The following is a 72,089-nucleotide window of genomic DNA, read 5'->3' as shown; positions in this document are numbered from 1 at the left end:
CGTCACCCGCCGATCGTCCGTTATGTCCATCCGTGTCCCGGTGCCTTCTCATCACTAGGAGCATCACTCACCACCATCTCTTCATCACCGGAGTTCAGACGACGACGACGACGCGCACCGGCGCTCGCTCGCTCAACACCACCGGTTCCATCTCCAACGACTACTCGGTGACCCAAAACCAATGCTAAGCCCATAGGTTGTTTCGATGATGCTAGGAACGAGTTAATTGTTTAGTTTGAATAGACGTTTAATTGTGTTATTTTTTTATTAAGTGTGTGTGATGTTTTATACAAGTAATCATGCAAAATTGTTTATGTCTTATTGTCATGTCCGTAGCATGCTTAGGGTTTGTCCTAAATATTGTTGAGTGATTCTAGTATATATTAGAATTGGTCATAGAATTTCTAGAACTAGTTGTACAATTATTATTTTTGATGCATGTTAGTGAAGTGCGATAATTTTTATTTGTTCATAAACATAGTATATGCATGCGTACTTTCTAAATGATATTGTCATGCGTAGCAATATTTATGTTCCGGTTTAGTTTCGGAACGATTGTAGAATTATTGTTTAAATTAGTTTGATTGAGTCTAGGTGGTGTTGTGAGTTATATCATGTGCATGATTTTTGTTACAAGAGTTGATCATGCTATGACTAGATTATTGTTGATCCATTTGCTTCAAATGTATCTAGATTATTTTAATTATATGCTACATGATTTGAGTCTATTATGTTTTAGCATTTCTTTAGGATCGTGCTATTGTTTGATGTTTTGTAACTTAACGAGTTTGTTTAGGAAGTAGCTTGGTTGACTTTTAAGACGCTTGTTGTTAAATTCTATAGTTGATGTTTTAACCATTATAAATATTTAGATTTTATCTAAATGTTGATTTGTGGGTAAATTTGTATTGCCATGCTATGTTGAGTCGTGTCGTTCAAATGCATAGGATAGTTATTGTTTTGTGTTTATGTCACGTCAGTCATTATTTTGTCTTTTCTTTATAGTTAGCCGAAGTATTTGTATTGGGCACTATTAAAGTTTAGTTAGCGTATTGCTATTTAGAACGTTAGACATGATGGCCGAGTTTTACTTAGTCCGGATAACCTATACCCAACCAATCCATTCAATCCCTCTACTCATCATCAATCGATCTACCTCCTTCGAAATCTCCATATCCATCCACATCTTTCTACCAATCCTTCCTATATTGTTATTTCATTGGATGTTATTGGATTTTATTGCTTGTTATTTATTGTGCTTCGCCGTTACTACGAGTAGGAGGCGACGGTACGGGAGAGGAGCTCTACGAGGAAGAAGGAAACGGGGAACTCGACAACGAAGGCATGCCTCCTTCTTTGATCATACTTATCCTATGGTTTGCAAAATTGCATTGAGTTTTATTGTTGCTATGTGCATGCTATTTTAATTCTCGTAGCTAGCATGTCAATTGACACATTACCCTGATCCGCTTGTCGCCTATTTACTTGACACCTGAGTAGAAGTATATAATTTCGGTAGAGTAGAAATGCTTAGCCATGCTTATCACCCTGTAGGTGCCTTGTTGAATGACCTCCGAGTCATTGACAGTTGAAACTTAATGCTGAGCTAGGCCAGTTGGCCCTTGTTGACCTTCTCTATCCTCTTCTACTTTGGGTGAAACTTACCATCTGAATACTGGTGCGGGCGACAGCTGAATCAAGGATTGAAGGAGCGATTGGCTGCCCTTCACAAGTTGAAGGGGGCAATCAGTCATCCGTGCCGCATAAGGCCTAATAAGTCTTGGATTTGAATATTGTGATAACAGTACAGCCACATGCTATATGGGCACTAGCTTGGTCAAGTAAGCTAGTCAGCCTTAGGTGCCGATGTCGCCGTACCGCAGATGGGATAGCTGCCTTGCGAGGAGTATCCTCGGCACAGATGGGGGGACCGGTTTGAGGACGTACTCTCAGTTCCGTGCGCCAGACCCGGTGGGCATGTCACATCTTTGGGGGATCTAGTCCAAAGACCTCGTCACAATCCCCCTGCCGGTACACCAAATGGAGTACTATACCAGCGGCCACTGGTGGCAACAAGTCGGGATTGTGTCATGTGGGTAAAGTGTACAACCTCTGCAGAGTGTAAAACTATTCGAATAGCCGTGTCCACGGTCATGGACGACACATGAATCTTTCTTGACGTACATGACCTGTCTTGCTTATTCCCTCTTTGCCCCTATTCTTGAAACCTATGAAGGACGTGGGTTGATCGAGGATCCTCACTTGATGAAAGTTGTTCTGAAGATAAACATGTTTTCATCAAAATTGCTTTTATCCAATTGCTTTATTTGTTAAACAAAATTAGCTTTACGCAAATGAGCCATACATCCTTCCTTTGAAGCCACATGTAGTTATTAGGTCCTTCCCCGTGGGAGGCATGTTGAGTACGTAATGTACTCATGGTAATACTTTTGTTGAACAACAGAGATCTATGAAGACGAGGGCGTCGACTACGACTATTATGATGATCCTGAGGAGTGAGGACACATTGATTACATCGACTGCCTGTGGCTGAGATGGAGTCGCTACGTATTTATATATTCTGCCGTGTTTCTGGTTGTAATAAATGTCATGAGACATTTTACTATGTATGCCTTGTGGCAAGAGTTATTAAACTTATACTTATTTTATTGTTCTGCAATGATACCATTTTCGCTGTGTTGTCAAGTTGATCCTAGATTGACAAATATACACAAGAGGGTCTGGAAATAATTTCCGGGTTTTCACAGTGACATTGGAGCAGGGGTAAGCGTTATGCCTTTGACACTTCAAAAAAAGATTGAATTTAGGTAAATGTGTCCCGGCGGCAGTAATGTTGGAGATGGCTGAAAAGTCTACTAAAAGACCAATAGGAGTAGCTGAACATGCTCTTAAAACAGGAAGAACACGTTATTCCAACTGATTTTATTATACTTGATATGCCTGTAGAAGAAAAATTATCTATTGTTCTTGGGAGATCGTTTTTAAATACCGTAGGTGCAGCTTTGAATTGTGCCAAGTGGAAGGTGATTTTTAGAGAATATAATGAAGAGACCGTGAGACACTTTTCGAGGAAATTGGGAGAGAAAGAAAAGTACATTGCACCTCCAAAAAGAATTTGTGCGGTAAGTGATAAGGAGCACATGCCGCCGAATATATGTGTTTAAGATGAAGGTAATAGCTTGAGCTTAGCAACCTAAGAACCAGCGCTTAATGGGAGGCAACCCATCATCTAAATAAAAAAATTTAAGTTTTTTCTTTCGTTGAAACTCTATTAAATTCTTGATCAAATAACCCTTTTGGTGTCTATGTTCGACTTTGTTTTGCAGGAGAAAAATGTCGGAGAAGAAAATAATTGAGAAAAGGTGGAATTTAGAGAGTAACAGAGGCCAAGACGGCCTATTGTAGGAGCGTAGCCCTCGTACCTATGATTGTACCTAGGAGTCGACGAGAACAACAAGTTTAACAAAGCAAAGACGACACGTGGTACGAGCGCATACTCGTACCACTTCATCGTTGGGGATACAGAACCCTCGATTTCACGACAACAAGCGTAACTGCTCTTACCAGTGCTCGTACCCGATGGAGACCATGACATACAAAAACATTGGAAAAAAAGACGACCACTGGTATGAGCGTGTGCGCTCGTACGGCCTGGGCGCCTCAGCAACAAAAGCACCCAAAATGAAGGACGATGTTTGGTATAAGCGTTCGCTCATACCGAGCACTCATACTAGGTATCAACCCTACATTGATAGGGTTTTAAACATGATTCCGCGTACCAGCACTCGCACCACTTCAAATCTAATAAAATCGGGCCCGCCGGCGTAAGGGGGGTTTCTTTCTCTTCTCCCTTGCACCTCCAATCTCTCTCCTTTTGTCTCTCAAACCTTAACTAAAATCTATCCAGATATGTGATTCTTTGCGTTTTTCGTCCGCTTGATCCATGCAACTCCTTCTCTGATATGTTCCTCCCCCGAATGATGGTCTATTTTCATCTTCTTGTGGTTAATTTGTCCTAGTTCTTGCCCTAGATGAGATGTGAATAACTTTGGTTTCCTGTTCAATTTGAACGTAAGGATTGAAAGTAATTGGTTAGGTTCAATCCTAGGTACTGTCTGAACTCAATCCCCACATTAAACTTATAATTTTTGGTGCATTTTTATTGTAGGTCATGTTGAAAGCCGCGATCGCGAGGGGGGGAGACCTTGACCAAGCACTCAAAACATGCACAAGGCGAGGGTGGCGATCTCTAGGCTGCTGTTGACAAGAACTATGTCGTGCATAGCAACAACAAGGTGCAAGCCACTAGGTGGAAGTGTAAAGCATTCTTTCGTGAGCAAGGACTCTTCGAATACTTCACTTGGTTGGCCACGAATGTTGGCATGGGGGTGTTCAGCATATTCCACTACCTTACGTATGAGGAGCTCACGCACGAGTTCCTTGCCCGCTTTGGGGACACCCTCAAAGGAACCCAATGTCGAGACCCTTTGAACTTTCTCCTTGGGAACCCCATCAATCCATCTTAATAGTGCGGGATCCCTATACTCAAGAACAAACCGAAAACAACTACCCTATATTTCTTTGTTTCTCCGTTCTTGAGCCATATTCATTTCAATGGGTCCATAATCCACATACAGTGATTTCACGGGGACTAAAACCTATGATACACTTAGAAAACGTGAGTAGTCCCCTATATGTATATTGTAATCAACATTAAAACATACTTAAGGGCAAGATTGCACTTTCATATCCTTATTGACGATTTTGGAGCTCCTACCTCCGAATCATCACTAGTTGTCATCGATTTCGATAATGATTTGATGGATCTTCTATATCCTTCAAATCTCACGTTACCTCTATACACATTGAGATTTATGGATTGTCTACATTAGTTTAATTTGTTAAAAATATTGCCACAAAAGCTACAAGGCAAGTTCTATAGGACGGCGGTTTGACCTGCAATGTTGTATGGCGCTGAATGTTGATCGACTAAAAGGCGACATGTTCAACAGTTCGGTGTGGCGGAGATGCGCCTGTTGAGATGGATGTGGGGCCACACTAGGAAGGACTGAGTCCGGAATGATGATATACGAGATAGAGTTGTCGTAGCGCCGATCGAAGAGAAGCTTGTCCAACATCGTCCGAGATGGTTTAGGTATATTCAGCGCAGGCCTCTAGAAGCGCCAGTGCATAGCGGACGGCTAAAGCGTGTTGATAATGTCAAGAGAGGTCGGGGTAGACCAAACTTGACATCGGAGAAGTCCAATGAGAGGGATCTGAAGGACTGGAGTATCACGAGAGAACTAGCCATGGACAGGAGTGCGTGGAAGCTTGCTATCCATGTGCCAGAACCATAAGTTGGTTGCGAGATCTTATGGGTTGCACCTCTAGCCTACCCCAACTTGTTAATTTGGGACTAAAATCTTTGTATGATATTTCCATGTTTGTAATTAAGTTTATGTTTCTATGTTTTAATTACAATGGTTCTTGAATGTGAGATTCAGAAAAAACTAAGTTGCATGTGTGGAAACATAAACACCAAACTGATTTCTAGTCTTGCCTCTAAGACTAGCTCATATACTACAGATGATCCTTGCTACTCCCGTAGGAGTTGTTGGATTCCACTTAGAGGAAAGGTGATGTAGCACAGCAGCAGAAAGTATTTCTCTCGGTTAAGAACCAAGGTTTATCGAACAGTAGGAGTCACCAAGCTAACAATATTAGCAGCACCTGCACACAGACAAATAAAATTGCTTGCACCCAACAATGGCAAGGAGGTTGTCAATCCCCTTGTTCTTGCTAGTTATGATATTAAAAGAAAATTTTGATAGGGCAAAGTGGTAAAAAAGTAAAAGGAAGTAAAAAAATAGAAATTGTAGGAGCTTTTGTATTAATAGAGAATAGACCCGGGGGGGCATAGGTTCACTAGTGGCATCTCTCTCAGAAGCAGGTAATGGCATGGTAACAAATTACTGTTGGGCAATTAACAGAATAGCGACAATTCATAACTATGATTCATGGCATAATCTCACATAGGTGTTACGTTCATGATAAGTAGACCACAATCCAACTTCATTTACTACTATTACTCGACCCCAAGACTGCTATCTAGCATGCATCTCAAAGTATTTAATTTGCAAGAAACAAAGTAACTCAATAAGCAATATGACATAATATAGACAGAAAGAAATCTAGCAATAATATTAATCCCTGTCGTTTTATCCTCAGTAGCAACAATACAATACTTGACTTTGTCCCTTTTGTAACTGAATAAGATCATCGCAAGATTGAGCCCACTACTATGCACCACTCCCTCTGAAGAACTACTCATCTATCTTGGCCAGATAAAGACTCATATATTAGAAAGCATACATAGATATAAAATTATACAACAAAGAAATTTCAAGTGATTCAAATAAATTCAATGAACAATCTGATCATAAATCCATAATTCATCGAATCTCAACAAACACACCACACAAATTACATCAGATTGATCTTAGAAGAGATCATTGTATTGAGGGTCAAAGAGAGAGAGAGAGAGAGAGAGAGAGAGAGATGAGAGAGAGAGAGACGAGAGAAAGACATCTAGCTACTACTATGGACCCATAGGTCCTAATGGAACTACTCACACATTATCATGGAGGCAGCAAAGTTGATGAAGATGGCCTCCCCAATGGCTCCCCCCTCTGGAAGAGCACTGAAAGAGGGCTCCAAATGGGATCACTTCGAAACAAAAATTTGTGGCGGCAATAAAATTCTTTTGGGTTCTCTCTTGATGGTTATGGAAATATCGGGCTTGGGATTAGGTAAAACAGAGGCTCAGGGGGCCACATGGCAGGGGGTGCGGCAAACCCCTGGCCGCGCCACCAGCCCATGTGGCTTCCTCGTGGGTCCCCTCGACCTCTCCCTAAGCTTTTAAGGTCTTTTATTGTCTAGAAAAAAATGTCAAAAAGTTCCATCGTGTTTAGACTTTCGTAGGTATGGATTTTCTACAAAACAAAAAATAGCAAAAAAAAACAGAAATTGACACTAGGCACTAAATTAATAGGTTAGTCAAAAAAGGTATAAAAAGTATATGAAAGTGATAAGATAATGGCATTTAATAATAAAAAACTATACATATGTTGGGGACATATCAATCCTGTTTTCCTTACTATGAGTATTGCTAAAGTAACAAGGATACTGACAATAATGGGAACACATTGTTGGATACACCAAAATTATGATATACTGTGAGATCCAATCGTAACTTAGTTATCAGTATTATTATGCTATACATTAACACTTCCTCATGTTCTTAGACCGTGAGAATATTGTTGAGAATATTGTAGGTCCTTCATATATACCAGATAATTACTTTGGTGTCACCAAACTTTTCCCGTAACTTGGATATCATAAAGATAACTTCTAGGTACACCATAGCAGTATGTCAAGGATCTTGATGATTCATGACTAGGATTTGCTCCTAAGGTGATGGATATACTCTGCACTCCCACCGGTATTAGGGTACTAGCCAGACCATAGTGTGATATTGATCACAGGGACAACGGAATATAGAAACGAGAACAAAATCAGTAACGAGGATAACTTGATATTGGATACCGTTAAGTCCCGCCTTGGGTTTTGTAATGGGTCACGAAGCAAATGGAAGTGTACACGGAAACAGAAGGTTCACTCAATAAGGATTTTCGTGTGTATTTCAGGATTAACATGGGTGTCCAGATACCGCTGTTAATTATTAATCGAAAGGTGTTTCAGATCATTTCTACATATTGCCGAACCTGCATGGTCACACGCTTAATGACTTGTGATTTTAAGGGAACTAGGAGTTCATATGAGTATGAGAGAGGCGCACTAAAAAATCCCATACGGCTCCGGAAGTGTTCCAGATGGATTAGGGAGCGTTTCGACAGTGCCTGCGAGTGTACCGAAATTACCAAGATTGTTCGAGAATTATATAGAAGGCACTAGAAGTTTTCAAAATATTCCAGAGTGTCCTAGTGGGATGTACCCCATAGACAATGACACATGGGCCTATTGGGCCACAATAGTTTGGACGCCCCAACTTGTTTGGGGGGCAAGGCACTAGGAGGCGGAGTCCTAGTAGGACTCCCCCTCACACAAAAATGTGCAGGGTACCAAAGAGAGGGCGCCTCCCCAAGGTCGTCTGACCCCCCCCCCCCCTCGGCCACCTATAAGAGCCCCCCTCCCCCATGCATGCTCTGCGCATACGACCCGTCTCCCTCGAGGTCATCTAGTGGAATAATTCTCTTGAATGAGAGGTATAACCTAGCTGCAGGAATCAGTGATTCTGTGATGCTAAAGTATTGGATACATTTTCCCTTGAGAAATTTCTTGAGTTGGGAAACTATACATATACCCAAATGATAAGTGACACACGTGTGGCACGAAGCGACATGGTCCAAACGCCTTCATTACCATCAATTTTGCCATGTCAAACAGATGACATCAGCGGAATCTTTTTGGTTTCTCGGACTTAAAAATGGTATATATCTTAAATAAAACGTCCAAGTAAAAATCAATTTTCATCATTAAATCCATCTCGACTAAATTTTCAAAACTAGATCCTACATTGCTATGTTTTGATGATTTTTTGGGCCAAAAGTTGCCATGATGTTACACTGAAGTTGCCATAGTGTTTACACTAAAATTGCCATGATATTTTCATCTATTTTTTCTTCTAAATTCAAAGCTACCATTGTATTTCAACTACTTTTCATGGCAAATTTTATTAATTTACGATGGCAATTTTTAGTAATTCATCGTGGCTAAATTAGTTTATAGATCATGACAATTTTAGTTTATAGATCATGGAAATTCTAGTATTTTGACCATGGCAATTCTAGTATTTTGACAATGAAAATTATTTTTTGTATGAACAAAGGCAAAATTGAGTGCATGTATCATGGAAAATTTAAGTAATTCAGCATGGAAATTTTAGTTTCTGGTTCATGGCAAATTTGTGTCATTGACCATGCATTTTTAAAGTATTTGGCGATAAATTTCATTTTAATTATGAACCATGTTAAAATTATTTCATGGATCATGACAATTTTTAGTAATTCACTGTGGCATGTTTAGTTTCTTAATTCCCTTCTTTATAACATGTCAAAATTTACTTTAACACAGAAGAAAAAAAAGGTTAAAACATATCATGGCAACTTCAGTGTAAATGCCGTGGAAATGTATGTGCAGTAGATATGGCAACTTTTAACCCAAAAAGAAAGCTGCCGAAATATATCAATATATGATCTATTTTCAAAGATCATGTCGCAGTGGATTTAATGGTGAAAACGGTTTTTTAATCAAAATTTTAGTTTAAGACATTTTAAAAACTAAAAACCCAAAAGATTCCCACTGACATCGTTAGTTTCGTCATTTGTTCATGCATGCGGTGACGTGGCGCATTCTGTGATGATAAGGGCATCTAGCCCAAGTTACTTTGTGCCACATGTGTGATATTTATCGGGGTTCTACATATATAGCGGTTTTAGAGCATCTAGAACCGCGATGGGAAAATCCGACCCTAAAGCTGCGATGGGCAAATCCGACCCCTGAAACGCCCACGGACGCGCCCGGGCGCATCTGCGTGCACTGATCGGGCACACCTTATGTGTTGCCTTCCACACTCGTGTCCCTCATATCCAAAACCTCAAAACCATGCAATTCATGCAACGCTACGTAAACACATGATCAAAGCGCAGTTCATCAGATAAGCCGGACAAAAGGAACATAATTTATCGGAGTTCAATGGCTGACAATGCAAATCCATACTATAAACTACTTATAATACATAGATAAAATATAAACAGAACGGGGAAGGGCGGAGGAAATCACCATTTCCTCGCTGGCCCCTTCCCCTTCCGCTTGTCGGCACAGCTGTGCCCTTCCTTCGTGTAGGCGTCGACGTGCGGAGGTGCATTGTCATCATCGTCGTCGGAGCTGGAGGTGGAGCCGTCCACCAGCGCGGAGTCGGAGCTGCATCTTTTGCCCGACAGCCTGCGAAGCAGGCTCTCCTACTCTTTCGCATGGCGGGCCGCCTTCGCCCTCGCCGCCACCTCCTTGTTTGCCTCACGCTCCGATAACTTGATGGCGAGTCTGAGCGCATTGGCATTCTTGGGGCGGAGGCGCCGCGCATGCGTCTCCGTCGCCGTGAGAGAGTGGCGGTGGACTGACGCGAGGAAAGCTGCCTCAGGATCGACTGGCACGCTCGCATGCGAATGGTGCATGAACATCGACTCGGACGCCGCTGCCCTCTCCCTCGCCCGCCGCCGCTCGCGTTGGGCTGCTCGTTCCTCGGACTCGGGTGTCTGAGTGCGCGCTGGCCCAGGCGCGGGCACGAGGACCCAGCTGTGTCCAGGTACCACCTCCGGAGCAGAGGGTGGTGGTGGTGAGCAGCGTACCTGGAGGAGCGGAGTGGCCGGAGTTGCGTGCCGGGCGGGAAGGGCCGGTGACGTCGCCAGTGCTGGGTGTCGGGCGCTGACGAAGTTGGTCCGCCGCTGCCGGATCCGCCTTGGTCGACGATCGAATGCCTCAACGCGATGTGGAGGGCGACCTCCTCCACATCGTCGGGCTCTGCTTTGCGCAGCAGGCTAGCCCGGTCGTCGTCGGAGCCGGAGTCCCCACCTGAGGCACCGCTGCTTCGGTCGCCGGCCATTAGATGCGTTCGAAGGGGATCAGAAGTGGAATGGATGGAGAAGGGAGTAAAGTGAAGTTCGGATTGGCTGCGGTCTAGGATTTTTCGGATGGGGATATTTGTGGGGCAGGTGTGGGCTAGGCTGGACCAAGCCGATGTGGTGGATGCGCCCGGGCCACTCCATATCCTCTTTATATTTGGGCTGGATATGAGGGGTGCCGGCCAGTCCGAATGTTCGAGGCCTGTTTGAGGTATTTGAATGAGTCGATTTTTTATGACTGGCCAACCCGCCAGATGTTTGAAAAGGATTTAGGGTGCTCGGACGTAGATGCTCTTAGAACCGCCGCGGAAAGTAGAGTACTAGCGACTCTTGGCCAAACGCGAAACACAAAACCGGCTGCATACGAGAAGAAAGAACTGCCCCGAATGCCACGTTCAGTAGCAGGAGTAGTGATTTATCTAAAAATTCCTCAGTGCCCATTGTCCTAAACTATGCTTATGCCATCGTATGCTACTACTACCTTGAACTAATGCGCCGCATCTTCAAACAACATTCTTTGCGCGTTGATTCAAGCCTGACTAGCCAACGTGCCCCTACACGTTGATGCATGATCATATCATTGCGGAAGAAGTGCGCTCTCGTCCGGTACAAACTTACAACCCGCAAGCCACTACTCCTCCAGAATTACACGACGATGGGGTAAAGCACACGTACAACGCGTAATCTAGCTTCGTTTTGCGGCGAGACCAAGCAAAGGTATGCGATAAGCCCGCTGCGGAGCTACATGCGATTTTTTGCTTTTATGCGATAAGCCCGCTGCGGAACCCTGGTCTTCTGGCCGTTCTCCAGCGTCTTCCCCTCAAGTAAGAGTAACTCCTCAGTGGCTTCATGCAAATGGGCCTTGCATGGGACATGCATGGGATTATTTTAATTTTTCTCGGCGGCAGCATGGTGAAGGTTTGACGTCTACTGACAAGTGTGTTTTGCTTTGGCATGAAAAATGGAGAGAGTTGCGCGTACTCGCAACCGTGATGGCCAAGACAACTCCTCATCTTTTTCGTAAAAGAAAACCAACCGTGTTCTCTGTTCTGTTCGCTTAATCTCTGTAATTCCATCATTTTTCACTTCTAGAAACAGCATCCATTTCTCTTATGTTTTCTCGTCGTCTCACCTCTCACACCGTACGTGCAAACAGCTGGAATGCCGTCTTGATTATGGAGGTTTTTTTCTTCTTCAGAATTTCAGAAATGCACCTAACTTGAGCGTGTCTAGCACCAGCACAATAAACGGTGCAACAAGTCTAGTCCAGCTAATTTGTGCTTGCTTCTCAGGCTCACTAAACTAACCTTTCTTGCCCCGAAATTGTGCAGCCCACTGTGACACCAATGATTTTCATCTCTCTCTATCTCTACTACGCTAGCTATAAAAGGTTAGCCCTTGAGCAAGGACGGTCCAGGTCAGAAATTCCTCATGCTACATGTAGACTGACAAAAACCCTACCAGGATCATCATCAACTTCCCGGCGCGACCGCATGGACGAAGATAGATTCCGGCGCTGCAGCACCAAGACGGCGAGGCGTCGTCTGCGCAGCCTCCTCGTCCTCGCCGCAGACTACCTCAAGTACCTCTTCATGAACCGGCGCCGACTCCTCCGCAGGGTGGCGAGGCGTACCCACGCCATCCTCTCCTCCTACCACGGCAAAAGCAACAAGCGTCTGCCGCCATACTACCCTCCTCGCGCGTTAATGGAGCACGAGTTCTCGTGTAGCAACAGCCCTAGCCCCGTGTTCCTCGCGGCCAAGAGGCTCCAGTCACGGCTGAAGCGGGGTGCCGCCGCCGGCGCTGCCGTCTCTTCCTGCTTTGGCGCCACAGTTGGGGCCTCGTACGGGTCGCCGCCGGCGACAGAGGAGGACGATGTGGTTGAGGAGGAAGATGAGGCTGATGGGTTGGCCTGCTACGAACTTGAGCCTGACGTGGACTACAGGGCGGAGGAGTTCATCAGTATGTTCTATGAGCAGCTCAGGGCGCAGAACTTTCCTCCGGTTTTGCAACGCTCGCCATGACGCGCGACGCTGAGACATGAGAGCTGAGAGATCGAGGGCGCGCGTACGTCAGGTACGTGTCAAGAGGAGAGGAGTACGTTCTTACTTTCGATGAGGAAGGACAGGCCAGCTTGTATCACTTTATTTTGATTTCTACATGAGTGTTTGTGACTTGTAACTAAGTGTACTACGTACACATGTGGGCTACGGATATACCTATTGAGTACAAATAAATGTTAGATGCGACGCCTTTCGAAATTTGGTTTCAATAATAATTATCACTTTCTTTTGGCTAGTGCTACCCGTCGGTCGACCGGCGCCGGTTGCACCCGCAGCATCGAGCGATTTACAGCCGCACACTGGCCGTAAAAGCACCGCCCGGCGCAGTGCTGCCCTCGCTGCCATCGTCTCCGCCATTTCTCACCGGTTTCGTGCATGCAGCAGCGTGTCCCTGTGGTTGCAGCTCCCCGTGACGACCGTCGCAGCTTGAGTGCACTAGTGGAAAACAGGAAACTAGTCCCGGTTTCAGAGGATCTTTAGTTCCGGTTCCGGAACCGGGACTAAAAGGTCGGGACTAAAGCCCAAAACCTTTAGTCCCGGTTCGTTTACGAATCGGGACAGAAGAGGCTTCACGTGACCGCTGCGGGGGCCCAGGCAGGAGGACCTTTAGTTCCGGTTGGTAACATCGACCGGGACCAAAAAGGCATTCACACATCAGCAGCTGGCAGAAGGTGGGGTTTTTGTTTTTTGTTTTCGAAAGGGAGGGGGGTTAGGGGATTTTGGAGGGTTAATTTAGAGATTTCATATTGTGTTGGCTAGCTAATAAAGAGAAGTGACCTTTCTTTCTTCGTGCTTGGTCGATGCTAGCTACTATACATATAGAAAGACCTCGACATGCTAGCTAGTAAGCAAATGGAGGAACCATTAATTACACAAGATCATCATGAACATATACAGAGGGAAGTGACCTCTCTTTCTCCGAGAGAATGGTCGAGCAACAAGTTTTCGTATATCTATCCGACGCTACTAGCTACATATATACAATATAAGATCTCTTACAATCCCTAACATCTAAAGTCTATATCAATTTTCACATGGTATTCTCCCTTCTCATTAATGACATGATCAAAAAAGAATCCCGCCAATTCCTCTTTAATTGCTCGTATGCGATCATGTGGTAGGAGTTCATCCCGCATCTGCCATATCTAATTTAAAGAAGGGGGTCAATACATATATATGAATGAAACTCAACACAAATGATGGTAATAAAATAAAATTGTGAATATTATTGTTTACGTGCTTCATATTGTTTTTCGGAGTAGCCCTGCTGAGAGGTCACGTTGTAGACGGACTCGCAAACGTGGTATCCACAAAAATCATTTCCGGCTTCCTGCCACAAGCACTTTATACGAGAAATAGAGTTCAATCAAACTGATAATCAAGCATGGTAAATGATATTGATGAAACTAGAATCAATGGGAGATGCGCTGAACTAGCTAGTACTACTTACTTCCGGGAGTGTAATCGCAGCTCCCTCGGCACTCGGCAGTCCTGGAGCAATTCCGGTGAACTCTTTCCAAACCCTGCCAGACAAAGAAAATAATTACTTGATATCAGGAAATGAACAAAGTTGCCGATATGGTGCGATAATGATCGATTGAACTTATTTCTGGAGCATTGCAGTCATGTTCGCATTGTTGGGGAATGCAGTAATTTCAAAAAAATTCCTACGCATAGACAGGATCATGGTGATGCATAGCAACGAGAGGGAAGAGTGTGTCCACGTACCCTCGTAGACCGAAAGCGGAAGCGTTAGCACAACACGGTTGATGTAGTCGTACGTTTTCACGATCCGACCGATCCAAGTACCGAACGCAAGGCATCTCCGAGTTCAGCACACGTTCAGCTCGATGACGTCCCACGAACTCCGGTCCAGCAGAGCTTCACGGGAGAGTTTCGTCAGCACGACGGCGTGATGACGGTGATGATGATGCTACCGATGCAGGGCTTCGCCTAAGCACCGCTACAATATGATCGAGGTGGGTTATGGTGGAGGGGGGCACCGCACACGGCCGGGAGAGATCAACAGATCAACTTGTGTGTCTAGAAGTGCCCCCTGCCCCCGTATATAAAGGAGCAAGGGGGAAGGTCGGCCGGCCCCTGTAGGCGCGCTAGGAGGAGGAGTCCTCCAAGTAGGAGTAGGACTCCCCTCTTTCCTACTCCTACTAGGAGGGGGAAAGGAAGGGGGAGAGGGAGAAGGAAAGGGGGCGTCGCCCCCCTCTCCTAGTCCAATTCGGACCAGAGGGGAAGGGGCGTGCGGCCTGCCTTAGGCCAGCCCTCTCTCTCTCCACTAAGGCCCATAAGGCCCACTATTTCTCCCGGGGGGGGGGGGTTCCGGTAACCCTCCTGAAAGATCGTGGATGTCGCCTGGAGGGGGGTGAATAGGCGTTTTAAAATAATTATGATTTAGGCTTGAACAAATGCGGAATAAACCTAGCGGTTAATTTGTCAAGCACAAAACCTAAAACAACTAGGCTCACCTATGTGCACCAACAACTTATGCTAAGCAAGATAAGCAACTATGTGATAGCAAGATATATGACAAGAAACAATATGGCTATCACAAAGTAAAGTGCATAAGTAAAGGGGCTCGGGTAAGAGATAACCGAGGCACGCGGAGACGACGATGTATCCCGAAGTTCACACCCTTGCGGATGCTAATCTCCGTTTGGAGCGGTGTGGAGGCACAATGCTCCCCAAGAAGCCACTAGGGTCACTGTAATCTCCTCACGCCCTCGCACAATGCAAGATATCGTGATTCCACTAAGGGACCCTTGAGGGCGGTCACCGAACCCGTACAAATGGCAACCCTTGGGGGCGGTCACCAAACCCGTACACTTTGGCAACCCTTGGGGGCGGTCACCGGTACCCGTCAAATTGCTCGGGGCGATCTCCACAACCTAATTGGAGACCCCGACGCTTGCTCGGAGCTTTACACCACAATGATTGAGCTACGAACAACACCAACCATCTAGGGCGCCAAGGCACCCAAGAGGAACAAGCTCTAGGGTGATCAAACACCCAAGAGTAATAAGCTTCTCAAACTTCACTTCCACGTATCACCGTGGAGAACTCAAACCGATGCACCAAATGCAATGGCAAGGGCACACGGAGTGCCCAAGTCCTTCTCTCCCAAATCCCACCAAAGCAACTAATGCTAGGGAGGAAAATGAGAGGAAGAACGAAATAAGAACACGAAGAACTCCAAGATCTAGAATCAAGGGGTTCCCCTCACTTAGAGGAGAAAGTGATTGGTGGAAACGTGGATCTAGATCTCCTCTCTCTTTTCCCTCAAGAACTAGCAAGAATCATTGGAGGAATTGAGAGTTAGCAAGCTCGAAGAAGGTCAACAATGGGGAAAGAACACGAGCTAAAGAGATAAGGTTCAATGGGGAAGAAGACCCCCTTTAATAGGTGGGGAAAAATCCAACCGTTATGCTCACAGCCCGCACAGAGCGGTACTACCGCTCCAAGGAGCGGTACTACCGCTAGGGCGGTAGTACCCCTTTGAAAAACAACAGCGAGGAGGCAAAATGCCAGTAGAACCGCTGGAGCGGTACTACCACTCGTCCTCACGGTACTACCGCTAGGGATCGCGGTACTACCGCAAAGGGTAGCGGTACTACTGCTAGCGAGCGGTACTAAAAAAATACATTCGGGCCTACCACCGCAGGACTTGGGACGAGTTTTTGATCCGGAGCGGTACTACCGCTGTAGGAGGCGCGGTAGTACCGCTCTGGAGCGGTAGTAAAAAATTACATCCGCTCCAATTCGCGGTAGTACCGCTGCAGCCTTTTCAGAACACCAAAATTGTCACAACTTTTACAAACGGACTCCGAATTCGATGAAACCAAGTTTGTTGAAAAGCTAGCGACAAGGGCTAACACAATCTTGATAGAAATACCAATAAGAAGCAAATGAGAAAAGGCCCAAAATAAAATGGTGAGAACCCTTCCTCGGATAAGACCGGTAAAACCTCCAACACCGAAAACATCATAGAAGACGCATGCAAACTCTGTTTTCGATGAACTCAAGCTTGTCATCAAGATGACCATAAGATCTAAGACTCACAAAGAGAACTAAACAAAAACCAAGAAACATGATGCAAGGATGCAATGGTTTGAGCTCTTGACGAACGATACGATCAAGCTACTCACTTGAGAGCCCCCTTGATAGTACGGCTATCGATCCTATAACCCGGTCTCCCAACTACCACCATGAGACCGGTAAAATAGAAAACCTATCAAGGGTAAACCTTTGCCTTGCACATGATCCACTTGAGCTAGATGATGACGACTTGTCCTCCTCAAGATGGACCACCTTTCTTGATTGCGTTGGGTCGATGGAGACTAGATGATTGCTCCCCCATACTCCGCTATGGGTGAGCCACTCTTCGGCACATCTTCACAAGTCCATTGACACCACAGTGGATGGCAAGCTTCAAGCACTTGATCTCTTCGTGATGCTTCACTTGAACTTGCACACGGCAATCTTGATGACGATCACCACTTGATGTCATCCTTTCCATGGGTTGTATGATATCTTCCTCTTGACGCAAGCCCATGGACATGTACCTAACCCCACATAGACTCTCACATAGACCATGGGTTAGTACACAAGTGCAATGGACAATGCTTACCATACCATGGGATCACTTGATCCCTCTCGGTACATCTTCTACGCTTTGTGAGTTGATCAACTTGATTCACTCTTGACTTAGTCTTGATCAACCTTGAATCTTTCCAACTCTCTTCGTTTGGATGATGTCTTGAAGGTAAACATGAATGATAACACAATCTTCTTCTTCAAGACATGCTTGCAATAAGCTCAACACTCACATGACCAATCTTTGGATAATTCCTTAATAGCACCTTGGTCAACCCATAAACTCCTTGAAACCAACACATGGACTTCAAGAAATGCCTATGGAAAAATCCTTCAAATATAACTCAATGCAACCATTAGTCCATAGAGAATGTCATCAATTACCAAAACCACACATGGGGCACCGCATGTCCTTTCACCTCCGGCACTCCGGTTTTCTCCGAAACCACCCGGAACACTTCCGGTGTCCGAATATAGTCGTTCAATATATCAATCTTTATGTCTCGGCCATTTAGGGACTCCTCGTCATGTCCGTGATCATATCCGGGACTCCGAACTACCTTCGATACATCAAAACACAAAACTCATAATACCGATCGTCACAGAACTTTAAGCATGCGGACCCTACGGGTTCGAGCACTATGTAGACATGACCGAGACACGTCTCCGGTCAATAACCAATAACGGAACCTGGATGCTCATATTGGTTCCCACATATTCTATGAAGATATTTATCGGTCAAACCGCATAACAACATACGTTGTTCCCTTTGTCATCGGTATGTTACCTTGCCCGAGATTCAATCGTCGGTATCTCAATACCTAGTTCAATCTCGTTACCGGCAAGTCTCTTTACTCGTTCCGTAATGCAACATCCCGCAACTAACTCATTAATCATATTGCTTGCAAGGCTTATAGTGATGTGCATTACCGAAAGGGCCCAGAGATACCTCTCTGACAATCGGAGTGACAAATCCTATTCTTGATCTATGCCAACTCCACGAGTACCATCGGAGTCACCTGTAGATCACCTTTATAATCACACATTTACATTGTGACGTTTGGTAGCACACAAAGTGTTCCTCCGGTACTCGGGACTTGCATAACCTCATAGTTATAGAAACATGTATGAGTCATGAAGAAAGCAATAGCAGTAAACTAAACGATCAAGTGCTAAGATAACGGAATGGGTCATGTCAATCACATCATTCTCCTAATGATGTGATCCCGTTAATCAAATGACAACTCATGACTATAGTTAGGAAACTTAACCATCTTTGATTAATGAGCTAGTCAAGTAGAGGCATACTAGTGACACTCTGTTTGTCTATGTATTCACACATGTACTAAGTTTCCGGTTAATACAATTCTAGCATGAATAATAAACATTTATCATGATATGAGGAAATAAATAATAACTTTATTATTTCCTCTAGGGCATATTTCCTTCAGTCTGCCACTTGCACTAGAGTCAATAATCTAGATTACACAGTAATGATTCTAACACCCATGGAGCCTTGGTGCTGATCATATTTTGCTCGTGAGAGAGGCTTAGTCAACGGGTCTGCAACATTCAGATCCGTATGTATCTTGCAAATCTCTATGTCTCCCACCTGGACTTGATCGCGGATGGAATTGAAGCGTCTCTTGATGTGCTTGGTTCTCTTGTGAAATCTGGATTCCTTTGCCAACGCAATTGCACCAGTATTGTCACAAAAGATTTTCATTGGACCTGATGCACTAGGCATGACACCAAGATCGGATATGAACTCCTTCATCCAGACTCCTTCATTCGCTGCTTCCGAAGTAGCAATGTACTCCGCTTCACACGTAGATCCCTCCATGGCGATTTGTTTAGAACTGCTCCAACTGACAGCTCCACCATTCAATATAAACACGTATCCGATTTGCGATTTAGAATCGTCCGGATGAGTGTCAAAGCTTGCATCAACGTAACCATTTACGATGAGCTCTTTGTCACCTCCATAAACGAGAAACATATTCTTAGTCCTTTTCAGGTATTTCAGGATGTTCTTGACCGCTGTCCAATGATCCACTCCTGGATTACTTTGGTACCTCCCTGCTAAATTAATAGCAAGGCACACATCAGGTCTGGTACACAACATTGCATAGATGATACAGCCTATGGCTGAAGCATAGGGAACACCTTTCATTTTCTCTCTATCTTCTGCAGTGGTCGGGCATTGAGTCTTACTCAACTTCACACCTTGTAGCACAGGCAAGAATCATTTCTTTGCCTGATCCATTTTGAACTTCTTCAAAACTTTGTCAAGGTATGTGCTTTGTGAAAGTTCAATTAAGCGTCTTGATCTATCTCTATAGATCTTGATGCCCAATATGTAAGCAGCTTCACCGAGGTCTTTCATTGAAAAACTCTTATTCAAATATCCTTTTATGCTATCCTGAAATTCTATATCATTTCCAATCAACAATATGTCATCCACATATAATATTAGAAATGCTACAGAGCTCGCACTCACTTTCTTGTAAATACAGACTTCTCCAAAAGTCTGTATAAAACAATATGCTTTGATCACACTATCAAAATGTTTATTCCAACTCCGAGAGGCTTGCACCAGTCCACAAATGGATCGCTGGAGCTTGCACACTTTGTTAGCACCCTTTGGATCAATAAAACCTTCAGGTTGCATCATATACAACTCTTCTTCCATAAATTCATTTAGAATGCAATTTTTACATCCATTTGCCAAATTTCATAATCATAAAATGCGGCAGTAGCTAACATGATTCGGATGGATTTAAGCATCGCTACGGGTGAGAAGGTCTCATCGTAGTCAACTCCTTGAACTTGTTGAAAACCTTCCGCAAAAAGTCGAGCTTTGTAGACAGTAACATTACCATCAGCGTCAGTCTTCTTCTTGAAAATCCATTTATTCTCGATGGCCTGCCGATCATCAAGAAAGTAAACCAAAGTCCACACTTTGTTCTCATACATGGATCCCATCTCAGATTTCATGGCTTCTAGCCATTTTGCGGAATCTGGGCTCATCATCACTTCCTCATAGTTCGTAGGTTCATCATGGTCTAGTAACATGACCTCCAGAACAGGATTACCGTACCACTCTGGTGCGCATCTTACTCTAGTTGACCTACGAGGTTCGGTAGTAATTTGATATGAAGTTTCATGATCATCATCATTACCTTCCCCACTAATTGGTGTAGGTGTCACAGGAACCGGTTTCTGTGATGAACTACTTTCCAATAAGGGAGCAGGTATAGTTACCTCGTCAAGTTCTACTTTCCTCCCACTCACTTCTCTCGAGAGAAACTCCTTCTCTAGAAAGGATCCATTCTTAGCAACAAAAGTCTTGCCTTCAGATCTGTGATAGAAGGTGTACCCAACTGTGTCTTTTGGGTATCCTATGAAAACACATTTCTCCGATTTGGGTTCGAGCTTATCGGGTTGAAGCTTTTTCACATAAGCGTCGCAACCCCAAATTTTAAGAAATGACAACTTTGGTTTCTTGCCAAACCACAGTTCATAAGGAGTCGTCTCAACGGATTTAGATTGTGCCCTATTTAACGTGAATGCAGCCGTCTCTAAAGCATAACCCGAAAATGATAGCGGTAAATCAGTAAGAGACATCATAGATCGCACCATATCTAGTGAAGTACGATTACGACGTTCGGACACACCATTACGCTGTGGTGTTCCTGGTGGCGTGAGTTGCGAAACTATTCTGCATTGTTTCAAATGAAGACTAAACTTGTAACTCAAATATTCTCCTCCACGATCAGATTGTAAAAACTTTATTTTCTTGTTACGATGATTTTCCACTTCACTCTGAAATTCTTTGAACTTTTCAAATATTTCAGACTTATATTTCATCAAGTAGATATACCCATATCTGCTCAAATCATCTGTGAAGGTGAGAAAATAACGATATCCGCCATGAGCCTCAACATTCATCGGACCACATACATCAGTATGTATGATTTCCAACAAATCTGTTGCTCGCTCCATTCTTTCGAAGAACGGTGTCTTAGTCATATTGCCCATGAGGCATGGTTCGCAAGTACCAAGTGATTCATAATCAAGTGATTCCAAAAGTCCATCAGAATGGAGTTTCTTCATGCACTTTACACCAATATGACCCAAACGACAGTGCCACAAATAAGTTGCACTATCATTATCAACTCTGCATCTTTTAGCTTCAATATTATGAATATGTGTATCTTCACTATCGAGATTCAAAAAGAATAGACCACTCTTTAAGGGTGCATGACCATAAAAGATATTACTCATATAAATAGAACAACCATTATTCTCTGATTTAAATGAATAACTGTCTTGCATTAAACAAGATCCGGATATAATGTTCATGCTTAACGCTGGCACCAAATAACAATTATTTAGGTCTAAAACTAATCCCGAAGGTAGATGTAGAGGTAGCGTGCCGACCGCGATCACATCGACTTTGAAACCATTTCCCACGCGCATCGTCACCTCGTCCTTTGCTAATCTTCGCTTAATCTGTAGTCCGGCAAATACTTGGGGCAGTTCCGCTTCTAGTAACCAGTCTGTTTGCAGTAGAAGCACTCAGTCTCAGGCTTAGGTCCAGACTTGGGTTTCTTCTCCTGAACAGCAACTTGTTTGTCGTTCTTCTTGAAGTTCCCCTTCTTCTTCCCTTTGCCCTTTTTCTTGAAACTGATGGTCTTGTTGACCATCAACACTTGATGCTCCTTCTTGATTTGTACCTCCGCAGCCTTTAGCATTGCGAAGAGCTTGGGAATCGTCTTATCCATCCCTTGCATGTTATAGTTCATCACGAAGCTCTTGTAGCTTGGTGGCGGTGATTGAAAAATTCTGTCAATGACACTATCATCCGGAAGATTAACTCCCAGTTGAATCAAGTGGTTGTTATACCCAGACATTCTGAGTATATGCTCACTAACAGAACTATTCTCCTCCATGTTGCAACTGTAGAACTTATTGGAGACTTCATATCTCTCAATCCGGGAATTTGCTTGAAATATTAACTTCAACTCTTAGAACATCTCATATGCTCCATGATGTTCAAAACGTCGTTGAAGTCCCGGTTCTAAGCCGTAAATCATGGCACATTGAAGTATCGAGTAGTCATCATCTTTGCTCTGCCAAACGTTCATAACATCTGGTGTTGCTCCTGCAGCAGGTTTGGCACCTAGCGGTGCTTCCAAGACATAATTTTTCTGTGCAGCAATGAGGATAATCCTCAAGTTACGGACTCAGTCCGTGTAATTGCTACCATCATCTTTCAATTTTGCTTTCTCAAGGAACGCGCTAAAATTCAACGGAACAACAGCACGGGCCATCTATCTACAACAACATAGACATGCAAAATACTATCAGGTACTAAGTTCATGATAAATTAAAGTTCATTTAATCAAATTATTAAAGAACTCCCACTTATATGGATATCCCTCTAATCATCTAAGTGATCACGTGATCCATATCAACTAAACCATGTCCGATCATCACGTGAGATGGAGTGGTTTTCAATGGTGAACATCATTATGTTGATCATATCTTCTATATGATTCACGCTCGACCTTTCGGTCTCTAGTGTTCCGAGGCCATATCTGCATATGCTTGGCTCGTCAAGTTTAACCCAAGTATTCTACATGTGCAAAACTGGCTTGCACCCGTTGTATGTGAACGTAGAGCTTATCACACCCGATCATCACGTGGTGTCTTAGCATGACAAACTTTCACAACGGTGCATACTCAGGGAGAATACTTGTACCTTGAAATTTAGTGAGAGATCATCTTATAATGCTACCGTCGATCTAAGCAAAATAAGATGCATAAAAGATAAACATCACATGCAATCAATATAAGTGATATGATATGGCCATCATCATCTTGTGCGTGTGATCTCCATCTCCAAAGCACCGTCATGATCACCATCGTCACCGGCGCGACACCTTGATCTCCATCGTAGCATCATTGTCGTCTCGCCAAATATTGCGTCTACGACTATCGCTACCGCTTAGTGATAAAGTGAAGCCATTACAAAGCGATTGCATTGCATACAATAAAGCGACAACCATATGGCTCCTGCCAGTTGCCGATAACTCGGTTACAAAACATAATCATCTCATACAATAAAAATATAGCATCATGTCTTGACCATATCACATCACAACATGCCCTGCAAAAACAAGTTAGACGTCCTCTACTTTGTTGTTGCAAGTTTTACGTGGCTGCTACGGGCTGAGCAAGAACCGTTCTTACCTATGCATCAAAACCGCAACGATAGTTTGTCAAGTTAGTTCTATTTTAACCTTCTCAAGGACCGGGTGTAGCCACACTCGATTCAACTAAAGTTGGAGAAACTGACACCCGCCAGCCACCTGTGTGCAAAGCACGTCGGTAGAACCAGTCTCGCGTAAGCGTACGCGTAATGTCGGTCCGGGCCACTTCATCCAACAATAACGCCGAACCAAAGTGTGACATGCTGGAAAGCAGTATGACTTGTATCATCCACAACTCACTTGTGTTCTACTCCTGCATATAACATCTACGCATAAACCAGGCTCGGATGCCATTGTTGGGGAACGCAGTAATTTCAAAAAAATTCCTACGCACACACAGGATCATGGTGATGCATAGCAACGAGAGGGAAGAGTGTGTCCACGTACCCTTGTAGACCAAAAACGGAAGCGTTAGCACAACGCGGTTGATGTAGTCGTACGTCTTCATGATCCGACCGATCCAAGTACCGAATGCACGACACCTCTGAGTTCAGCACACGTTCAGCTCGATGACGTCCCATGAACTCTGATCCAGCAGAGCTTCACGGGAGAGTTTTCTCAGCACGACGGTGTGATGACGGTGATGATGATGCTACCAATGCAGGGCTTCGCCTAAGCACCTCTACAATATGATCGAGGTGGATTATGGTGGAGGGGGCACCGCACACGGCCGGGAGAGATCAACAGATCAACTTGTGTGTCTAGAGGTGCCCCCTTCCCTCATATATAAAGGAGCAAGGGGGACGCCGGCCGGCCCCTGTAGGCGCACCGGGAGGAGGAGGAGTCCTCCTAGTAGGAGCAGGACTCCCCTCTTTCCTACTCCTACTAGGAGGAGGAAAGGAAGGGGAGAGGGAGAAGGAAAGGGGGGCGCCGCCCCCCTATCCTAGTCCAATTCGGACCAGAGGGGGAGGGGCGCACGGCCTGCCCTAGGCTAGCCCTCTCTCTCTCCATTAAGTCCCATAAGGCCCACTATTTCTCCCGGGGGGGTTCCGGTAACCCTCCGGCACTCCGGTTTTCTCCAAAACTATCCGGAACACTTCCGGTGTCCGAATATAGTCGTCCAATATATCGATCATTACGTTTCGACCATTTCGAGACTCCTCGTCATGTCCGTGATCATAGCCAGGACTCTGAACTACCTTCGGTACATCAAAACACAAAACTCATAATACCGATCGTCACAAAACTTTAAGCGTGCAGACCCTACGGGTTCGAGAACTATGTAGACATGACCGAGACACGTCTCCGGTCAATAACCAATAGTGGAACCTGGATGCTCATATTGGTTCCCACATATTCTATGAAGATCTTTATCGGTCAAACCGCATAACAACATACGTTGTTCCCTTTGTCATCGGTATGTTACTTTGCCCGAGATTCGATCGTCGGTATCTCAATACCTAGTTCAATATCGTTACCGGCAAGTCTTTTTACTCGTTCCGTAATGCAACATCCCGCAACTAACTCATTAGTCACATTGCTTGCAAGGCTTATAGTGATGTGCATTACCGAGAGGGCCCAGAGATACCTCTCTGACAATCGGAGTGACAAATCCTATTCTTGATCTATGCCAACTCCACGAGTACCATAGGAGTCACATGTAGAGCACCTTTATAATCACCCAGTTACGTTTTGATGTTTGGTAGCACACAAAGGGTTCCTCCAGTACTCGGGAGTTGCATAACCTCATAGTCATAGGAACATGTATGAGTCATGAAGATAGCAATAGTAGTAAACTAAACGATCAAGTGCTAAGCTAACGGAATGGGTCAAGTCAATCACATCATTCTCCTAATGATGTGTTCCCGTTAATCAAATGACAACTCATGTCTATGGTTAGGAAACTTAACCATCTTTGATTAATGAGCTAGTCAAATAGAGGAATACTAGTGACACTCTGTTTGTCTATGTATTCACACACGTACTAAGTTTCCGGTTTATACAATTCTAGCATGAATAATAAACATTTATCATGATATGAGGAAATAAATAATAACTTTATTATTGCCTCTAGGGCACATTTCCTTCACGCATAGTCCTGGGGATCTTTTCGTCACGAGTCTAAGACAGTTACTACTCACCGGTCAAGCTTAATCTCTAGAAGAATAAAGTAAAAGTTGTGCACGCATGCATAACTCATCAATTATACATTACTATAACCTCGAGTAAGCGAAACCGAATATGCACGAGACAATAACACTCACTTGAAGTTGTAAGGAAAGAGTATTTTCCCTTTGTTTTGATTTCGAAGTAAGGATTGTAACAGGTTTTTCTCAGTATCTTTGACTCTATTTTTAACCGACCATTCATTTATGATATCTGGGTTAATGAACCAAATGTCATAGATTTGTGCTTTTTTGCATTTGACGATCTTCAATCTGCATAATATAGTGAGGATAATTATATACACATGCAATGAAAGAGTTGAGCTATAGAGACTTAATTACAGAAGTAATACTTACACAAAGTAGCAAGTCATGAGTTGTTTGTCGAGGGCCGCTTGATTGTATAACTGGAATAACTCCACAAATTCAACAGGCATCACCTCAGTTCCAACGAGGCCGTGCTCCTTTTTAATTCCCAGCATCAAAGTATCCTTCCCAGACTCGCTGCAGGTTTTCACGTATCATTCATGTAATCTTCGCATCATCGTTGTTAGAGGAGGATGATCAGGTTTGACGAGAGGCTTCCCGTACTCATATCTGAAGGTCTCCACCTCTAACGTTTCAAACTCTACATCATTGCTCAGGTAATCACCAGGATTGGTACCGGGCAGCATCCCCGGATGATTAATGACGGTATCGCTAGACACCTTGAGCGGGGGCACGATTGGTTCGCCTGTTCGCCGAGCTAGGGAATTTGTTTCCCACTTCTTCGTTGTGCTAACCTTACATCACTGGAAGTACTTCTCGACCGCTACACATCTTCATATGTCTTTTTAAGACAGCGGACATAGTTGGAATCCGGCGGAGGCGGTGGTGGTCGCTTCAGGGCATCCAGAGTGCGCTTCACTTTCACCGGATCTACCATCTCCTTCGGAGGTGGAGGTTTCTTTGCAAAATGGTCCCTCACTTCAGCAGCACAGATGTCCTCATTGTCATTATCGGTCCTCTCATATGGTAACTTTTCGGAGCCTTGAGACATGTACCGTATTTGAATTGCTTCCCGCCTTTGCTTGTACTACTAGCCGCCGGAGCGGTGGCATCTCTCTCCTGCCATTGCTGACTTGGCGGAGTCCGGTTGCACGCCGAAGGAGGCAGAGTGCTCCAACGCGCCGGAGGAGGTGGAGTGCTCTCACGCGCCGGAGGAGGCGGAGAAGGAGGCGGAGTGCCCTGATCACTCGCCGTAGGAGGAGGAGGAGGAGGCGGAGTGCCCTGACTCGTCGGAGGAGGAGGAGGAGGAGGCGTCTAGTTTGGAAGCTTGACGTACTCCTTCCTCCATAGACAGGTACTCCTCAAAGCATAAACTAGACGATTCTCCCCTTCACCTGTAGGGTGGTTAAGCTTCAGCTCCTCAAATCCCACCATTATTTCATCCACCGTCACAACAGCATATCTAAAGCCATGTGGAATCAGACGGCAGTGAAAAGTTCCATCAGCTTGAGGAGGTGCAACAGAGCCGACAGCCGCCTTCAAAGTGAGGTTTTGGCATTTCGTCATTAGCTCACAATGTTGAGCCTCCGTGATAGTATCCATGGGGTAGCGAGGAGCCTTGAAATCAGGCTGAACAAGCTCCGTGGAAGCCACGCTGCTTCTCCGTTGAGATGGTGGGGTAGCTGCGTGCCGCTGAGATGGTTGGCCGGCAGCTGCAAGTTCCTCTAGCTTTGCTATTCTTGCATTGATCTTCTACATTTTGCTCACCTCTGCTTTCCTCTTTCTCTCTCGGTGGTCGCTGCCGTGGACGGGCGTCTCAAGGCGCAGGCGCCGCTCCTTCCTCCTGGTGGGAAGGGCGAGAGCTGAGTGAAGTGAAGCTGCCTCTCGCCTGGCCAGCCAGACCACCATGGCATATCCCATTCCGGCCCATAAAGCCCACATAGAACTACAAGTCAAAAAAAGATTAAAAAACAGAAATACTATAGTATTAGATTAGAAACCTGGTATGGCTTAGCAAAATATTAAAAAAGTCACAGGTCAAATTTTTTTTTGACTGGTCACTGGTCAAATATTAAGTAGCAACCCTTTAGGAAACACCCTCACGCAAACTCTAAAATGCATCCAAATCTTTAGGATGTCAAAGTCAATATCAATATGTATAATACCAAAGCAGTATCCTTAGATTGTTCATGTTCTCCGAGAAAAAAATGTTCATGAAATATTTTTTTATATTTTATTTACTTAGTATGGTAGATGTTGATATATTCTGCTACAAATTTCACCAAACATAGAAAATTCCGACTTTTAGAAAAACTAATACATCTTAACAAAGGAACTAGTATTTTGCTTTCAGACGCATATAGTGAAAGGCTTGTCGGGGTGGCATCCCATGGACATGAAAATTATGTTCATCACCCGCAAAAAGATACTTCCTCTATCCTATAATATAAGAGTGTTTTTGGCTCCGGTGTAGTGTCAAAAACATTCTTATATTATGGGACAGGGGGAGTAATTACATTCACCCATTTCGGTTTTGTAGCTAGGAAATAAGATTATACAAAATAATAAAATTAAGAAAATTATACAAGTATCTATCTAAATCATACAAGTAAGAATTTATTTTCTTTTAGAAAGAAGATAAGAACAAGAGGCTCACCATGGTGGTGCCGGCGACAAGATCGGCGCGGGCGATCGACGGCGGTGAGGACAGGGACGGGACAGGACGGACCGCCAAACCTAGACAAATCTTGAGGAAAATGAAGCTTGGACAAGGAGCTTCGACAGGAGAAAGCTTAAGTGTGGCTCGGGCATTTCATCGAACACCTCATGTGCATAGGAGGTGAGCTAGAGCACCACAAAGCTCTCCCACGACCGGCCAAAAAAAAACAGAGCGATGGCTCTGCTCGCGGGCAGGGGCGGGGGTACAGATAGACCTCTCTTTAGTCTCGGTTTTATGGCTAAAACCGGGACTAAGGGACTACATTTGGTCCTGGTTCTAGCCACCAACCAGGACTAAAGGCTGTGCACTAGGAGTGAGGCCCATTAGTCCCGCTTCGTGTCTGGAACCAGGACCAAAGGGGTCAGACGAACCGGGACCAATGGCCCCCCGAGTCCCGGCCGACGCCCTAGCCTCACGAACCAGGACTGATGCCCCCTTTGGTCCCGGTTCGTGAGTGAACCGGGATTGATGCCCTTGCCCAGGCCTCAACCAAAGCCATATTTTCTACTAATGGTGGTGGTGGTCATGGCTCCGGCGGCGATGGTTGGCGGTCGCAGCACCTCTGACGATGAGCTTGCAAAAAATTGTACTCTCCCTTGATTGTCGGTTGCAGCAAAAGAAGTTGGCCGATCGTAGCAAAAAAGTGTGCCAGTTCTAGCAAAAAAACTCGCTGGTGCCACCACCCCATCCCTATCGTAGCAAAAACGTGGTTGCGGTTGTAGCAAAACAAAACAGCGCAGTTGTAGCAAAAATAAATCGATGCCAATCACATCTGCATATGGTGGTAACAAAAACCATCGCCGGTGGTAGCAAAAAGTTGTGTCGTTGCAGCAAAAAAATGTTGTCATGGTTGCATCATCTTCATGAATGATGTAGCGAAAAAATGCCATCGCCGGTAGTAGCAAATGAAGTCACCTGTAGTAGCAAGACCAAATGTCGTTTCCAGCAAAACAAAATTCAACAACAAACTCCAGTAGTTGGTTCTAGCAAAAAGTTGTTGGTTGTAGCATCCCTCGCCATCGGATGTAGCATCTCTAGCGGCCGGTTGTACCATCTCACTCTGGGGGTTGCAATACTCCCATGAGCAAAGGTGTGGGGGAGGGTGCATCCATGGCGACTGCTGCATCATCGTGTTTTATAGACCTCACAACAGTGTGTGCATAACAGCAATGGGAAAAGGTGGAGGCTCATCCTTGAGGTGGCTGACGTGCAGCACCGCCGCCCCTTGTAGCATACCTCGCCATACCCCTGCATCATCAATAACTCGCGGTGGTTTCACTGCGGTAGAAAATGACGGGACGGAGCAGCGGACGAGAGCGGATGAGAATGGAGGAAAAAGAAAGGCGAAAAGATAAGGTATACATGGTGGGGGGTGGGCCACATGACTTAATCCAGCAGTAGCCTAAAAAGTAACAGTCTGTTGGATCCGCCTCAATCCAACGAAGCATGCGCGACTGGCCAAAACTTCCAAACATTTCCCTTTTCTTTTTCACATGAGAGGTTTCTTAGTTATTTCCTTGTCAGCTTCACGTCCCTCTTTTCTGGTCGATTCGAGACCACCACAACATCAGCTCCTCGGAAAATGGTAAACCTACCGGCAAGGGTATGTAACGGCAAAGCATCTGCCATCCATTGAGATTCATGCTAGCTTTAATTTGAGAAACATTTTCCTCTACAAATACATAAGGTCAGGTCAGAAAATGACCTCCAGCGAGGTTTGTCCAAGCGGCTCTGCCTTCTTTCTTAACACGATGACGTAGAAGTGTGTTGGCAAGGGCCGGAGGCCGGTCAGAGGAAGGCCAATTTTTCTCATTGTATCTGCGTAGATGACGTTGATGCCTCTCCCAATATCCACGAGTACCTTTGTGAGCTAGCATCCTTTGATTATCGGATCAAGTACTAGAGTAGACTTGCCAGGATTTTGGATGAACTATGTATGGTCAGACCTATCAAAAGAGACCGTGGAGTCGGACCAATCCAGATGTTGTTGTATGCCAGGTATGAGAGCGTAGACCTCCCTGGCGGTCGTCTTCTATGTGTGCTTGCATTTAGGTCCCCAAAGGTCATGTTTAATCTATGGATGTTTCTTGGAAAAGACTCTGGGGCCCTACCAGCGCCTCTTGCGCCTCGTCCTGGGTTCGGTGGTCCAGCCGCCGGGGACATCTAGGATGCACATAGCCAAAATGATAAAAATAATAATAATAAGAAGAAAATCGATACAACCAACGACTTGCAACAAACCAGTGGCAACACCATCCACCATCCTTGACAACACACAAGCTACAAGAAAGGTTCTCTGGAAACAACGCCTTCAAGAAGGTAACGATGCTATAGCTCCACCCCCGCGGCATCCAACCATTACATGTGAGATATTGGGTTTTCACCTTAAAGTGCATGTCTAATCAGACTTGAAAGCAATGCCTTCAACGAGGACACGACACGATATATAAAACACCACCATCGTCAGGTGCACCCATTGAAAGTTATACCTAGGGTTTTCAACTAGCTCACGATCCAGCGTGCAAAGAGCACAACCAAGCCAAAGACACCATGTTTTGCCACCACCCTTGGAAGACGAAGCTGCAAGGGAAGGCATCCAAACGCCATGGCAACGGAAAACTGAAATACGAACGACTGCATGACACTCATGTCCGAAGATAGCCGGTCACGCACATATCCTTGATGTGTATATCACCACACAATCATATCTATGAGAATTGTCACGGAGCACAGAGAGCAGAATATATCTCCGGAAGCCATCTCACGCACACATGGTTCAGAATTTCCTATGGCAGAGGTCGTAAGTGACAACAATATCGAGAACTCTATGGCCGCCCATAGCAGCACAATCCCTGGGTCGCCGCTACACATCTTCGCGTCGCCGTTGTCGTTGCAGCTTCGTCGCTGCCACCGTCAACCAGCCGCCAAGCCACCATTGTCAGATTTAGGCATCGGAAGCCCATCACTACACACGACCACCCGTGCTATCCATTGCTACCCATGCAGCACGACCACCACCTAGGGCACTCGGAGTCCTCGCCCCGCATCCATGCTCCATCGACGGTGTCGCACCATTCGAGGCCGTCGTGCCTTGCGATTGGAGAGCTTCCTTCCCGAGAGATCGCCGCATGAGAAGGCATCCCTACCAACGGCGACAGCTGAGGGAGAGGAGGAGACGACCAGGTTTCATGGGAGATGCAAAAGATGGGTTGTTTCCCTCCATTGCATACTACTAATAGATTAGAGGATTTTTTTTCTTAAGAACAATTAGACCATATCCGGAGATGCTTTGATGGAATATGACGCACATTCTAGTGTGTATCCGAGGAAAAGAAGGGAACCACAACGGGCAATTAATCCTCTTTGTCGATTCATTAAAGAAACTGCCATCAAGTTTTACAAAGGTTATAGCAAAACAGGGAAACATACCCAACTAAACCTAAACCCATGGCAATTCAGTCACACACAAAAAAAACAGCAACTAAACCTAAACCCATGGCAATTCATCTAAACAGCAGACGACCGCCAGATTAGCTCCTGGCGAACGTGACGAACCTTATCCTCGGAATGCATGGCTACTATGCTGTGCGTACCTGAACCCATGGAGAACCGAACAAGATTCCACCAAAGGTGGAAAGGCTCCGCCATGGCAATGGCATTGCAGCTCGCCATCCAATCACTCGCCGCAAGCCTCTTCCGCTCTCCTAACAAACCCGCCACCAAGCCCCCGAGCAACGGCCACCGCCACCCGCAGGAACCAACCGGCAGCAGCAGGTGCAGCGGCAGAAGGAGCCTTGCGGCGGCGGCGGCGGCGGCAGTTGGCACGGCGCTCCTCGCGTCCCAGCTGCTGCCCCCCACGGCAGGCATCGCGGGCGCGTTCGACCTCGACCTCCGGATCACCATCCCGGAGCAGTCGAGCGAGGAGGCCGAGGCCGTGGTGAGGACGCACGCGAGGAACCTGGTGCGCGTCAAGCAGTTCATCGACGCCAGGTCGTGGCGGGAGCTGCAGACGGCGCTGCGGGCCAGCGCCGCCAACCTCAAGCAGGACCTGTACGCCATCATCCAGGCGAGGCCCCCGGGCCAGCGCCCCGAGCTCCGGAGGCTCTACTCCGACCTCTTCAACAACGTCACCAGAGTAGGGGATCGCACACAGATCAATCTGCCTTTTGAGCCTCTGACATTGCTCATGGCGTGCTGACATTGCTCTGCTCTTGTGTGCGCAGCTGGACTATGCAGCCAGAGACAAGGATGAGCCCCAAGTGCAGGAATGCTACGGCAACATTGTGGCCGCCATTGACCAGATTTTTGCCAGGATCATGTAGTTTTTGCACCGGCTCGATCGTCTAGGATAGAGGGAGAGATTGGATAGACAAACTAGACATCCGGATTCACGTTTGCATACAAGGAGAATCAAATAAATATGGACCGGCAAAAAGGCATTTCTTTTGCTATGTAGCTAGTTCTTATTAGCTTCTTGTTGTTGCTACATCTTCTACTAGTATTTACTCTACAGGTGCAGCAGGACGAGAAAAACTGCAATTTCCTGAAACCATCACTGCTCGACCAATGTTCAGCCACCAATATACAGGCTTGTCGCAATGCAATGCAGAGTGGTTCCTCAGTCACCACTCACCTCTCCTTTGCTTCCAGATAGAGGAAACAAGGTTCCTTGGTGACTCTATTCGTCGCCATCTGGCATACATGCTGGAGCACTATTTATCTTCCTATAATTCGCCGAACTACGGATGAAGTTTCAGTATCTGCCTCATCTGTGACCTGCTTTGGCTGTGACTCACCATCCTCTTGGCTCCTCCTTCAAATGGCTATTTCCAAGAACTTGTGCCTGGAGAGAAAGGTTACTTGGTAAGTTGGTTCACTAGATCAAGAGAAACACAAAATTGTGCATTTCGAACTCCAAAGCAGTTCATGAAAGGATATGAAATCACTAGGTAAAATGCAGAACCTCAAACTGGTTTGTGATAAAAAGAGTGTCAAGTAGTGACATCAACTGGAAGAACTTACCATTGTAAGATCTGGGAGCAAGTAACTAGCAAGGTTTTCATTCACCGCAACTCCCAACTGAGGCATCTCGCTCATTTTTCCAGGCATTTGGCTCATGCTGTTCATAGAAGAAGCATCATTAGAGGCAGGGATTTTTTTTTCTTCACAAGCACAGCTTTAATATTTCTGCAACTGAATTATGCATGGATCGTAGGTGGAATAATATGTTTACATTTTCAAAAGGCCATCAATGTTCCTTCTCACGCGATTGAAGAGATCGGTGTTATTTTGAGCCTGGAAGAAATAAGACAATCGATATGAAATCCATTCATTAAAAAACAACACTCCAGATGATGGCTGACAGAGAAAATCATGGAACTCCTGCATTCTGCTGTATGAGTAATTGCACATGAAAAGGAAGACTGACCTGAAATGTTTGAATATTTGTGTCTATCTGAGTAAGAAGACGATTATTTTCTTCCAGTACAAGCTGTACTATACGATCCATCTCCGAGGCTACATGGCGGAAAAGATGGTCATTTTATGGAACAAGCATCGAAACAAAAGGAAAGCATTAGCTGAATCTCTTCGACCATCAGGATCTCTGAACCTGCGTATTATATTTGAAGTTCAGGAGGAAATCGCTTGTGATCTTACAGTAAGTTTCACCCTCATTAAATACCACACGGTTGATGGTGTATATAACCCCAAGTTTGACAAAACAGGTTCGACATATCCACAGATACTCAATGCTCAGAGGTCGATTTCTAAAATGACGACTCTCTTAATCATTTCTTGCAAGTACAATGATACATATTTCAACATAACAAGTTCCAATGGAGTCAAGTAATCCCGTGCCTTTTATTAAAATAAACCCTGCCTATGTGAGTTAAATTTAGAAATGTAGTCAATAACTAAGTCCACTAAGTACTGCAATTTTGTTGTAGAATTCTTTACTCCTATAAATATGTCAACTGGTCATGGTGGTCCATGCACAATTGGATCGTGTGAACCATCAGATCTACATCAAGCAGCTTCACACCTCTCTCACCTTCTTCGGTAGTTTTGTGCCGCACCCAACCCACTCCACCCCATTGCATAGCCTTTTCGCATTATTTTGTATCAACACACATACACTGTGCCAGTTAACTAACACTTTGTGTTTTTCAGTAACTACCAAGAAACCAGTGCTTTGCTACAACCTAAAAAGATCATAATAATCATGTTCGCAAGACTTATTAGTTGCTACTTTATTGGGTTGAGATGATGCTCTGTGTATCCACAAATTCATGGCAGAACAAGGTGTTTTTTACAAAACATATTTAAGTGGGTCGGGAGTATCTCAACTCAATCTCAACCACTGATTGCAAATCATACGGTTGGTACGATCCTAGGGCAAATGAACCATCAACACCAACTGGCATGTTTATATGAGCATAAATTTTTTGCAAGATGATACTGTCGCACTGCCTTTTCTTTGTAAAAACATCATAGCAGCTAGCTATAAGCAAAATAGGTTGGTAATGAAATTACGGACTAAATCAATTGGACCTGGTAAATTGTGAAGAAAGAAAGCCTGAAACTCAGGTGATCTACCAACCTCCAGATAGATATTGACTGTTTTGAATGGCATGATGCGGCACAAAGGAAGAGACTCCTGTATCCGTCTGAACAGGATGAGTGGTACCCCAGGATGAAGGCCCCACCATTTTATCCTGAGAAATACCCATGAGTAACACCAGACAAAAATATGCACATAACATGTGAGATGCACAGGATAGTAGGTATATTTTACATAAACTTTTGCCCCCTCAAAATTTTTCTTTCAAGATAACCTTTGTAAGGAACTGATAATAGTACATCTTAGGTATTCCACCTTTATAACAATTTTGACTGAAAGCTTTCTTCGTAGTTTTATCTCTAATTATTGGGGATAATTACCGATGTTATACGAAACAAAGTTCATAAAATAGAAAAAGGAAGATGCTGGTACCTTTCTATCTTTCATTTTTCTGCTATGATGTTCTGCAGGCCTCCGCCGTCTTGTAGTTTGTTTGTTCTATAAAAGCATCAAACCATTTACATTATTAAAAATTAAAAAAAGGTGCTAAGTCAGCTACGAACATATTTATCTTAACAGTATATGTTCTAGAAACAAATGCCAGCCTTTATTTTGTAGCTAGCTATATTTTCAGCAAGACTGTGTAGAACATGAAGCACTACATTTTGGTTCATGAGAAAACAATATTCCAGGTGAAAAGGGTATCATGCTTTAATTTTCAACAGCACAGAACTATTGGTCAATCAAAAGCTCAGGCAATTATTAAAGAATTCAGCTGTTGGAACTAATAAATATGTTGAGCCAAGGAGATGGATCACTGATGAAATAATATAGGATACTTTGTTATTTTGTAATTAAATAAGAACACCTGTGTTTTATATACCTTCCTTTTAGGTAACACGAATGGACAAGAATAAAATAGCATACCACAAGGATACACTGATTGCCAACTCATGTCCCACTATATAAGGCCCAAAATGTAGTATTTGTATATGCAATGAGAATAAGTGTACCTTCCACTCGTCCTAATATATGCACACACTTGTAATAAATGCATCTATCACCAATCCTAGTATGTTCAGATTAATCTTGAAAGCAAGACAAATTTTAGCATGTTCCTTGAAACGAGCTGCTCTAGGAAGAAAAAAAAAACGATTAATTTCTTCTTGTACAGTTGCACCAGAAGAAATTGCCAAATATGTCGATGTGTGGGTTTGTATCCATTCAGGCTCAGATCTAAATAAGTGTTGTCCCTTCTTGGACATGAACTATTTTCTGATGTAGCACTTCCAAGGAACACCTCAAACAGATGGCATCCATGTAAGCAGAAAAACAAGAACATATACAGAGTATGTATGCAAATTAGAGATTACTTACCACCATCCATTGGCATCTCATCGCAACATCCCTCACCGTCTTGGTTGGTAGGGAAGCGGCTATCTTTATGTACTTCATGATACCATGTTCATTCACATATCTGAAAGGGTGCACATGAGAGGCAATGGAACGAACGCAAAAATCAAGGGATAGAAGGAAAGATTTATGGTAGAATAAACCAACATGACAAGAAAATCTGTGTCTAATGGACAGAGTTTTAGGATGCTGAACGATGGAGACCACATCTTCTGTGTTAATTTCCTTATAAAAAAAGCCAGACAAGTGGAAATAGCTTACCTGTCTAGGCAATCTTTCAGCACTTGGATCTCGAGATGCGACCAGCTTTCAGCTAGGGGTCCTCCATATTTGAGGTTCTGTGCAGATTCAGCAACCATGTTGGATGAACTTGTGGAGACAGCTACTGAAGGCGTGGTGTTCATCATCCCCATGTTAGACCCCATGCTGCTGGAGCAGTCTAGGTACACCGGCATGCTGCATCCCGACCCGCTAGGCGTCGCGCTCGTCTGAAATGAAACCACATTCTGGCTGCAGAACGGCTGCGAAAACGGCCCGAAGTTTTGATTAGGATCGTCTGCCATCTCTATGCCCAGCAACTCCTCTAGAACAGAATCTGGTACTTCCAGCGTGGAAGGATGCACTGCTAGCTCCAGAGCAACTTCAGAATGCCGGCAGCAGATCAGAGCTTCTTGTTTCAAGTTTTACTGCATTTGGACACACCCTGGGCAAGTTTATCGCCTACTGCTCCACTAATTCTTCCAAGTGTGGACTCCTGGTAACAATCTCTGCAGATGCAAATAGTAGACATGGCAAAAGAGAGTTAGAACCTTGAAATTTTGGAGAAAAATAGAATCCAATACAGGAAGAACTCGAAATTTCCTATGCCTCAGCAAAAGAGTAATATGTGGAACAGAAAGAAGTATGCTCTGACCGAAAGGTGCCATTCAGAAACAGAATTTTCTCTCACTTGTCAAAGACGCTAATGTATTGTCAGTTCCGTACCTAAAACAACAAACTCTTCTCAACCGCATGACACTTGGAAATGATCATACTAAAACATCAAACTATCAGCCTTACAAGACACTCAGATTCTTTCTTTTCCTACGCAACTCTTGGGTGAGTTCAGAAATCAGCCAGAGGTACTTTCGTCGATCAATTCGACTGGCAAAGCAAGTTTATCTACAGACCCAATATGTTAAAGAAATTCATATGTTAAACAGAGTCTATGCATGCAAAACACATGAAGGAAGAGTAAGTAAAACCCCATAAACAGCAAAGAGCCAATAATAACTCCATGAAAGAATCAAATCGAGAAAGTAACAGGTGGAAAAGGACCCGGCCAATCTGCTCTCCGCAGTTCGTTCATAGGTCGTGGATACTGGATAGAGACCCAAGACAAACCTGTAGAAATGATTACGTAAAGCCCGGCCTGACCAATCAACACACAGTGAGGCAGGCAGGCGGGCGGGCGGGCATGCATGCAGAGCGCCGTCAGGGAACAGACCTGGCTTGTACCCCAAAATCTTATCCAGAAAACGTGCGTCTTTCCCTACAAGAGAAGCGCACAAAGGAAGCGCTCGGAAAGGGAGGTGAAGCCAGGCCCCGATCCTCCCGCCGGAGCCGAAAGCGGCAAAGGAAAACAGGCAAGAAGGCAGGCAGCAGGTGGCCAGACGGAATTGCCGGCGAACTTACTGGTCCGGGTCCGATCTGGATGCAGCGGGGGGAGCAGCGGGCCGGGGAAGGCGAAGTCCAGTGTGGTTCCTGCGTGTCGACTCCCCGGCGCTTGGTGTGCGTGACGGTGCGCGTGGTGGTGGTGGTGGAGGTGGAGGTGGAGGCGGTAGTGTTAAATGGTGCCGCCCGGCTTTGTGCGCTCCAATGGGGAGGAGCCCAAAAAGCGGCGGCCCCGCCTCTCCAGTAAGCCGTCTGTGTGTGTGTTTGTGTGGCCTCTCCCCTCCAAAAAGCCGAAGTCGTGTGCCAGTTTAACAAGTTGACAAAAGGGTGGTGGTGGTGGAGGAGGAGGAGAGGCAGGGGCGATCTCTGTTGGAAGTTCGGGTTTCAGAGCGAGGAGAGGGGATCGGAACCCGGTGGAGGCAGGCAGAGGCAGAGGCTTCCGAGCAAATGATTGCCACAATTGGTGTCCATCATAGGTTTCACTCCCCCTCTTTTTGAGAGGCGGGGCAGAGGGCTTCCTCCCGGCACGGCTGCAGTTTTAGTTGGAAAGAAGAAACCACCCAAGCCACGGTCTACATTTCCACCCTGCCTTTCCCGGCTCTCTTTTTTCATGCGAGGAAAGCAACAGGACCATGCTCCTTTCCGCCCAATTTCTATTGTTGTGAATTCAACTGCCTTTGTTCTTATTGTCAAAAAAAAAAAACTGCCTTTGTTCTTTATGGCATTGCGCCCCTAGTAACATTAGGGTATCTATAATAGTGCGATGCCAGTCAGTCTCAGTATAGGCGAGAGAGAAGCGACACTGCGTTATCTGTATGAAATGATGTTTTGTGCGTCATACAAGACGACTTTTTTTCATCGCACGTTTTCCTGCATCGGATATATTTATATTATATAATGCACTGCAAAAAGATATTTTAATTTACGCCGAAAAAAATCTTGTGCCAATGCTACTATTAATTGATAGAGATAACGCGCAAAACGCACGCCCCGTTTTCCGGTATGCATGAAGTTTAGAATTTTACGCTTTTAAAACCGCACTACCCCTGTTTGGTTTGTTTACTGCTTTTAGAAGATGTGTGTTGCTCTGGTCACATTCACTATTCCAAGGAATGCCTTTACTTCTCTCTAGAACCCACCTTTCAAAAGATGTGTGTTGCTTTGGTCCATACTAATAAGTGGTTTAGTATGCTAGGGGGTGTAATGTTTCCTTGAAATGATAGAATAAAACACAAAACAAAACTTGGGCAACTTCAAAAACAAAATAAAAAATGCTAAAAAGGACATCTATTTAGGAATGGAGAAAGTAGACCATTTATGTGTGTATTATAGTTTTCTGGTCACCACTATTGACATGAAGTGCCCACGAGAAGGTTGCCTTCCTGTAAGCATACGTGCTACGTAACAATTATTCGCATACATTCACACCTAGGAACACTATGGAGATATAAGATGTATCATCTCACCAACAATCCATGTAGCAGAAGTAGAGGAAGAAGAGCTGATGAAGCTTGCCGATTCCTGCAGCTAGGTTATACCTCCCAGGCACCAGGATCTAGTGTCGAAGTATACAACACCACTGAGGTATCCACTCTAACAACACCACGACACTCCGTGGAACCAACACGAAGAACAACAGGGAGAACTAGAGGGAGAAACGACCTAGTGGCATCCAATCTAGATTCAATCTAGACCGAGCGAGAAACAGGGTGCGGGGCAGTGAGGGAGAAGGCGGTCAAGGCTAATTGTTGTGCCTTTGGCGCGCCCCTCTCGCCTATATATAGGTGGAAGGGGTCAGGGGGTCGGTCGGCCTGGGGCGGAAGAGTCTTCCCCGAGTGTGCCATTCAAGAGGACTTCTTTTCGTCGCACGTTTTCCTGCATTGGATACCCTTATATTAATGCACCGCAGAAGAAGTTGCGCCGAAAGTAATCTTGTATCAATGCTACTATTAATTGATAGAGATCAGGGGGTCGATCGACCTGGGGGCGGGAGTGTCTTCCCCGGGTGCGCCATACAAGCGGACTTCTTTTTGTCGCACATTTTCCTGCATCGGATACTCTTATAGTAATGCACCGCTACTATTAATTGGTAGAGATCAGGGGGTCGGTCGACCTGGGGGCGGGAGTGTCTTCCCCGGGTGCGCCATACAAGCGGACTTCTTTTTGTCGCACGTTTTCCTGCATCAGATACCCTTATAGTAATGCACCACAAAAAAAAATTGCGTCGAAAATAATCTTGTATCAATGCTACTATTAATTGATAGAGGTCAGAGGGTCGGTCGACCTGGGGGAGGGAGAGTCTTCCCCGGGTGCGCCATACAATAGGACTTCTTTTTGCCGCACGTTTTCCTGCATCAGATACCCTTATATTAATGCACCACAAAGAAAAATTGACCAAAAGTAATCTTGTATCAATGCGACTATTAATTGATAGAGGTAACACTTAAAATGCATGCTCCACGTTCCAGTATGCATGAAGTTTCAAATTTTACGCTTTCAAAACAACACTACACTGATTAGTATGCTTACTGCTTTTAGAAGATGTGTGTTGCTCTATCACATTCTTTATTATAAGAACTTGTCTCTGGAACTCACCTTTGAAATGTGGATGGTCAAATATCTAACATACTTATTGGTTTTAGTATCACTTGGTAGAAATACATTTTAGAAGTATTAAATTACATCAAAAATAAAAATAAGTTAGTTTTGAAAATACATGATTTGGTGGAACAATCTAAGTCTCTATCACAAACCCAAAAACATATCCCTCTTGCCTATCTCCCTTGCCTTTCCCAACTTTCTTTCTCATTCGATGGAAGCAATAGGTACATCTGACTTTTTACTTTATGACATTACGATGTTAGCAATATAGGACATCTATAATAGTGTGACACCATTATCATTATAGGCTAGAGAGAAGCAATATTGTGTTGTCTGTATGAAATGTTGTTTTTATGTCATACAAGATGATTTCTTTTCATCGCGCATTTTCATGGATGTATCTCATATTAATGCACTGCAAAAAAAGTCCTGCCAAAAAATTAGTTGATAGTAAACCCGGGCAAACGTCGGGCCGGGCGGGGCTTGTAAAAGCCCGAACTTCATTTCTCAAGCCCGAGCCTGGCCCAAAGCCCAAAATACTCTCTATTTTAAGCCCGAGCCCGGCCCGAAATCAAGCCTGAAAGCCTGACCCGAACGCAGCTTTTTAATGAACGCACGTGCAAGCCAAGTCTGAAGCCCGAAAGTCTGGCTCGAAATGCAGAAAAAGTGAAGCACGAGCCCTGCCCGAACGTTAAGCCTGACCCGGCCCAACCCGTGTTTTTCGGGCCGAGCTGTCCACGCCCGGGTTTAATTGATAGAGATAACGCTTAAAACACACTCTCCGCGTTCAAGTATGCATGATGTTAAGAATTTTACGCTTCTAAAATGGCACTACCCCTGTTTAGCATGCTTACTACTTTTAGAAGATGTGTGTTGCTTTGGTACGTACTAATAAATGTCATTCCGAAGGGGGTAGTATGCTAGGGGGTGTAATGTTTCCTCGAAATGACAGAATAAAAGCATGCATAACCAAACTTGGCTTGGCTCAGAAACAAAATATGAATGCTCAAAGAACATTTATTCAGGAACAAAGAGTAAACCATTTGTGTTTGTATTATAGTGTTCTTGTCATTGGCACCTACATTAAGTGCACAAGAGAAGGTTGCCTTCTCTATTACAACGGATGCCTATACTTCTCTTTAGAATCTACCTTTGAAAATGCGGATAATCAAATATCAGTAGCAACTTATTGATTTCGGAGTAAATTGGTGCAAATACATTTTAGAAGTATGAAACTACATCCTAATTGATAAAAATAAGTTAGTTTTGAAAATATATAAATGAATGAAAGAATGTAAGCACCATCAAAAACTGAAAAACATACCCCCACCCCCACCCTTGCTGCCTATCTCCCCTGCATTTCCCGGGTTTTTTTGCTAATGTGAGGAAGGCAACAAGACCATGCTCCTTTGCGCCCAATTTCTATTGTTGTGAATTCAACTGCCTTTGTTCTTTATGACATTACAATGCTAGAAATATTAGGACATCTATAATAGTGTGACGCCAGTCTCATTAAAGGCGAGGGAGAAGCGCTATTGTGTTTTCTGTATGAAATGATGTTTCATGCATCATAAGAGTCTGACTTCTTTTCGTCACACATTTTTCTACGTCATATATCTTTCGAATCATGCATCGCAAAAATATCGATCATTTGCACCGAAAACAATCTCATATCAATGCTACTATTAATTCATAGAGGTAACACTTTGAATGGACGCTCCGCGTCCATGTATGCACGACGTTTAGAATTTCACGCTTCTAAAACAACACTATCCTTGTTTAGCATGCTTATGCTTCGAACGCACCACCGAAGTCACTGTTTAAATTTCCTCTTCCCGGCTTTATTTTCTCATATGAGGAAAGCAACAAGATCATGCTCCTTTCTGCCCAATTTCCATTGTTGTGAACTGAACTGCCTTTGTTCTTTATGACATTACGCTGCTAGTAATATTAGGACATCTATAATAGTGTGACACTAGTCTCATTATAGGCGAGGGAGAAGCGATATTGTGTTTTCTGTACGAAATGATGTTGTGTGCATCATACAAGTCTGACTTCTTTTCGTCAAGTGGTTACATGTGTCATATATCTTTATATTAGTGCACCCCCAAAAAATTTGCACCAGAAATATCTTGTATCAATGCTACTATTTGTCGATAGTGATAACGCTCAAACCACTCTCTCCTTGTTCACGTATGCAGAAGTTTATGTTTCTAAAATGGCGCTACTTTGACAAGATGTGTGTTGCTTTGGTCCATACTAATAAATCGCATTCCAAAAGATATGGTATGCAAGGGAGGAAACGGTGCAAAGTTTCCAAGAAATGATAGAGTGCAATGAATTAAAACAAAACAAAACTTAAACTTGTTCAAAACAAGATATGAATGCCAGAATAAAGATCAGAACTGATGGAGGCAGGTAGAGGTGGTGACTAATAAAATAATTGCCACACTTGGTTTTCATCTTAGGTTTTACTCCCTCTTTTCCATTCAAAGGCGGAGCAGAGAGCTCGTGACAGGGTTGCAGTTTTCATTGGAAAAAAAGACCCTAAGCAAGTTTGTAGTACATTTGGACACGCCCCAAGCGTTTTCATCTTGAATATGATTTCTTTTCGTCATGCATTTACTGGCATCATATATCATTATATTAATGCACCAGGAAAAAACTTTCATGTGCATAAAAAAATCTTGTATCAATGCTACTATTAAGTGATAGATAAAGATAATGCTTAAACCACATGCTCCGCATTCATGATGACATTTCGAATTTTACGCTTCTAAAACAGCACTGCCCCTGTTGACCGCTTACTACTTCTAAACGATGAAAGGTTTCCTCAAAATGATAAACCGTATTAATTAAAAAACAAAACAAAAGTGCCCCGAGTTCAGAAACAAAATATGAATGCTAGAATGACATATATTCAGGAACAAAGAGAGTTAACCATTGTGTTTGAATCAGTGGCAACCATTGATAATTGTGTCTCTCACTTATGTAAACCTATCTAAAGTTCTAACCATATGGTAATTGAGAGTCATATTTATGTAACAAATCACCATAAATCTTGTACACCACGTATGGTTGGAAATAGAGGACCATTTAAAATTATGGTACCAACCTTCAGTTTTGTCTATTTTAACCACTAATAAATACTCCCTCCGTCACAAAATAAGCGTCATGGTTTTAGTTCAAATTTTGGGATGGTAGGAGTAGAAAACAACATAGGTTGGTTATATGCTAATAGGTTTGTCGTGAAACTTATTTACATACTAGGGTATTAATGACTATGACTATGTTTCAAAAAGTCTAATTTGAGGGGGGATAGTCCTAAGTTACCCATGGCAACAGTTCTTTAATGACTCCCTGCAACAACAAAAAAGAACAGTTATTTATGTCTACCTGTTTCACTTTCTTACTTCGTGTCACTCATGTGAAACAAACATTTGCATTGTCTTCTTTCATTTGTTGTTTTCTAAATGCAAGTAGAGATTAGGTGCCCATCTCATTCCCTCAGTGGATCTCTCTTTTCTTATTTCATTGTGGACATGGAATCGGATCCTACTAATTTTACAGAACCAAGCTAGACTGTACATGAAGGCAACATGCAATTTACGTGTGTTCCCCCTCCACTAGGCCGCCTACAGTCTGCAGGGGCATCTGTTCAGTACATCAGGTTGATCCGTCTACTTGTTAGTAAATCAACCATAGCCATTAAAACGAGGGGACCTCACCATAAAGTATCGTGAGGTGATATGAGTTAGATGTATACAGAACCATTTTTGCAGCGACCAACCAGGTTTATGTGTTGTCTAAGTTAATACCTTGAGACCACTTAAGGAATAAGTTCAGTGGGGCAAATAAGTCTCGCTATGTGTGCAGTTAGTAGTTAGCTTGTTTCCCACGTAAGAATATGAATCTACATCTTTTTACCACCTCCATGCCATAATATATGACGTTTTGATAGGCTAGTTTTGGTAGGCTAAACTAGCCTACCAAAACGTCATATATTTTGACATGGAGGTAGTAGTTAATACCCATCTCATTCAGAATCACAAATATAATATGTTTTGAATATTTTAATATAGTTTACATATAAATTGAAATGAACGAAGAAACACACTAGAATATGTATATATAATGAATAGAGGGAGTCCTATTTCACAATATTTTGTCTTTGAAGGCTTAGCTAATATTCATAGAGCATGTATCGTGTGTTTAACAAAGCTCAAATCATGTGTGCATTTGTGCACAAAAAATCCTCGCGCTTGCCGAGTTTGAGAGCATCTCCAAAGCGGACCCTCAAAACTCCGGTATATGTCTGGATCACGGTATCCGGACCACTTTTGCTAATTTTGTCATGTAATGGGCACTGTTAAACTCCGCAGATCAGTATGGACCTTCGTTTTTTGGTAAATCCGAAACAAACTTGAGTCCGGACATGCAATTGATCAATAAAAAGTTCACACATGCTCCTCCTCTCTTTTCTCTCTTTTCACATGCATGGTCCCCCTCACCTTTCTTTCCTCTCAACCGGATACCACACCACAATATCCCATCACATGCATGTGTTGGGGAACGTAGCATAAATTCAAAATTTTCCTACGTGTCACCAAGATCTATCTATGGAGTCATCTAGCAACGAAGGAGGAGTGAATCTACATACCCTTGTAGATCGCGCGCGGAAGCGTTCAAGAGAACGGGGTTGATGGAGTCGTACTCGTCGTGATCCAAATCACCGATGATCCTAGCGCCGAACGGACGGCACCTCCGCGTTCAACACACGTACGGAGCAGCGACGTCTCCTCCTTCTTGATCCAGCAAGGGGGGGAGGAGAGGTTGATGGAGATCCAACAGCACGACGGCGTGGTGGTGGAAGTAGCGGGATTCCAACAGGGCTTCGCCAAGCGCTGCGGGAGGAGGGAGATGTGTCATGGGAGGGAGAGGGAGGCGCCAGGCCTTAGATTGGATTGCCCTCCCTTTCCCCCACTATATATAGGGCCAAGGGAGAGGGGGAGGGCGCAGCCTTGCCCCTTCCTCCAAGGAAGGGTGCGGCCAAGGGGGGGGGAGTCCATCCTCCCCAAGGCACCTCGGAGGTGCCTTCCCCCTTTAGGACTCTCCCCTCCTCTTGTCCCTTTGGCGCATGGGCCTCTAGGGGCTGGTGCCCTTGGCCCATATAGGCCAAGGCGCACCCCCTACAGCCCATGTGGCCTCCGGGGCAGGTGGCCCCACCCGGTGGACCCCCGGGACCCTTCCGGTGGTCCCGGTACAATACCGGTGACCCCGAAACTTGTCCCGATGGCCGAAATAGCACTTCCTATATATAATTCTTTACCTCCGGACCATTCCGGAACTCCTCGTGACGTCCGGGATCTCATCCGGGACTCCGAACAACTTTCGGGTTACCGCATACTAATATCTCTATAACCCTAGTGTCACCGAACCTTAAGTGTGTAGACCCTACGGGTTCGGGAGACATGCAGACATGACCGAGATGACTCTCCGGTCAATAACCAACAGCGGGATATGGATACCCATGTTGGCTCCCACATGTTCCACGATGATCTCATCGGATGAACCACGATGTCAAGGACTTAATCAATCCCGTATACAATTCCCTTTGTCTAGCGGTACGATACTTGCCCGAGATTCGATCGTCGGTATCCCGATACCTTGTTCAACCTCGTTACCGGCAAGTCTCTTTACTCTTTCCGTAACACATCATCCCGTGATCAACTCCTTGATCACATTGTGCACATTATGATGATGTCCTACCGAGTGGGCCCAGAGATACCTCTCCGTTTACACGGAGTGACAAATCCCAGTCTCGATTCATGCCAACCCAACAGACACTTTCAGAGATACCTGTAGTGTACCTTTATAGCCACCCAGTTACGTTGTGACGTTTGGCATACCCAAAGCATTCCTACGGTATCCGGGAGTTGCACAATCTCATGGTCTAAGGAAATGATACTTGACATTAGAAAAGCTTTAGCATACGAACTACACGATCTAGTGCTATGCTTAGGATTGGGTCTTGTCCATCACATCATTCTCCTAATGATGTGATCCCGTTATCAACGACATCCAATGTCCATGGTCAGGAAACCGTAACCATCTATTGATCAACGAGCTAGTCAACTAGAGGCTTACTAGGGACATGGTGTTGTCTATGTATCCACACATGTATCTGAGTTTCCTATCAATACAATTATAGCATGGATAATAAACGATTATCATGAACAAGGAAATATAATAATAACTAATTTATTATTGCCTCTAGGGCATATTTCCAACAGCATGGTCCCCTTCTACTCTCTCTCCTTCCAACCGGATTAATTTGTAAATAGCGATGGCTCCTTCCCGCATCATGTCCGCGGACCACATCTGGGCATAAAAACGGACATTTGGGGTGTCCATTTACCGGTCAGCTTTGGAGATGCCCTAAACAACATTGTTCAAGGTTTTACTCCTAGCAACCATCTTTCTCATTCTATTAGGTGGGAACCATTGTCAGGCCTAGTGTGAGCTGACTAAACCACTAGCTTGGAGGAGTATTTCTCTTGTGCTTGACCGACAAGGCAAGGGGGTGCATTTGCGCATGAACTGGTCTCGATGAGGGGGTTAGGATGCAAGCGGACGCGTCTGCATCCATCCTCAAGGCCTAAAATACACTAACCTCGGTTACTTTAATTACCATGCTAGACTTAATTCTCATCATGTGGCCATTTGCGGACTCGTGGATGCCGGTCGCCTATACATGTTGTTGCGCCACCCGAGTTGCTCATCTCTGTTTAGGGATTCGAAAACGATAGCGGGTCAGTGTCGAAGGAAGTTCTAGCAACAGTGGATGAGCACACATCCGACCTCTGCATAAGTAGGATGCACAGAACCAACACACATACACACACCAAAGATCACACCGGCAAAGGGCAAAATCATAAAAGACTAGAGCTATGCCTAGGTGGATGAAAACAAAAATACCTTGAAGCAACCAAAACAGTGAGCAACGAAATACAGTAATAACCATCGTCATTAATCATCTCTCGGCAAAATAAGGACTACAAGAAAAGTTTTCAAAAGAAACTTCTCCAGGGAGAGAACAACACCCAAGCACAATTGTTGTCGGGCGAAGGCACCCTAAAGATCAAGTTTGAGCAAACTCCAAGTAATGTCCTCGATAAGGTAATGACGCAAAAATACCATCATTGTGAGGTATAACCAACTAGGATCGGACCTAGGGTTTTTACCTCAGATCTCAAGGCCGGGTACACAAGAAGCACAACCAAACTAAAGTCATCTGGTGTTATTGCATTCACTTCCCGTGATCCTAGTAGTTACATTCGCACACAGTCCTGACGTGAGATGTCGCGCGAGTGATGACCATACCTGCATAAACAGTTGGTTGAGCCATTATAAGAGCACTCGCCACAAAATGCGCCAAACGACAAAAGCTCACTGTTACACATGTTACAAAGTCATTGATAAGGGAGGAAGTTCACCGGTACAGCCAAAATCCTAATTCATGGAGACGCCCCGTAAGTCCCGCACTATCCTCACAAGTGGAATATTAAGATCAGGCGACACCACCACTCTCCACCTCTTGCTCCGCCATCCTCGCAAGCAGCAGAGGACCGTCTCATAGGATCGTTGATGGTTGCCGCCCGAGAACCTGCATATCACGGGATCATGACCTCCATCACAATACTGACCTCCTGTATGAGGCTAGAAGACACACTCTTCGAATTGTCACAAAACAACGCTCCCGATGCTTCACAACCGCCACTAGTGCCTCAAACTTGCGCACGCATATCACATCTGTCACCCCGCGTGATGATTTCAACTTATGTGAACTTTTTACCTTTTATTTTGTGCCTACGCAGCAGTCTTTGTGAAATTTTATTGTGTTCGCGCGTTGGTTTTCCCAGGACACATCTTTTGGAGTAAAAGGAGTACTATGGAAGAAAGCCCAGGAAATTGATGAAATCATGCCAATCAATGTGTTATCACCTACCATAAAAATTGCAAAAGAATTCAAGTCATTTGGGATCTACGCGGCTGGTCGAGAGCGTGAGACGGCCTAGCATACGAGCGCACTCGTATGCGCAGTTGTATCACCTACCAATGTCACCTCCTGCCGACTACTTCCACCCCGTGAAGTCGGATCAGGGATCAGACGCACACAGCCTCCAGAAACACATTCAGAACTCAGAACCCTAGCCTGCGAAGGGGGAATCGATTCAAAGACTTCGCCGCCGCAACACTGCATTAAGAGGGCTTCATCATCATCACCACCATTATCACCTCATCCGCATCCATTTGTAATACAATAATTGGAGGGGGGGTTCAATCTTGTGTTACTTGTGTGAGATCACTATCTTCATCATAATTCATCTCATCTCGTTTATGTCCTTGATGTGCGAGTAATTTCCCTAGTTCTCGGGGATATGAAAGAATCCTAGTATGTAATAGATCTTTTTGTATTAGGATTTAATATCCTCTTTGTATGTTTATGTTAATAGTATTTTTTATGTTGGCCGAAGTCGACCATCCAACATATGTCAATTTTGGACGGTAGATTATTATTGTTGGCGAACCGGTTGGTTGCGGAGTTAGGTTTGTGACGGGGCCTATCTCCCATCGTCCCGGGTCATTGCAACAGGGGATAAACGAAGACCACTTATAGGATATGTCCACGGGGACCTTTTTTCCCTTAATCACGTATCGGCTTCGCTCACAAATGAAAATATACAAAGTGGCTTAGGAATCTAAAGTAGCATTATGCTTAGGCATCGATCGTTTAGCGCATACTAATGGAGAATCTAGACTCACTGGAACACCTTAGTCCTATCGATTTCAACAACTTTCATTTACGTCTCGCACCACTTTATTTTATTTCTGCAATTTATTTCACTGTTCACTACACCACTTTCATCCATATTACTATTGCTTTGGATTGCATTTAACTTGAAGGCATTGCTATTCAAACCCTACAAGAGACAAAAGATTAATCCATGTGCTCCACGTCGGATTGATAATCTTACTTCGAAAAGACTACAACTAAACTCTGTGCACTTGTGCTCAGACGACCAAAGTATCCCACTCCCATAGGAGATTGGGGTCCATGCCACCACAACAAGGGCTGGTGGCAGCAGCGGCGGGAGAAGATGGGGAGATCCAACGAGCGAATGCACACATACCACCGGCCACATGATCAACATCCGAGGCATTAGAAACCTTCCCCCACCCACACACCCACACAGCCATGCCTCCGAGCAGTGTCCACCACAATGCTCCAGATCAAGCGCCATTGCACGACACGACCAAGCATCCACCTTGCGGCAGCTTCGTCGTCGAGTGCCTCCGATGGCACCGAGGCGAGGGAGCCAAGGGAGGGGAGAGACACGGCGGCGGGACTCGTGAGCTAGGTAGGATTGCTTTCGTGTTTAATAGTTCATATATTTGATCGATGAGCCTCATAGTTTTATTTTTCTTATTTGATGAAATTGAAACTATTTTATCTAATCCATATAAAAACATTTTTATCTAATAAAAAAGGTAGCCAAATGTTTTCCTCCAGAGAAAAGAACACGCCTCTCCATCCAATCACTCGAGTGTTTATACCAATGTAAACGCTGGTACTCTCGAATGCTGCGATTTGGCTTCCGGACTCATCTGCTCTCATGGATAAACAGTAAAAATAGCAAAAAAGAGTAAAAAAAATCTGATTTTTTTACATGCAAGATGCTCGAATGCGTGATGCTTGTGCCAAATTTGGTGGTGTTTTGGCATTTGAGTAGCTTTGAGAAGAAGAAAAATGGCATGTGAGAAAGTTTGAAAAAACGCACTGTCCGAAGCTTATTCTGTCTTTTTTGCCACGACCTCGTAGAATGATGAAACACCACCAAATTTTCCACAGGCATCACGCACTAAATATCTTGCATGCAAAAAATCGAAGTTTTCGAAATTTTCTGCTATCTTTTTTGATTTTATTGTTCACCAGGAGCATACGAACCCACGCTCATAAAGCAATTGCCGAGTACTCGACGCTTTTCCCAGCCTGTGAGGGGACGCCGGAGGGACTCACGCGCGTGGGATCCGTGTGTGCGAGCACTGGATCGGGTGCAGCCCCAGTCCGTCGTCCCCGAACCCCGATGCATCGCGCTGCGTAGGCTTTCCGTTCTAGTTCCCGTGCGCTCTCGTTCGCCACCCGGGTGCCTCTGCAGCCGTGCAGCGCAGTCGACTACGAACCTTCGGCCAAATACAGCGCTAGTTCCGAAGGCACGGCCGATCTGACCAAACAAGGAACGGGCCACGACCGCAAGCGACAACGGGAACGTTCACACCGCGCCCCGGCGGCTGCCCTGCCCTGCAGGAGTGTAGGCGTAGGTGTGCAAGTTGCTGCAAGCAAAACGGCCGAGCATTTCCCTCTCCTCCATGATCTTGAAAGGTTCCATGTGCGATCACACGCATTATTGCGAAAAGACAGTTCGCAACTAAACGGGCCACGTTCTCCGCACAAGACAAACCAACAATATTACCGCGACTCCCTCCGTCTCGAAATGTAAGACGTATCAACATCTTATATTTCGGGACTGAGGGAGTAATTCTTTTCTTTTTGCGGGTAATATTGCTGCTAATTCAGCCTCTTGTTGGACCTTTTATACCCCCCCAAAATCAGCATGGAGAATTGGGGTGGAGATATTTACGGAAGAAAATGTCCGTGACAGAGGGCTTGCATGCGTGCTCTTGTGGGGAATCGTCTGTTCTCATCCTGAGAGGCGCCCGGAGGCAGGCAGTGAGTCAGGGAGCATAACTGATCGACATGCAGAATAGTCCATCGTTCGCGACAGATGGATATATTATTACTCCGGATTACTATGTGTGAGGCGCGCCCAGGCAGCAGGATTCCGTGACATTCTTTGTGGGAGAAAAAAAAAAGAGATTCTGTATAGTCTACTGCTGTGACGGGGGCCAAATCCAGATCGATGCTCTGGCCGTAGTAGGTCTGGGACAAAAGATCGACAGCAACTTCGAATCCTACAGATATTTTTCGTTTTCTTCAAAAAAGACTTTGTTCCCCACTGTTTACTAGCTCTCGTCCAAATTTAAATAATGGATTATAACGATGGTGGAGCAGATGCCGGTACTCTGAGCCTGAGACGTGTGTTAAATTTTAGTGTATGGTTCACGACAGATGGCATGCGCATGAACCATATATGATAAGATATGAATACATGTCACATTTTCACCGAACTGACTTCTCATTGTTTGGAACTGGAGCTCCATCAGTGCACATGTCTTTGACTCGGGCCGCCACCATGATTCTTTGCTGAAATATTTGCGGTTCCCGGTAGTAGTTCGTTTTGGAAAGCGCTAACGAACGTAATAAGTCGGTCTTTTAAGATGCTGCACGTAACTGAAAGTAGTATAGAGTCTCTTGTTGCCAACAAAAAAGGTGTCGCTTTTCTCAAGAATCTTTCATTTCAAGATGACTTTCGTTGATAACCTTACTACTCTAGTCGAACTTTTTTAGATTTGTCCATAGATTTGGCTTTGTTTTCTCTTCTTACATTTCCTTCCGGGAGAAGGTTGTATGTAAAACGACAAAAATGGCGATTCCTTCAGTTTTTTTAGCAGTATTAGAAATAGCTTGCGGGCCTCTGGAGATCGTTGAGTGGGCCAGCTTGTGGGCTGCCCTATCGTTGGTGCTCGCAGACTATCCGAACACCGTGTCTTGGCAGCTGACCTCCTCGGAGATCTTCTCGGTTGGCTCGACATATCATGCCTTGTGCCGACGGCCGTCTCTATCCTGAACTTCTCCACTACGGAAAGTGCTCATTCCGCTGAGGATCGAGAATTTTTGTTTGGTAGCTGCTAACGTTCACCTCCCATCTAGGACGAAGGTGCTCAAACAGCACGACCCTGAGGACGGGTTGTGCCCCCTTTGTGGTGTTTCGGAGACGGGGACACACATCTTCTTGTCATGCCCTACGGCAATATTCATGTGGAGCTTTGTCCGTGAGGCTCCGAGGCTTGACTAGGAGGCGCTGGACCTCGCCGGGTTCCTATAAACCCGTGCCAACCAGGCTGGGAGGAGGAGATGCCTCTTCTGACTAGTGTTCGTGGCTCTAGCTTGGACTTTGTGGACAATGTGTAACAAGATGGTGATTGAGCGAGTCTTTCTTAGGCGGGTCTCTAACTCTATCTTTAAATTCCTTGCATTTTTGCAGCACTAGCACCCACTCTCTAGGCAGTGGGGTCGCTACCGGCTTGGACTCATGGTGGATGCCCTAACTGCTATCGCGCGCCATCTTACTTCACCGCAAATCACCTGAGCTACCGACCACTCTGTGGTCTTTTTTCTCTTTCTTTTATGTTTTCTTTTGGGCATGTTTGTGTTGTTGCCCTAGCCGACTTATTTATTTTTGATGTGGTACACTTGTTGTATGGACGTGGTGGTTGCTTTATTTATAAAGTAGGACACAAACCTGTTTCGGGTATTAGAAACATCTAGGGAGGCCATAGAGGGCAAAAGATTAGTAGAGAGTTTAGCATGAATAGGAACTTATCCTTGCAAATATTTCACTCGGTAGGGAGGCCTCGGCGTGGGATGGTCCCGGCGATGCTCTCCCACTGTATGTTAGAACATTCTTAGGTTGACATGAGTTGTTAAATACTACTCCAATGAAAAAAATGATTGAAAGCACAAGTGCTCCCTGGATGGTTTTGGTAATTAATGTCAACATATCTCTTGTTGGACTAATGTTTTTATCTAGTATATTTCAGATAAGTTCAACAGATAGAGTGGCGTGGGCAAGAGGATGTGGAACCCTTCGAGATGCTAAGGACAAAGGATTGGATCAAGCTCAAAAGCTCAAGGCTCTAAATTTTTAGCTTAGTGATCCAAGATCACATTGAGTCCTTATGAAAGCCAATACTATTAAAAGGGGATGAGGTATTGCTTAATGGCTTGCTTGCTCAAAGTGCTTAGTGATATGCTCCAAAGCCCTCAACCACTTTCTCATATTCACATTTGTCCCAAACCAAAAGTCAAACTCGGCACCACCGATTTGATCCATCCGGCGCCACCGAGTTCACTTGACATAGCCAATACCAGAAACCCTAATCAATTCGGTCTCACCGATGGGATCTCGGTCTCACCGAGATGGGCTTCCAGACTCTCTGTTGCCTGTTGTAATTATTTCGATCCCACCGAGATAAGCAATCGGTCCCACCGAGTTTGCCTGACCAACTCTCTGTTTTGCTTATTACCAAAATCGGTCTCATCGAGTTTGTGTAATCGGTCAAACCGAGATGAGGTTTTACCCTAACCCTAGCACATCGGTCCCACCGAGTTGATCATATCGGTCCCATCGAAATGCCTAATGGTCACATTTTGAACTGAATCGGTCCCACCGAGTTTTCTGATTCGGTCCCACCGAGTTTGGTGAATTGTGTGTAACGGTTAGATTTTGTGTGGAGGCTATATATACCCCTCCAGCCTTCCTTCATTATGAAGGAGAGCCATCAGAACGTGCCTACACTTTAGCATTCATTTTCTGAGAGAGAACCACCTACTCATGTGTTGAGACCAAGATATTCCATTTCAACCATATGAATCTTGATCTCTAGCTTTTCCAAGTTGCTTTCCACTCAAATCATCTTTCCACCAAATCCAAATCTGTGAGAGAGAGTTGAGTGTTGGGGAGACTATCATTTGAAGCACAAGAGCAAGGAGTTCATCATCAACACACCGTCTATTACCTTTTGGAGAGTGGTGTCTCCTAGATTGGTTAGGTGTCACTTGGGAGCCTCCATCAAGATTGTGGAGTTGAACCAAGGAGTTTGTACGGGTAAGGAGATCGCCTACTTCGTGAAGATTTACCCTAGTGAGGAAGTCCTTCGTGGGCGATGGCCATGGTGGGATAGACAAGGTTGCTTCTTCCTGGACCCTTCGTGGGTGGAGCCCTCCGTGGACTCGCGCAACTGTTATCCTTCATGGGTTGAAGTCTCCATCAACGTGGATGTACGATAGCACCACGCCAAAAATCTCCGAGTCTCCAATTGCGTTTGCACACTCCAATCCCATCCCTTTTACTTTCTTGCAAATTGCATGCTTTACTTTCCGCTGCTCATATACTCTTGCCATGCTTGCTTGAATGTATTGTGAACGGTTAAACTTGTGCTAAAATGCCACCTTAACTTAAAGAAATTAAAAACTGCTACTTTGCTTTGCTAAGAGTCTATTCACCCCCTCTAGACACCTCTTCTCGATCCTTTCAATTGGTATCAGAGCATTGGTCTCCATTGCTTTGGTTTAAACACTTTTGGAAGAAGATGGACGAGTCTATGTTGGGGAGTCTTAGACGTAGAGTGCCTATACTTGATGGAGACTTCTTTCATGAGTGGAAAATTGAGATGCTTGTGTGTGATGAGTCTATTGACATGATCCGTAATCTTAGAACTGTCAATTTAATCACTAGAGGGTTGCCTAGAAACTTGTGTGCTAGCTTGCCTGCTCTTGATTGTGCTTACACCATATGGAGATTCCTTGCGGAACGGTTTCCAAACTACTCCTTGTAAAACTTGGGTGAAATTCTTCATAAGTCTATTGCCTTGAGTAAGATGAGTTCCACTGACCCCAAATTTGGTGACTGTCTATTTGATCTAACTAATCTTACGCGTGCCAAAGGAGATGTTGGAATCATTAGCAATATCATCTCCGAAGCCATTAGAATTCATAAAGATGACTATTGTGATGACCATTTATGTAATGAATTACCCTCTCTAGGAATTGATCCATCACAAGACGATGTTGAACATGGATACTATGATGAGGATGATGATAGTGACTTTGATCTCGATGAGTCTATGAGACACTTTGGTCTTATGGCTAATCTTCGCAGCTACATGGCTGGAGGAAAGGAATGGGTTCTTGATAGTGAGTGTACCAATCACATGACCGGAGACAAGGATATGTTTCGTGAGCTTGCTGAAAACGACGGCCCTCGAAAGTATGTCACTTTGGTGACAATTCAAAGGGTAAGGTGGTTTGCCTTGGTAAGGTGGCCATCTCACATGATAGCTCCATACAAAATGTTATGCTCGTTAAATCTCTTGGATATAATCTACTTTCCGTATCTAGACTTGCTGACTTTGGTTTCAATGTCCTATTTACTGAAGTAGATTGCCAAGTGTTTCATAGAGATAACCACAATATGGTCTTTATCGGTTTACGTAGAGGTGATCTTTACATTGTTGATTTCACTAAAAAGGCTCAATCTAGAACTTGCTTAATTGCCAAATCTTCTAAAGGTTGGTTGTGGCATAGAAGATTAGGTCATGTGGGCATGCGAAATCTTGATAAGCTTATTAAAGGTGATCACATCCTTGGAATAAAAGATGTTATATTTGACAAGGATAGATTGTGCAGTGCTTGTCAAGTAGGAAAACAAGTTGGAGGAAGTCATCCCGTGAAGAACATCATGACCACGAGGAGACCGCTCGAGCTACTTCATATGGATCTCTTTGGTCCCAATGCCTACAAAAGTCTCGGTGGTAACTCATTTGGTCTAGTCATAGTCGATGATTTTACAAGATTTACGTGGGTGTTCTTTCTTGATGTTAAATCACAGGTCCAAAATATCTTCAAGAACTTCGCTAGGAAGGCCCAAAATCAATTTGAAGTGAAGATCAAGAAGGTTCGAAGCGACAATGGAACGGAGTTCAAGAACGCAAATGTGGATACCTTTCTTGACGAAGAGGGGATTTCACATGAGTTCTCGGCTACGTATACGCCTCAACAAAATGGAGTTGTTGAGAGGAAGAACCGGACTCTTATCGAGATGGAGAGAACGATGCTTGATGAGTACAATACACCAAAACACTTCTGGGCGGAAGCGGTTGAGACAACTTGTCATGCAACAAATCGCTTGTATCTTCACAAGCTACTCGGCAAGATGGCATACAAGCTTCTCACTGGTAACAAACCCCAAGTTGGATACTTTCGTCGGCTCAAAGTGCTACATTATTGATAAGCATCGTTGTTCTAAATTTGCTCCTAAATCTCATGAGGGTTTCCTACTCGGTTATGGCTCAAACTCTCACACTTACCATGTCTACAACAATTCCACCCGAAAGGTTGAAGAGACGGTAGATGTGAAGTTTGATGAATCTAACGGCTCGCAAGTACAGCAATTGCCAATTGATGTAGGAGACAAAGACCCTTCGGAAGCAATCCAAGACTTGTCTATTGGCAAGATTCGTCCAACGGAGGTGAAGGAGAGTACCTCGTCCGTCCAAGTGGAAGCTTCTACCTCACGACAAGGTTAACCAAGAGTTGACATGGAAGCATCCACAAGTGGGACACGCCAAGATGAAGAAAACGAGGAAGTACACCAAGATAAACCTCATCAACCTCCTTCTCCACCTAGACAAGAGAACGACAATGCCAACAATGAATAAGGCCAAGAAGAAAAACAAGATGATGAAGAAGATGCTCCACCCCGACCCAAACAAAAGCTCCCACGAGTTCGAGAAAGAGTTTCACGAGACCATCCCGTTGAACAAATCTTCAACAATATTCAAACCAGGAGAATCACTCGCTCTAAAACTCGTTTGGCTAATTTTTTTGAACATTATTCATTCATCTCTAGCATTGAACCTATGAAGGTTGAAGAAGCATTGGAAGATCCGGATTGGATAAATGCTATGCACGAAGAGCCACACAACTTTGAGAGAAACCAAGTGTGGACATTGGTCGAGAAGCCCGACAACAACCACAACATCATCGGTACCAAATGGGTGTTTCATAACAAGCAAGACGAAGATGGACAAGTAGTTCGCAACAAAGCACGTCTCGCCGCCCATGGCTACACTCAAGTCGAAGGTATGGACTATGGTGAGACATATGCCCCCGTTGCTAGACTTGAGTCCATCCGCATCTTACTTGCCTATGCTAATCACCATGATATCACCTTGTACCAAATGGACATTAAAAGTGCTTTCCTAAATGGTGAAATTGAGGAGGAAGTTTATGTTAAACAACCTCTAGGCTTTGTTAATCCTAAGAAACCCGACCATGTTTACAAACTTCACGAAGCTCTTTATGGTCTTAAACAAGCTCCTAGAGCGTGGTATAAATGCTTGACCAAGTTCCTCATTGAAAAAGGCTTGAGATTGGGAAGATTGATTCTGCTCTTTTTACTAAAATGGTTAATGGTGAATTATTTATGTGCCAAATTTATGTCGATGATATCATATTTGGTTCAACTAACCCTCATTTTAGTGAAAAGTTTGGGAAGCTAATGTCGGAGAAGTTTGAGATGTCTATGATGAGTGAACTCAAGTTCTTTCTTGGTTTGCAAATCAAGAAAACTAAGGAAGGCACCTTTGTCTCTCAAACAAAGTGCACCAAGGACTTATTCAAGAAGTTCAACATGCAAGAAAGCAAAGGTATGAAAAACCACATGCCTACTAGCGGACATCTTGACTTGACCAAGGATGGCAAACCGGTTGACCAAAAGGTTTACGCTCTATGATTGGTTCATTGTTATATCTATGTGCCTCCCGTCCTGATATTATGCTAAGTGTGTGCATGTGTGCACGATATCAAGTGGCCCCCAAAGAATTTCATCTTAAGGCTGTGAAAAGGATAGTGAGATACCTAATACATACACCAAATTTTGGCATTTGGTATCCTAAGAGGTCTTCTTTTGATCTTGTTGGCTACTCCGATTCAGACTATGCCGGTGACAAGGTTGATAGAAAGTCCACTTCGGGTACTTGTCAATTTGTTGGTAGATATCTTGTATCTTGGTCCTCCAAGAAACAAAACTCGGTATCCTTATCCACCGCCGAAGCGGAATATATTACCGCCGGTTCATGTTGTGCTCAATTACTTTGTATGAAACAAACTCTTAAAGATTATGGGATCTATGTGAAACATGTTCCATTGCTTTGTGATAATGAAAGTGCTATTAAGATTGCTCATAATCCCGTGCAACATTCTCTAACCAAGCATATTGAAGTTTGTCATCATTTCATTCGAGATTATGTTGCCAAAGGGGACATTGATCTTAAGCATGTTCACACCGATAAGCAATTGGCGGATATATTCACCAAACCGCTTGATGAGAAAGTATTTTGCCGTTTTAGAGGTGAATTGAACATCATTGATGCTGCAAACCTGGAGTAGAAACTCCATTTGGATACATGCAAGGCATGAGCCTTTGACTAATCCTTGATGTTTCTCTTATGATGATGATCATATGTCTTGGATATATTTGCACCCTTGCATGCTATCTAACCCTTGTAGGTACTTGGATGAATCAAAATCTATGAGATTGCAAATCACTCACATCTTGAACAATCTCTACATCACCAAGTCTCTACAACGTGGTGGTTGAAGACAAGGAAGCATGAAATCTTTCAACATATACTTTGACCATTTCTATACATTAAATTTCATATGGTATCAAATTCTTGATTGTAAATTTGGATACACAAGTGCTCTTCCTTGCAAGACTAATCCATGTAGGTAGATGAACTCAAACTATAAGTGGTGCTCCCAATCCTTGATGAGATACAACAACCTTGAGCATCCCACGCAAGTTCAACTACATGATCGAGTTCAACACCACCACCCAAGGTATGTTATTCCATATTAGAGAAGCTTTACCCCAAGTCATGGGTCAAAGCAACTCAACAAGATGCGAATACATCAAATGCTTAAACGAAAAATGGTAACCCCATTTTGAGCCTAAACGACGAGTATGACCTACGATCAAGTGTTCTCACTTGACTCCTCGATCAATATACTCCAACATAGGTGACTTTGTCACTGACCAATTCTAGATGAAGTTCTCTAGTGTTTCTCTGTATTGTTGCATTTGTCTCTTTCATTTTTGTTTCCCTTCATCTATATTTCTTTTTCTTTGTTTTGTTCTGCATTCCCTGCGTCCAATTCATTGCAAATCCTTCAGATAATTCATTGCAAATCTTTGTGAGATCTTATTTGCCTAGTGAGCTGAGGTGACAAATGTTCTCTCTCTGTTGAACTCGGTCACACCGGTCTGTAGCTTTCGGTCAAACTGAACCATTTCGGTGCCACCGAAGAATACAACTTGGTGTTACCGATTTCACTGCAGAGAAGACAGTTTGCCACTTGTATCCTGCATTTTTACTCCAGCTCCACTCAATGATTCTTGTCCTCTACCAACATCACACTCTAAATGCTCCTTTGCTCTGTGACTCAAGGACCCAACCTATTTGACTCACAATCCAGAAGATCCCTTCTTGGAAATTGATGTCAAAGGGGGAGAGAGAGATCACATCAAATCTTACGCACTTAAAAAGGGGGAGAATGCTTAATCATTTCAACGAAGAGAGACCCCATATGCTTGGTATTCAAGAGGAGAGAAGTCACATGCCTTTAAGAGGGGAAAGGCATGCTAGTTTGTCTTATGTTTATGTGCTCTGATCCGTTTTGCTCTGATTTTCTGTTCCCTATATCTCCCATTATCAAATATAAGATTCAGGGGGAGAGAGGCATCTAAGGGAAGGAAATCTTGAATTCATTGCATATCTTTATCCTTGGGGACATGTATATATCCAATGGGAGTACCTAGTACTCATTCTCTACATGTCATCCCAGTCTTGGTACTCTTTTGGTTTGCCGTTTGCTATGTTTAGTAGATATATCTGTGTTATCTAACCTTGTTTACTCAGGTTCATCTCTTCCTAAGCCATCTTAAGACCACAAGGTAAGTATATGCATCTCACCCATGTGCATGATGATCTCTTGCTGATGTACATATTGTTTGCAAGAAGGACTCATGAACATGAAGGTACAATTCCTATATCCACATCATTTTCTCTAATGCATATAGCCAAGATACATGTAACTCATTGCTTGCTCTATCATGATTATGCATTCACATGCTCTCATATTCCATAGTTACATGTATGCATACATATAGGGGGAGCCTATGTATGTTACATGTCCTTCCAAAGCTTTACTTGCTATTCCCTATATCTTTATCTAAAGCTTTGATGTATGTTGTCATCAATTACCAAAAAGGGGGAGATTGAAAGCAAAAGTGCTCCCTGAGTGGTTTTGATAATTAATGTCAACATATCTCTTGTTGGACTAATGTTTTTATCTAGTATATTTCAGATAAGTTCAACAGATGGAGTGTGCTACCTCTTGAGCATGAGTTGGTTTTCCCTTGAAGAGGAAAGTGTGATGCAGCAAAGTAGCGTAAGTATTTCCCTCGGTTTTTGAGAACCAAGGTATCAATCCAGTAGGAGACTACACGCAAATCCCCTAGTACCTGCACAAACAAACAAGAACCTCGCGACCAACGCGATAAAGGGGTTGTCAATCCCTTCACGGCCACTTACAAGAGTGAGATCTGATAGAGATAATAAGATAAATATTTTTGGTATTTTTGTGATATAGATTGCAAAATAAAGATTGCAAAATAGATAGTAAACTAGAATTGTAGATCAGAAACTTGTATGATGTAAAGTAGACCCGGGGGCCATAGGTTTCACTAGTGGCTTCTCTCAAGATAGCATGTATTACGATGGGTGAACAAATTACTGCCGAGCAATTGATAGAAAAGCACATAGTTATGATGATATCTAAGGCAATGATCATGAATATAGGCATCACGTCCGTGACAAGTAGACCGAAACGATTCTGCATCTACTACTATTACTCCACACATCGACCGCTATCCAACAAGCATCTAGAGTATTAAGTTCATAAGAACGGAGTAACGCATTAGGCAAGATGACATGATGTAGAGGGATAAACTCAAGCAATATGATCTAAACCCCATCTTTTTATCCTCGATGGCACAATACAATACGTGTCGTTTCCCTTTCTGTCACTGGGATTGAGCACCGCAAGATTGAACCCAAAGCTAAGCACTTCTCCCATTGCAAGAAAGATCAATCTAGTAGGCCAAACTAAACCGATAATTCGAAGAGACTTGCAAAGATATCAAATCATGCATATAAGAATTCAAAGAAGAATCAAATAATATTCATAGATAATCAAGTCATAAACCCACAATTCATCGGATCTCGACAAACACACCGCAAAAAGAATTCGAATAGATCTCCAAGAAGATCGAGGAGAACTTTGTATTGAGATCCAAAGAGAGAGAAGAATCCATCTATCTAATAACTATGGACCCGAAGGTCTGTGGTAAACTACTCACACATCATCAGAGAGGCTATGGTGTTGATGTAGAAGCCCTCCGTGATCGAATCCCCCTCCAGCAGATCACTGGAAAAGGCCCCAAGATGGGATCTCACGGGTACAGAAGGTTGCAGCAGTGGAAAAGCTGTTTCATGGTTCTCCCCAAAGGTTTCAGGGTACGAGAGTATATATAGGTGAAAGAAGTAGGTCGGTGGAGCTGCGAGGGGCCCAGGAGGGTGGGGGGCGCGCCTGCCCCCCTGGGCGCGCCCTCCTACCTCGTGGCCGCCTCGCTACTTCCTTGACGTCCACTCCAAGTCTCTTGGATCACGTTTTTTCCAAAAAAGATCCTCGCGAAGGTTTCATTCCTCTTGGATTCCGTTTGATATTCATTTTCTGCGAAACACTGAAATAGGCAAAAAACAACAATTTGCACTGGGCTTTCAGTTAATAGGTTAGTCCGAAAAATAATATAAAAATGTATATTAAAGCCCATTAAACATCCAAAACAGATAATATAATAGCATGGAACAATCAAAAATTATAGATACGTTGGAGACGTATGAGAGTGGCATGGACAGGAGGATGTGGAACCCCTTCAAGATGCTAAGGACAAAGGATTGGCTCAAGCTCAAAAGCTCAAGGCTCTACATTTTCAGTTTAGTGATCCAAGATCACATTGAGTCCTTAGGAATGCCAATGCTATTTAAAGGGGATGAGGTGTTGCTTAATGGCTTGCTTGCTCAAAGTGCTTAGTGATATGCTCCAAAGCCCTGAACCACTTTCTCATATCCACATTTGTCCCAAACCATAAGTCAAACTCGGCCCCACCGATTTGATCCATCCGGCGCCACCGAGTTCACTTGACATAGCCACTACCAGAAACCCTAATCAATTCGATCTCACCGATGGGATCTCGGTCTCACCGAGATGGGCTTCCAAACTCTATTGCCTGTTGCAATTATTTCGGTCCCACCGAGATAAGCAATCGGTCCCACCGAGTTTGCCTGACCAACTCTCTGTTTTGCTTATTACCAAAATCGGTCTCACCGAGTTTGTGTAATCGGTCAAACCGAGATGAGGTTTTACCCTAACCCTAGCACATCGGTCCCATCGAGTTGATCATATCGGTCCCACCGAAATGCCTAACGGTCACATTTTGAACTGAATTGGTCCCACTGAGTTTTCTGATTCAGTCCCTCCGAGTTTGGTGAATTGTGTGTAACGGTTAGATTTTGTGTGGAGACTATATATACCCCTCCACCCTTCCTTCATTATGAAGGAGAGCCATCAGAACGTGCCTACACTTCAGCATTCATTTTCTGAGAGAGAACCACCTACTCATGTGTTGAGACCAAGATATTCCATTCCAACCATATGAATCTTGATCTCTAGCTTTCCCAAGTTGTTTTCCACTCAAATAATCTTTCCACCAAATCTAAATCTGTGAGAGAGAGTTGGGTGTTGGGGAGACTATCATTTGAAGCACAAGAGCAAGGAGTTCATCATAAACACACCGTCTATTACCTTTTGGAGAGTGGTGTCTCATAGATTGGTTAGGTGTCACTTGGGAGCCTCCGTCAATATTGTGGAGTTGAACTAAGGAGTTTGTACGGGCAAGGAGATCGCCTACTTCATGAAGATCTACCCTAGTGAGGCAAGTCCTTCGTGGGCGATGGCCATGGTGGGATAGACAAGGTTGCTTCTTCGTGGACCCTTCGTGGGTGGAGCCCTCCGTGGACTTGCGCAACCGTTACCCTTCATGGGTTGAAGTCTCCATCAACGTGGATGTACGATAGCACCACCTATCGGAACCACGCAAGAAATCTCTGAGTCTCCAATTGCGTTTGCACACTCCAATCACATCCCTTTACTTTCTTGCAAATTGCATGCTTTACTTTCCGCTGCTCATATACTCTTGCCATGCTTGCTTGAATGTATTGTGAATGGTTAAACTTGTGCTAAAACTCCACCTTAACTTAAAGAAATTAAAAAATGCTACTTTTATTTGCTAAGAGTCTATTCACCCCCCTCTAGGCACCTCTTCTTGATCCTTTCAATGATCCATCGTTGGATTCAAGCTTCGAGTTCGACAGTGAAATCATGGACATCGAAGGAGACGAGGTAATATTTATGGTTGTTGAATGGATAGCGGCAACCGAAACAAAGAGGAAGTGTCCGAGTTAGAGGTTGATTGTGCAACATTTCACCAGAACATAATCGAAGGCCATGAGAAGCTTAAGCTCCACAACTTTCTATAAGGTTGTATCCTCTTGTCGTACGTGTTCCTGCGGCACTTCCGCGTGACCGAACGACTGTCTCGTCAAATTTCCAGTGACAAGGAAGCCAATGAACCTTTCTTTTAAAAATGGAGAAATGCCACGGTTTCTTAGGGTTTATCCCTTTTCAGAAGGTGACCACGACACTTTTGATGATTTCATATAGCGTTCTTGCAGATGAATTGGATGGCAATCTTCGAATGGCCAAAGTTATAACCATAAAGTGTATGAAAGTGTTCATTGAAACTGTGGTGGGGTGTATGGAGAGGCTTCTAGCAATACCTGAAGTAAAAGCCTGGCCTGGGATGCTAGGGAGTGTTGACTATATGCACTTGACTGCAAGAATCGCCCAATAGCTTGGCATAGCCAATTTGTCGGGCATTCTCATGATCCAACAATAACTTTGGAAGTTTATGCCTCCAAAGATTGTGAATTTGGCATTACTACTTTGGGTTGTCTCGATCTCACGATGACATCATTGTCTTGTCGAGATATCATCTAGTTGCAAGGCTAGTTGTTGGTACTTCTCCACCTTGCAACTTCATGGTGAATGGTCATCAGTATGGCCAAGGTTGCTACCTAGCTGATGCCATCTATCCATCTTGGTCAATTTGTGAAGATAATTTCTAATCTTGAGATCTAGAAATATAAGTATTTTGCCAAGGTGCAAGAAGTTCATATGAAAGAAGTTCAGAGGGCATTTGGAGTGTTGCAAGCAAGATTTTCAATTGCCTGTGGGCCTGCTTGTTTTTGAAACAAGGATGTCTTGGCAAATATCAATTGTCACATGGGTCTGGTGTATTTCGATGGAGCCTACATGGGAATGAACAATTCTCAGTGGAGTCTATGTATAGAGCGTTAATCCAATCTGACGTGCCAGTTGATAATAACAAGAAGATCTGGAAGATGAAGATACCTCTTAATAATAAAATATTTGCATGGTATATTCATCGCGGAGTCATTCTTACTAAAGATAACCTTATCAAGAGTAATTGGCATGGAAGTTCGCAATGTGCTTTTTGTCATCATGATGAGAGAATAAAACATTTATTCTTCCAATGCAAATTGGCTTGGTCTATATCGTCAGTCATCCAGATAGCTTCTGACTTGTATTCTCCTTATAGTGTTGCTAATGTATTTGGCAACTGGTTACATGGGATTGATCATGGGTTTAGAACTCTTCTTAGGGTGGGAGCGCTTGCCGTTATTTGGTTGCTTTGGCTATGTAGAAATGATAAGGTTTTTAACGATAAAAGTACTTCTCTAATGCAGGTTATCTACAGATGTACCTGGACTCTTTGTCTATGGTCCTCTCTACAACGCGTGGAGAATCGGGACCTGATGTCTACTACGCAACTTTATTGTTGTAGACTCATGTTGGGCCTCCAAGCGCAGAGTTTTGTAGGACAGTAGCAATTTTCCCTCAAGTGGATGACCTAAGGTTTATCAAACCGTGGGAGGTGTAGGATGAAGATGGTATCTCTCAAACAACCCTGCAACCGCAGTGTTTTGTAGGATAGTAGCAATTTTCCCTCAAGTGGATGACCTAAGGTTTATCAATCCGTGGGAGGTGTAGGATGAAGATGGTATCTCTCAAACAACCCTGCAACCAAATACAAGAAATCTCTTGTGTCCCCAACACACCTAATACAATGGCAAATTGTATAGGTGCACTAGTTCAGCGAAGAGATGGTGATAAAAGTGTAATATGGATGGTAGAAATATATTTTTATAATCTGAGTAAATAAAAACAGTAAGGTAGCAAATAGTAAATGGGCACAAAAACGGTATTGCAATGCTTGAACATGAGGCCTAGGGTCCGTACTTTTGCTAGTGCAATCTCTCAACAGTGCTAATATAATTTGATCATATAATCATCCCTAACGTGCAACGAAGAATCACTCCAAAGTTCCTATCTAGCGGAGAACATAAGACGGAATTGTTTGTAGGGTACGAAACCACCTCAAAGCTATTCTTTCCGATCAATCTATCCTAGAGTTCGTACTAAAATAACACAAAGCTATTCTTTCCGATCGATCTAACCAAGAGTTCATACTAAAATAACACCAAAGCAAATTCAGATTCATAATATTCAATCCAACACAAAGAACCTCAAAGAGTGCCCCAAGATTTCTACTGGAGAAACAAGGACAAAAACGTGCATTAGCCCCTATGCATAGATTACCCCAATGTCACCTTGGGAATCCACGAGTTGAGTTCCAAAACATATATCAAGTGAATCATTACGATACCCCATTGTCACCACGAGTATTCAATTACAAGACATATATCAAGTGTTCTCAAATCCATAGAAGTATTCAATCCGATAAAACGAAATCTCAAAGGGAAAATTCAATTTATCACAAGATAGAGAGGGGAAACACCATATGATCCAACTATATTAACAAAGCCCGCGATATATCAAGATCCTAACATCTCAAGAACACGAAAGAGAGAGAGGGAGAGAGAGAGATTAAACACATAGCTACTGGTACAAACCCTCGGGCCCGAGGGTGGACTACTCCCTCCTCATCGTGGTGGCTGTCGGGATGTTGAAGATGGCCACTGGTGATGATTTCCCCCTGCAACAGAGTGCTAGAACGGGGTCTAGATTGGTTTTCGGTGGCAACAAAGCCTTGCGGCGGCGGAACTTCTGATCTAGGGTTATTTCTGGTGGTCTCTCTATTTATAGGATTTTTTGCGTCGGTTTCATGCGAAGATGGGCCTCGAGGTGAGCACAACCCACCGGGGCAAGCCAGGCCCACCAGGCGCGCCCTGGTGGGTTGTGCCCTCTCGTGGCTCTTCTGGCCCTCCCACGAAGCTTCGGGGGTCTCTTTTGTTCAAAAAAAATCGTCAAAAAGTTTCAGCTCATTTCGAGAACTTTCATTTCTGCACAAAAAACAACACCACGGTAGTTCTGTTGAAAACAGCGTCAGTCCGGGTTACTTCCATTCAAATCATAACAAAACCATATAATTTTTTTGTAAACATGGCGTGAATACTTCATAAATTATAGATACATTGGAGACGTATCAGCATCCCCAAGTTTAATTCCTACTCGTCCTCGAGTAGGTAAATGATAAAAGAAATAATTTATGAAGTGTGAATGCTAGCAAAGTGCATAAGTTTGATCAGTGATAATTTCAATCACTTTTCCTAGCATCATAACAGCAACTCTTTCTCATAAAACTTATCATGATAAAGTAGCAATTTAAAACAGAATTTTTGTTGTGGAATGCTACCTATCATATTCATCATATACTCTTTTCTTTTGTAGCATGGACATTTGGACTTGAATGATCAAAGTAATAGTCTATAGTTTGACATGAGGATCAATACTCAAGCATATCAACAAGCAACCATGGCTTTCAAAATATCAATGCTAAAATAAGTTATCCCTAGCCCATCATGCTCAATCATTGATCCATTCATGAAACACACTCGCATATTAACTACACCTAGTGGTCAAGTACGATCATAGTGCCCCCTGGTTGGTGCTTTATAAGAGAAGATGGAGACTCAAATTAAAAATAAAAATTGCATAAAGTAAAATAAAGGCCCTTCGCGGAGGGAAGTAGGGATTTGTAGAGGTGCCAGAGCTCAAAGCGAAAATTGAGAGATAAAAAAACATTTTGAGAGGCATACTTTTCCCACCAACAAAAACGACTTAGAGCTCCCAACACTTTCCATGCTAGAGTATATCACAGGCGGTTCCCAAACAGAAAATAAAGTTTATTCCTTTTCCACCATACTTTCACTTTCCATGGCTAACCGTATCCACGGGTGCCCTCCATACCAACACTTTCCAAGGAATTTATTATTTGACAACATAAAGTAAATTCATTTTACATTTCGGGATTGGGCATCCCTAATACCTTTTCCTTACTCTCGTGCAATGATAAGTGAATAAACACTCATTGTGAGAATAACACATCTAGCATGGAAAATATTGGCCACCCCTCACCGCCTCGCGAGCGGTACGAGCACACAAAAGAGAAATTTATTTTGAAAATTAGAGATGGCACATATAAATTTGTTAGAACGGCAAAAGAATACCACATATAGGTAGGTATAGTGGACTCATGTGGCAAAACTGGTTTAAAGGATTTTAGATGCACAAGTAGTGATCATACTTAGTGCAAAATGAAGGCTAGCAAAATATTGAGAAGCGACCAACCAAGAAACAAATAATCTCATAAGCGAGCATTGAGCATAATTAACACCAAATAGTGCACCACAAGTAGGATGTAATTTCATTGCATTATTGACTTTCGTGTGCTTGCACAGGGAATCACAAACCTTAACACCAATATTCTTACTAAAACATAATTACTCATCAACATGACTCACATGTCACATCATCATATCTCAAAACTATTACGAGGAATCAAGTTTATTTTGTCCAATGATCTTCATGAAAGTTTTTATTATATCCTTCTTGGATATCTATCACTTTGGGACTAATTTTCATGTGTTGCTTTTGATAAGCTCAAACAAATATAAGTGAAGATCATGAGCATAATATTTATTTCTCTCAAATTAATTTAAGTGAAGCAAGAGAGAATTTCTTCAAAAATACTAAAGCACACCGTGCTCAAAAAGATATAAGTGAAGCACTAGAGCAATTCCATGGAAAAGAGCTTCGTTGACGGGATGTGAGTGCCGCTTACCTAGCCCCCATGGCAACTATTTGAGGACTCTATTTTATTTAAAAACTTTCAGATATAAGTATTTTATTAAAACAGCAAGCAAAAACAAAACAAAATGCAATTCCAAGAATAGCACACATCATGTGAAGAAGCAAAAACTTAGGTTCAACCGATACTAACTGATAATTGTTGAAGAAGAAAGGTGGGATGCCTACCGGGGCATCCCCAAGCTTAGATGCTTGAGACTTCTTGAAATATTATCTTGGGGTGCCTTGGGCATCCCCAAGCTTGAGATTTTGTGTCTCATTAATTTCTTTTATATCACGGTTTCCCTAAATCTTAAAAACCTCAACCACACAAAACTTAACAAGAACTCGTGAGATAAGTTAGTATAAACCAATGCAAAACCCTTATCATTCTCTACTGTAGAAAATCACTAAAATTATTATTCAACATTCCATACTAAATGACTCTGCGTATTTAATACTCCTATCCTCAAATAGAATCATTAAACAAGCAAACATATGCAAACAATACAAACATAACAGCAATTTGCCAAACCAGTACAGTCTGTAAAGAATGCAAGAGTATCACTACTTCTTAAACTCCAAAAATTATTTTAAAAAATACCAAACTGTAAACAATTATCAGATCTCATTTTGCAAAAAGTTTCAACATTTTATCACATTATGAATTTTCTAGGGAAATTTTGCAACAGTGGTAAACTTTCTGTTTTCAAACAGCAACATGTATACTTGCAAAATAAGCATGGCAAAGGCTATCATTGCCACTTTTATTGAAATAAAAGATGCAAAACATTATTCCAAATAATAGAAAGCAAATTCTAACAAAATAAAATGACACTCCAAGTAACATATCATGTGACGAATGAAAACATAGCTCCAAGTGAGGTTACCGATAATGTTGGAGACGAAAAAGGGGATGCCTTCCGGGGCATCCCCAAGCTTAGTTGCTTGGATTTTCCTTAGAAATTAACTTGGGGTGCCTTGGGCATGCCCAATCTTAGGGTCTTGTCACTCCTTATTATCATCATATCGACATCTCACCCAAAACTTAAAAACTTCAATCACACAAAACTTAACGGAACTTCGTGAGATAGGTTACTATGATAAAGAGCAAGGCATTTCACTTTGGTACTGTCAAAGATAAGATTCATAATTGTTCTCACACAATGCCTGTTGTAGCATATCATTTCAACAATTTATAATGAGCAATATAAGCCATGGAAACTAGAAAACAAGCAAACTATGCATTGAAAACAGAATCTGTCAAAAATAGATTAGTCTGTAGTAATCTATACTCCAACCATACTTCAGCTACTCCAAAAATTCTGAAAAAATAGGAAAACCTGGGTAATTTGTCTATTAATCTTATGCAAAAATAATAAGCATTTTATCATGCTACTGTTAAAAATTAGAATTTTTCTCCCGAGCGCAAAAGTTTCTGTTTTTCAGCAAGATCAAATCAACTATCACGATAGACCATCCCAAAGATTTTACTTGGCACTTTGTTGAAACGAAAGCAATAAAACATGATTACTACAGTAGCCTGATCATGTGAACACACAAAAACAGTACGTAGAAGTGTTGGTTTATCTCCCAACAAGCGCTTTTCTTTAATGCCTTTTAGCTAGGCATGATGATTTCAATGATGCTCGCATAAAAGATAAGAATTGAAACATAAAGAGAGCATCATGAAGCACATGACAAGCACATTTAAGTCTAACCCACTTCCTATGCATATATGTTTTGTGAGCAAACAATTTATGGGAACAAAAATCGACTAGCATAGGAAGGCAAAACAAGCAAAACTTCAAGATTTTCAACACATAGAGAGGAAACTTGATATTATTGCAATACCTACAAGCATATGTTCCTCTCTCATAATAATTTTCAGTAGCATCATGAATGAATTCAACAATATAGCTATCACATAAAGCATTCTTTTCATGATTCACAAGCATAGAAATTTTATTACTCTCCACATAAGAAAATTTATTCTCATCAATAATTGTGGGAGCAAACTCAACAAAATAACTCTCATGTGATTGAAAATTAAAACCATGATGACAAGGTTCACAGTTATCATTATTCAATATAGCATACATGTCATCATCATAATCATCATAGATAGCAACCTTGTCCTCATAGTCAATTGAAGCCTCATCCAAAATGGTGGATTCATCACTAAATAAAGTCACGACCTCTCCAAATCCACTTTCATCAATATAATCATCGTAAATAGGAGGCATGCAATCATCATAATAAATTTTCTCATCAAAACTTGGGGACTAAAAATTATCATATTCATCAAATATAGCATCCCCAAGCTTATGGCTTTGCATATCATTAACATCATGGATATTCAAAGAATTCATACTAACAACATTGCAATCATGCTCATTATTCAAATATTTTATGCCAAACATTCTATTTAACTTCTTCTTCTAACAATTGAGCACAATTTTCTGATCCATCATTTCAAGAAAGATATTATAAAGATGATCAATATTATGATGCAACCTGAATTCCATTTTTTTAGTTTTCTTTTTATAAACCAAACTAGTGATAAAACAAGACACTAAAAGATTCAGTTGCAAGATCTAAAGATATAACTTCAAGCACTCACCTCCCCGACAACAGCGCTAGAAAAGAGCTTGATGTCTACTGCGCAATTTTATTCTTGTAGACTCATGTTGGGCCCCCAAGCACAGAGTTTTGTAGGACAGTAGCAATTGTCCCTCAAGTGGATGACCTAAGTTTTGTCAATCCGTGGGAGGTGTAGGATGAAGATGGTCTCTCTCAAACAACCCTGCAACTAAATACAAGAAATCTCTTGTGTCCCCAACACACCCAATACAATGGCAAATTGTATAGGTGCACTAGTTCGGCGAAGAGATGGTGATAAAAGTGTATTATGGATGGTAGAAATATATTTTTATAATCTGAATAAATAAAAACAGCAAGGTAGCAATTAGTAAAGGGGCACAAAAACGGTATTGCAATGCTTGAAAATGAGGCCTAGGGTCCATAGTTTCGCTAGTGCAATCTCTCAATAGTGCTAATATAATTGGATCATATAACCATCCCTCAATGTGCAACGAAGAATCACTCTAAAGTTCATATCTAGTGGAGAACATAAGACAGAATTGTTTGTAGGGTACGAAACCACCTCAAAGCTATTCTTTCCGATCAATCTATCCTAGAGTTCGTACGAAAATAACACGA

General features: G+C 43.4%; 4 protein-coding genes across 7 annotated transcripts in view; 3 read left to right on the top strand and 1 right to left on the bottom strand.

Moving 5' to 3' along the window:
- LOC147986176 (uncharacterized) overlaps positions 1 to 2,520 on the top strand; it is a 9,267-nt gene extending 6,747 nt beyond the window's left edge. The window contains exon 2 of the mRNA XM_087539994.1: positions 2,465 to 2,520. Coding sequence (XP_087396120.1) covers positions 2,465 to 2,520 — 56 coding nt within the window. The remainder of the gene's footprint in view (positions 1 to 2,464) is intronic.
- Positions 2,521 to 12,142: 9,622 nt separating this feature from the next.
- On the top strand, positions 12,143 to 12,970 carry LOC125533754 (uncharacterized). Its single transcript, XM_048697114.2, has one exon. It carries the CDS (start codon positions 12,215 to 12,217, stop codon positions 12,743 to 12,745), a length of 531 nt encoding a protein of 176 aa, XP_048553071.1. The 5' UTR covers positions 12,143 to 12,214; the 3' UTR covers positions 12,746 to 12,970.
- An 18,940-nt stretch (positions 12,971 to 31,910) lies between these two features.
- PQL3 (PsbQ-like 3) lies at positions 31,911 to 32,967 on the top strand. Its single transcript, XM_048702487.2, has 2 exons — positions 31,911 to 32,614; positions 32,703 to 32,967. Exons 1-2 carry the CDS (start codon positions 32,051 to 32,053, stop codon positions 32,799 to 32,801), a joined length of 663 nt encoding a protein of 220 aa, XP_048558444.1. The 5' UTR covers positions 31,911 to 32,050; the 3' UTR covers positions 32,802 to 32,967.
- LOC125539118 (uncharacterized) lies at positions 32,899 to 39,859 on the bottom strand. 4 transcript variants are annotated; one of them, XM_048702486.2, is made up of 10 exons: positions 38,129 to 38,580; positions 37,838 to 37,985; positions 36,716 to 37,221; positions 36,419 to 36,518; positions 35,474 to 35,539; positions 35,081 to 35,195; positions 33,908 to 33,996; positions 33,713 to 33,774; positions 33,502 to 33,598; positions 32,899 to 33,322 (listed from the first exon to the last, which is right to left on the bottom strand). In XM_048702486.2, exons 3-10 carry the CDS (start codon positions 37,015 to 37,017, stop codon positions 33,272 to 33,274), a joined length of 882 nt encoding a protein of 293 aa, XP_048558443.2. In that variant the 5' UTR covers positions 37,018 to 37,221; positions 37,838 to 37,985; positions 38,129 to 38,580; the 3' UTR covers positions 32,899 to 33,271. The 4 variants fall into 4 exon arrangements, with proteins under 4 accessions (XP_048558443.2, XP_087400657.1, XP_048558442.2 ...); XM_087544531.1 differs by lacking the exons at positions 37,838 to 37,985; positions 38,129 to 38,580 and adding an exon at positions 39,574 to 39,859; XM_048702485.2 differs by having other exon boundaries at positions 37,838 to 38,580.
- Between the last annotated feature and the right edge of the window lie 32,230 nt (positions 39,860 to 72,089).

Source organism: Triticum urartu, chromosome 2A (genome assembly GCF_056163025.1).
Source record: "Triticum urartu cultivar PI428250 chromosome 2A, HENAU_Tu73, whole genome shotgun sequence".
Lineage (NCBI taxonomy): Eukaryota > Viridiplantae > Streptophyta > Magnoliopsida > Poales > Poaceae > Triticum > Triticum urartu.
The sequence above is the reverse complement of the archived record's forward strand: the minus strand, read 5'-3'. Positions and strand labels throughout refer to the sequence as shown.

What these genes read in the sequence shown, in the direction of transcription:
- LOC125533754 (XM_048697114.2), top strand. Translation starts at nt 12,215, where the DNA reads ATGGACGAAGATAGATTCCGGCGCTGCAGCACCAAGACGGCGAGGCGT.
- PQL3 (XM_048702487.2), top strand. Translation starts at nt 32,051, where the DNA reads ATGGCTACTATGCTGTGCGTACCTGAACCCATGGAGAACCGAACAAGA. An exon ending in TCTTCAACAACGTCACCAGA is followed by an intron (nt 32,615 to 32,702) that starts GTAGGGGATCGC and finishes TTGTGTGCGCAG; the next exon opens with CTGGACTATGCAGCCAGAGA.
- LOC125539118 (XM_087544531.1), bottom strand. Translation starts at nt 37,017, where the DNA reads ATGGCAGACGATCCTAATCAAAACTTCGGGCCGTTTTCGCAGCCGTTC. An exon ending in CTGAAAGATTGCCTAGACAG is followed by an intron (nt 36,519 to 36,715) that starts GTAAGCTATTTC and finishes GCACCCTTTCAG; the next exon opens with ATATGTGAATGAACATGGTA. An exon ending in CAGTCAATATCTATCTGGAG is followed by an intron (nt 33,997 to 35,080) that starts GTTGGTAGATCA and finishes TCCGCCATGTAG; the next exon opens with CCTCGGAGATGGATCGTATA.